This window comes from Felis catus, chromosome D4 (assembly GCF_018350175.1).
Source record: "Felis catus isolate Fca126 chromosome D4, F.catus_Fca126_mat1.0, whole genome shotgun sequence".
NCBI classification, from domain to species: domain Eukaryota; kingdom Metazoa; phylum Chordata; class Mammalia; order Carnivora; family Felidae; genus Felis; species Felis catus.
Window position 1 is genome coordinate 31,915,700 of NC_058380.1, and position 72,089 is coordinate 31,987,788.

A 72,089-nucleotide genomic window follows, 5' to 3' on the forward strand; every position below is an offset into this window, starting at 1 on the left:
GGTGTGCTCATGGGAGAAGAAGGTAAGTTTAGGAACTTCTCATCATCACCTAAAACTTCTTCCAAAAATTTCAGTATGAACAGTGCTGGGGGTGAAGTTCAACTTTGAAGAGAGCCAAGTTGTAATGTGTAGGGGCAGAGGATTGTGAGTTGCAGATGGGAGTGGGGATTGCATGTGAGATAATTCTGATGTGAGTTGGAAATAAAAAACCACAAAACGTAAAATCCATAATTGTTTAATTAAATTTTAAGATGGAAATGAGGAGAAGGCAGAAAGTAGGGAATCTTGAATGTTAACAGGATTGTAATTCTATTGGCTCTTTACATGCAATTAAAACCTGCCAAAATCTCACCCACTCAGATCTCCCTCCTTTGGCGATTTGATTCTCTGCCAAACTTTGAGTAATAAATAGAATCTGCAAGCCCTCTGAACACAGAACTGCTGCTTTTCAGAGGAGAAATCAAAACAAGATTACACGGTAAGAATAAGACTAACATTCTGGTAGATTTTTTTCTCAGGTTTGGCAAAATAAGATCTTGGGAACCATGGAGAACTATTTTTTATTTCTATAAAGTAAAGGATTAGGCTGAATTGTTGCTATTTATTGCCAATACTAGTAAAAGTTGATAATAATGATAGTTGCTACTAACTTATAATTCCACTTTGATTTCCTTTGGGTGATTTGGAAAATCATTAATAAATTGCTAAAATTGATTATTAATAGTCTTTATAGTAAGTTTTTCTCCCCCACCACAAAACTTCATAAAACAAGTTGATAACTGTACTTCCAAGACAAACCTACTCCCAATTGTTTACCAGTGGTTTCAAAAAAGGAGGACAAATAAAAGAACAGAGAGGGGTCATCCCTTCAAAATCATCTACTCAAAAATAAACAATTTTTTGAAAAAATAAGTAATTTACATCCTAAATGACTAAATGGGTAAATTCAAAAGCTTATTAGTTTTGCTACTATTCTTCATTTAGACAATTTCATTTAAAGATTTTTTTTCTCTTTATTTGTTACTGTCTGCCTTGTGGCAATTTTTTTCTCCTTGCACTTTTCTCTGCCTTATCTTTCCACACATGAATACATACCTCCAGACTATTTTAATAAAGAAAATGGCACAAATCCAAAAGTACTGTTGCTTCACAAAGTTGATTCTAGAAGGTATTTGGAAATTTGAGAGTTTAGGACTAAGTGTGGTTGGATCTTCCTGACTCTCACTCCCTCCTCAGCCCTGTGCTTCTTCAGCTTGAATCATCCCTGTATACTGTGGTCCTATGCTGTTCCCAATATCCCTACCTATTGCTTCTCACATTTGTCTTTATTTTTTTTTTAATTAAAAAAATTTTTTTTTTTCAACGTTTACTTATTTTTGGGACAGAGAGAGACAGAGCATGAACGGGGGAGGGGCAGAGAGAGAGGGAGACACAGAATCGGAAACAGGCTCCAGGCTCTGAGCCATCAGCCCAGAGCCTGACGTGGGGCTCAAACTCACGAATTGCGAGATCGTGACCTGGCTGAAGTCGGACGCTTAACCGACTGGGCCACCCAGGCGCCCCTCACATTTGTCTTTAGAATACTTGATGCCCTTCTTTAAATTTTGCCCCAAAAGGGCATGGCTCTGTGTTCAGAAAACTTCAGAGTCCTCTATTTCCCAAAGTTTAGAGTGCTTGAGAAGAATCACATAATTGAGTAATATGCTTAAATAGTTAACTCTCTGAACAAGCATAACTCTGCAGCTCAAATTTCACATTTTCTCCATTCTTCTCTGAAAGGATCCTAGATTTCCCATGAAACCTTGGCTGGTAGCTACATAAAGCATTTTCTCAGCAATGACCTAGATATTTTTCGATTTCCCATCACTGTTTAGCTTACAATATATACAGCCAGAATGTACCTCTTTCTTTTTCCCATTTATAGAGAGGGAAGAATTCTTAGGAGAATTTTTACTTAGGGTTTGAAACAGGGCTAAAAGTAAGGCAAGAGACTGAGAAATGGAAACTGCCACTCCTGGTTAGGGTCTGCAGAGGGTTAAAGAAACAGAACTTACAACTAACTTCTGGGAATGTGTGTGAGATTCAGTTGTAAAAGTTTCACTCATGGGGGAATTAAATCATTACAAGCAAATACTGTTGGGTGTGTGTATGTGAAGCACAGAAGGGAGAAAAAATAAACACGAAGGAATATTTATGTGAGTATTTGACAGAACAAGGCCTTTTTTGGAGATACTCATGCAGAATTAAATCTTTACAGGGAAGGGGCGCCTGGGTGGCTCAGTTGGTTAAGTGTCCGACTTCAGCTCAGGTCACGATCTCGTGGTCAGTGAGTTCGAGCCCCGCGTGGGGCCCTGGGCTGATGGCTCAGAGCCTGGAGCCTGCTTCCAATTCTGTGTCTCCCTCCCTCTCTGCCCCTCCCCCCCTCTCTGCCCCTCCCCCGTTCATGCTCTGTCTCTGTCTCAAAAATAAATAAACGTTAAAAAAAAATTAAAAAAAAATTCTTTACAGGGAAGTACTGCAGAAGGGACAGCATTGGGAGGAAGAAAATTCAGGGAATTTTTATGCCAGTAAATCTGATAGCATGAGGTCATTTTTGGAGATGTGAGTGTGACTGTGCCAAAATCTATGTATCTTTCATTCAACAAGTTGAAATTTTGGCAGACATGGTAAGAATCAAGAGTGTCTGTCAGAATCTTTCTTATTTATATCACAGCTTATAGCAGGGACATTTAGAAACAAGACCAAAAATAATCTCCTTGAAGAGCAGAAAGAAATCTTAATTCCTTCAAAAAAAAAAAAATGATGCTTGGTTCAAGGACTTCAGGAAATCATGGTAAAAACCTCTAATCTTTTTTTCAGTTTCCCTCTGGGTTCTCTGGTGTTGACATCTGCATGCAAAAGAAAGCTTTAAGAGGAAACCAGCCTCACAGGGCAGGCAAAGTTCATTATTGTAGGATAGTTATGGGCAAATAAGGAGTTTGGAGCACTTCCTCCCTGTAACAGACTCCTGGCAGATACTCGCATGCTAGCCTTGTTACTATTGGTAGATCATGCTATATCTGTGAACACTTTTGTTTTTGTTTTTGCTTTAAGAGTGCAATATAGCGTAATAGTAAAAATACACATATTTTTTTTGAGCCAGACAGGCCTTAAATCCATCATCTATCATTGACTACCTGCATGATTTTGGATCTTAACTTTCGTGACCCTGAATTTTTTTCCTCTGGTGCAAGATATAAAAATAAACAAACCAATAACAATAACAACAAAAAATCCTACCTTAGAGAGGTGTTCTGATACCTATAAAGATAAAGCAAGCCAGAAGTAGTCATTAAAGGTAACTTTATTAATCACTGAACATGTACTAAATGAGTTATTTTCCCCCCATTATCCCATTTAATCCTCAGCACTTCTGTAAGATAATAACATTCTCCATTTATAAAGTTAAACAAGTAAGATTTGGAAAGATTGTACTAACCCAAAATAACGCAGTCAGCAAATTTCAAACCAGAGGTTAAAATCCAGAGTTAAGTCCCATGAAGGAAAAGGACCAAGAAGGAAGATGGATTCCAAACAACTTCATTTAGTATGACCTTAATCTTTTTGTAAAGCGATTTTCAATTCAGTTTCCATGATTTCCAAATACAGAAACATTAGTGAGATGACATTAAAACTTTCCACCTATTTTTTTAGGTCTACATTCATTGCCATCTGAAGAAGTTTCCCTGCCAGCCACCATTTTCTAATGTAACTTTCTTTTGCCATTCCCGTTGGTATTGCCAGAACCCACAAACTTGGCTGATTGCTTTCACTTTTAATTAGCACAACAGTCTACATCTAATTCCTCTTCACTCTGAACACCTCAAAAATTAGATGATTGCCACAATTTTCCCTCACAATACTAGTGCATCTGAGACATTTAGCAATCATGTTTTGCTCATTACTTCTCTTGAATTTCCTAGCAAAGATTCAATGCTTTCTTAAAGAGTTTGACAGAGGTTCATTGTTTTGCATCTCTGCTGTGTTCAATATCAACCACTCTAACTTCTTAGCCTGTTGCTCTATCAGTGGCAGTAAGAAATGCTATCAAGCAGTTTATATATATTTTTTTTCTTAAAGAGAGTAAGTGATTTTTAAAAGTCTCAAATGTAATGTAATTTGAAAGAAAGAAAGAAAGAAAGACAGGAAGGCAGGAAGAAAGGAAGAAGGAAGGAAGGAAAGAAGGAAGGAAGGAAAGAAGGAAGGAAGGAAGGAAGGAAGGAAGGAAGGAAGGAAGGGAAAGAAAGGAAAGAAAGCTACCATACTGTTAATTTTTAAATTTCTCTTAATAATCAAATTTAATATCATCTAATATATGATACAGTTTATTACTAGGTGGCTATTTGGTTGTGAAAAATATCTCTTGGTTTATCCACGGGTGATGATGTTCATGTATGTTCTGATGTTCTGGTATGGCATAAGCAGAAATAAATAAAAGAACCAGCCACATGGAGCATATTCAGCATGCCCGCTGAATATCAGCATTAGAAGGAACTCTCATTCTGATTTTGGACTATACCAGCTAATCTGAGATAATGTGTCAGTGAGGGTGGTGTGGAATATCTAAAGTTTTACATAAGTATTAATAATTTGGCCAGTATTTCTGTAACTATTTGATAGACATATCCCAAACATAGGAGAAAATTCCTATAAAAGTTATGCAAGCAGTAATTTCAGTCTTTGTACAAGGAAAAACTTTCACATATTATGAGAAAATATTTACAATTAACTTACAAATGTAGGTATTCTGAAATGATAATTTGAACAGAAAACAGTTTTTAGTGCTTTTTTCTTTTGAGCATCATTATGGACTCATGATTTTTGTCGACATTGTTGTAAATTTTCAAACTTAACTTGTTTTGATTAGCTATAATTTTTTTATTGTTTTGACTCAAATTACCACTATTTGGCACTTAGAAGCCTTTTTATGCTGGTTCATTTGCTCTTTTATTAATCACCTTAGAACTCTACAAAATGCATCACTGCTTTCAGGCAACAATTTATTCAGGCTCATCTTGCATGTCTTCTACCTGTAACAGAAACCAGCTATTCTCCAAAGAACTTTGATTTCTTTAGTGGAGAACATTATTAGATTACAAAATATGGGCCCTGGGATATATAGTAGATTATTTCATTTTACTACTGACATTAAATTAGTTCAGTTACAGAGATAGGGGAGAAAATCTGTATATATAAAATCACGAGTTCATTTTGGCAATTTCAATGGAGTTCCAACATCACTTTATTATATACCTACTTGAGTTTTTACCTATTTTACTATGTGATGAGCATGGGATGTTGAATATAAGGGATAAATCACGAAATTCTACACTTGAAAAAAATAATAAAATTCAAATATTTTAATTAAAAATATGTTTTTTATTTATACTTTGGCCCAATTGTTTCAGTTTTTTTAACTTTGAAAATGTTAATACCTTATTGACAGTTGTTGTTTTTGCCCCTTTGTTAGCTACATTAGTTACTGGAGGATATGAAAACCTGTTTAAAAGTTCACTTTATAAATAGAATGTTAACTTTGTTCAAAGTGTTTACAAGTCATTTCATTTTGTCACTATTTGTCCAAGCACAATGACCAATATGTATATGTATATGTAATTTTCATAATCAATTTTACACACAAATTTAGGCAAATTTATACATGTAAAAGTTTTTGGTAAACAAATCCAATTGATGTTTTGCAAAAATAATAATATAATAGTATATTGGCAATCTATAGAATTAATTGTAAAAATAGTAATAACAGTACTGCTATTGGCCATCTGAATTTATTTTTTAAAAAGCATCTCAGTTACTTATATGTTTTCAAAATCTTGTCCTGATACAAAATATTTTCAGTTTATCTTTTCTATTTCTGACATACCATGCTTTTTCTCTCATATACAATATGTTATTGTTTATAACATATCGATTTATATATCCATATTATTATGCCATAATTTTTAAATATAACATTATTTAAATATTAAACTGTTTAGCTGATATGGAAAACAGTATGAAGGTTCCTCATAAAATTAAAAATAGAACTACTATATTATCCTGCAATTCCACTTTTGCATATATATCCAAAAGAATTGAAAGCAAAATCTTGAAGAGATATTTGTGCACCCATGTTCAATGCCATATTATTCAAAATAGCCAACAGGTAAAATCAACCCAAATGTCCATTCACCAATAAATGGATAAAGAAAATGTGGTATATACATACAATAGAATATTATTCAATGTTAAAAGAAAGAATCTTGTCAGATGCTACAACATGGATGAAACTTAAGGACATCATTCTAAGTGAAATAAGCCAGACACAAATACTGTATACTATACCAGTCCACTTATGTGAGGAATCTACAGTAGCCAAACATACAGAAACAGAGAGTAGGACAGTTTTGACAGGGGCCTGGGGAAGAAGGAAATGGGGAATTGTTGTGCAATGAATATAGTTTCAGTTTTGCAAGATGAAAAACTTCTAGATACCTGCTGCAGAACAGACCTGGTAACACTACTGAAATGCACACTGAAAAATGGTTAGATGATAAGTTTTATGTTATATATATTTTTACTACATTAAAAACTAAAGGAAAAAAAGAACTTTGAGCATGGCAGGGGGAGGGCAGGGGAAATGCTTAAATAATCCAGCTGTATTTAAAGATATGATTAAGACAATGTCCAGAATACATTAGTTGTTTGCCATTTCATTTTAGGATTTAGAAAAAGCCGATGTAGATTACATTTAGGCAAAAACAAAACAAAACAAAACAAAACAAGCCAAAGAGAATTTGTATCACTGATATGCTTTAGCTGCAAAAATATAATAATGAATTAGATATGGCTTAAAATATAAGGACACTTGGTGCTTACTTAACAAGAAGTTCTGAAGTGGGCAATACCAGAGTTGGTGCAAAGAATCAAGGACGTCACCAAGACCCAGGCTCTTCTCATCCTTCTACTCTGCCATCCTCAGACTGTCCATGGTCTCTTCCTTTATGAGATATTGTTGGCCCAGCTCTGAGAATTACATCTTCACAGAGGCAAAGTCAAAAAGTCAAAAAGTTCTTACTCCTAAGCAGAAAAATTGTCCCACAAGTCCCAGATACGCCACCCCTTTGTCTCATTGGCAAGATCTGGGTTACATGCCTAGTCCTAGACACTGTTGGCAGATAGTCAGGATTGCCATGAATGGTTTATGTTTCTGCATATCTAAATTTTGTCTTTGGTGAAAGAAAAGAGATTTGTCAGCTAAGGAACAACATTCATCCTAGGTAACAAATAACTTCCCAGGTTGTTGACATCCTCTGATTTCTGCCGAACTCAAACCATTTTTCGTTTTTAAGAACTCCTACAAAGGGCAGTCAAACTCTTTTCAAAGTTACCCTGAGGATTCTGCCTTACTCCGAAAAACACCTGAAAAATCTCTTTTAATCTGATTAATTTTCAATTTTTTCAGGTCAGAAAACTAAGTCTTTTTTTTTTCAATATATGAAGTTTATTGTCAAATTGGTTTCCATACAACACCCAGTGCTCATCCCAAAAGGTGCCCTCCTCAATACCCATCACCCAGCCTCCCCTCCCTCCCACCCCCCATCAACCCTCAGTTTGTTCTCAGTTTTGAAGAGTCTCTTATGCTTTGGCTCTCTTCCACTCTAACCTCCTTTTTTTTTTTTTCCTTCCCCTCCCCCATGGGTTTCTGTTAAGTTTCTCAGGATCCACCTAAGAGTGAAAACATGTGGTATCTGTCTTTCTCTGTATGAAAACTAAGTCTTTAATCAGGCATATCAGAACCACTTATTTTGTACAAAGGGAAGAAGAGAATGTGTTCATTTCCTGTCTGACCATTTTCCAGTCAGCTCAATGCATTCTTAAACACAGACACTGACACTGCTTTGATTCTTTTTAACCACAATATAGAGGGCTTATTTAATTCTGTCAGTGTGTCTTTGACCACCACATTTAAGAATATGGAATGTGTACATTTTAGAATTCACTGATAGTCTTCTCTTTCCTTTAACTTAAAAAAAATTCATTAACATATACACACACAAACACTGCACAAATCTGACTGTATAGCTTAATGGTTTGTTACAAGGTAAACCAACCTCAGTAATTATTTAAAGAAATAGGAGTATAGAACTCAGAGTCTCCTTATGCCCTCTTCTAGTCACTACTCTCTACCTCAAGAATAGTATTTTACTTTCTAACATCAAACACCACATATTCAATTTGTGGGGTTTTTGAACTATTTACAAATGAATTCATACAGGATATGTTTTGTGTCTAGCTTTTCACTCAACATTATGTTTGTGAGATCCCTCTGTGTAGTTGCACATATGTTTATTCTTATTACTGGTTAGAATTCCTCTAAATAAATGTGTTACAATTTATCTGTTATAATGTAGATGAACATTTTCCATGTTTCCAGTTTGGAGTTATATAACTAAGACTGCTATGAACATTCCCTTACTATGTCTTTTGGCATTTTTATGCCTTTCATATATACCTTCAAGTAGAATTGCTTGGTCAAAAGTATGCACATGCTCAGCTTTAGTGAATGCTACCAAATTATTTCCCAAAGTGGTTGTAGCAATTTATACTCCAATCAGCCATGTATAATTCCATTTGTTCCAAATCCTTGCAAATACTTGATATTTTCTATCTTCTTCATTTTAGCCATTTTGATAGGCGGGCATTATGTCAGTCTGGGGCAGCTAGTAATTTTTCCCCAGACTTGAGTTAGCTAGCAGACACACTTTAGAAAAATATATATCTTCCCTAAGATTGTAATTTTGGGGTTGAGGCATTTGTTTTTTGTGTCCCAGTTGCAAAGCAACATTAATGGGTGGGGGGAGGAAGAACCATTATATTGTATTTGTGATTCAGGGGGGAAAAAAGTCAGGAACCACTTTTTTTAAGTGTCCTACCTTGGTAGGAAAAAAAAAAAAAGGATTATTCTCTTAACCCCATGGTCACAAATTTAGTTTCGATAGACTGTGTGGTTGTTTTGTTTTGTTTTATTTTTAACAAACCTACACTTTTATTTATTTGCTTTTCAGTAAATTTAAATCCTTAAGGAGTACAGCATCACAGGGATTCTGTGACTTTAGCAGGAAGGTGACTTTGGAATTTGGCATGACTGTACCACTGTTTCCATGAGTGTGAGTTATTTTTACCAGATTACTAGGATTTTTTAGATTACTAAATTTGTCACCAGGAGTCACTGGGTTGTTCTTTGATTTGTACACATAGATGCATCTCTTGCTTGGTAGAATTCATTTCCATCTCGAGCATAAACACCTTCAATTTTAAGAAGAGCTGTGTGCTCCCTCTGGTTCCAGAGACCCTGCTGATAGCCAGCAAAAATGGCCTTGGACTACAGCCTTCTGTCGTTTTAGGAGTACTGTTCCCAGCAGGTCTCCTCAGGCTCCAAGATGGCAGAAAGAGGTAGTTTTATAGACTTTGAACACAACATACTTTAAGAAAGTTTAAAGTATTGTTAAATCATTATGAGCTAACAATAATCCACCCTGATTATTTTTCTTGATTTAAACATTGTTCAAATGATGTATAATTTAACAAAGTATCTGCTTTGTGTAATTTATCGGAAGCATTTGATAAACCAGATCATCTTGAGATTCTGCATGTGACATCAAAATAGTAAAGGTTCATTGGCTGACTGGTTTCTTAGCACAAGGACAATTCTTATCTTCTGGCTGGGTGTCAGGAGTCTGAAACTTATCTTTTGCAACTTATCTTTTATATCTATTTTTGAAACTTATCTTTAGTCTTCATAATGTAGCTAGCAAGCACTTGACTAAAAAGTAGTTGATTTCCATTCTTAAAGAGAAAACTTTTTTTTAATGTTTTTCTTATTTTTTTAAAGGAGATCTGCTACATTTATCTTCCACCAATGCAAAGTTTTGTTATCTCAGCTGCTGCTTCAGGCTGCCTTCTCTTGCTTCTAAATTTTAGAGACTTGAGTTCCACTTTCCACATTTCCATAAATATCTGGCTCATCCTTTTAGAAATTCCTCTTGTTATTCCTTAGTTTTCCAAAGCTGCCTTCATATGAAGCCTATTAGTTCCCAGAATCGATTCCAGAAGTATCTAAGTGGCATCCCTGTGCACTGGAAATTGAAGTTAAGTGTACTTTCATTGGCTTTACATATATATATCTGTGGTATCTGGAATAAATGTCTCCTCATCAATGTTTTATGTGTTTTATGTGCCAAGTCGACCTCTTTAGAGCCAAGTTAAAGATACATTACATTTTACTCAGAAGATGTGCTTCAAAATGTAAATCTTTGCCTGTCTAAAACTCATGTATGTTTCTCTTGAACATAAGTCACTTGATAGAATTTAGGATACTTCCCAAAAATTTGAAATATTTGAAAATTTTGAAAATATTAAATTACTTTAGGCTTTGGAATCTGGGGACTATCCCCAGAGTCAAAGCTAATATTAATGGGCAAGTTTTCATCCTTAGTTAAGCAATCTGTTTTGCTTATATTGTTGCCAATTCAGAGATGTTCTTAACACTTGTTGGTACATATTTGCAGAGAATTAGGCAAGACTCAGAAATAAATCTCCCATACATACATACATATACATAGATGCAATTACTATCTTTTCATGAACAGAGATGACATATTTTAAAATATATACAAATGTTATATACATTTGTCTTGGGACACTACCTTTGCAAGTTGTCTTCCTTTGTGGATCTAGGTACAAATAAAAATTTAAAAAGTAAAACAAGCCAGGTCTAAAGCAGTGAACTGAAGCAAGACAGATTGTATTTCATCTCCAGTTTTGAGAACTAATTCACAACTTAGTGACTCAAGTCAATACACATTCTGTGGCTTGGCATCTGCTTTTTCCATGTGCATGACTCTGAAAAGCATTTGTCCAGGCTGAGATTTTAGATCTATCTGCTCCCACCTTGTTTTTCTGCCACCTTATACGGAATGCTCTGCCAGAACTATTTTCTGTGACTCAGCTTTAATTACATCTTCTAAAACCTTCCTCATTATTTAATGGATTTCTTTAATTTTTTAAACTTGCTTGGAATTCTTAGATCTGAGGATTGGAGTCTTTCAATAATTCTGGAAAGTTCTTAATCTTTATTTACCTTCAAATATTTTCCCTTCCCTATTTTATCATCTTCTTCTAAAATTCCAAATAGATACACATTAGACTGTCCAATTCCGTCCTTCAAGTTTCTCACCCTCTTTTTCATATTTTCCATTTCTATGTGTCTTTAAATTGTTTTCCAATGAATATTTTCAGATATATTTTCTAATTCATGATTCTTCATCTAATTCACTATGTGTAATCTGCCATTTAATCTGCTATTTAATGAAGCTTTAATTTCAACATTGTATTTTTTATTTCTAGATATTCTATTTGGATCTTTTTCAACTCTAAATTTTCCTTATTCATTTTTTTCAATATTTTTAAAACTCTACCTAAAGATATTAAAACCAGTTGTTCAATATGTCCTTTCTGATTGTTCTAATACATGAATCAACTTTCAGGTTGGCTTCTGTTGTCTGTTCCTTCTGTGGCTTTCATCATGTTGCCAAGTATTTTTATTTGTTTTATAAATCTTGGATGCAAACTATTCATTTGCCCTGGAAATTTTTCTGTGTGGATGAATACTTTATGGCTTGGGCTGCAGCTGAGTTCATCAAGATAGGATTTGTGTTTGCCTTTCCCATTTGTCTTGGGATACTACCAACCTGAAACCATTTGATATTTAATTCTCTATTTCAGGCTTTGGAAACACACAGGTAGTGTGATTTCAAACTACAAACCCGTGTGGGGGCTGACTTTTCATGAGGAATCATCCTCAGAAGAATGATTTTCCCTCCATCTAGTGCCAGAGCTTCCTAGCAGTCCCCTTCTGCAGGTGAGGTTTATTTATCTCAACCACCCTTACACTTCAAGTGTAGCCGTTTTGGTGTTCAGATTTAGGCCATGCAGTTTCCTATTAGGATCCCCATTTTAGGCATATCCTGGACTTTATCTCCTAGGCCCTGAACTTCATGTAGTTGTCTAACCTGTCTCTAGAATATAGTAGATGACTTTAGGAAAAAGCCAAGGTTTCTTGTCTCCCAGTATTTTGAACACTATACATTCTTTACTTTCATTCCAGTTCAACAAATGAGTTTGAAAGATTTTTTTAATATTTCTTTCAACATTTTAGTAGTTTTAGTAAGGAGGATTGGTCATAATAACTAATCCACCATCATGCTGAAAAGAGAAGTCTCTGGTTAGTTAACATTATAATGAGCAAATATTAAAAATTTAAACATATGAACAACATTTATATCAGTAAGTTACTGATTTGTCCAATCCTTTTGGGGTTTCTAAGCAATATTTCTTTTTCAGACAAGGTTTCTACTCATGAAAAAGTTTTGAAAATTCCCTCTTCCAGCCTTAAAGTATAATGGTTTCTTCTTATGATGTTGCTAAATCTCCTCACCAACAAGACCACCAATGATGGTATACGAATTGGACTTTAGTCTCACTCTTCCTTTACAGGGTTAAATAATCCAGGTGTTATGGATTTAGGCCATATTCTCACCCCCTTAATTTGTTTTCTTGTAGCAAAATATTCTTGACCAAGTATACTTTAAGCAGAAACCAACTATGGGTAAGGAGTTTCTGCTCTGGTGTGAGGGATCGGGGGGAAGATGTGAAATCCAAAAGAAACGCCTTTCTAGAGCCCCTCATGAATTCTGAAAACATTTGCTTCAGGTTTTAGCCAAGGGACCTTGGGCAACTTACTTGACCCTTCTGTGCCCCAGTTTCATCACCTGTAAAATAGGGAAAATAACAGTACACTTTTGACAAGATTGCTATGATAATTGAATTAGTCAACTATATAAAGCATGTAGTACAATACTTAGCACATAGTAAACACTATACAAGGGTAAATTTCTAAAAACACAGAACTTTTAACTCTGCATACTCCTATTGCATTTTTTATGCTCCACTAAATTTTTACAAAATTCATAATTTGTATATTATTTGTCCAGCTTTACTTAAAATTTTTTTAAGTAAACAAAAAAAAAGATCTCAACTTTAAACCTCAGAATTAACTAAAACCAAAGACGTATTTGTTCCATGTTGTTTCTTTCCCGTACATTGCTTTCCTCTACACTTAAAAGCTTCCTGAATCCATAAAAAAGAAAATATATACTACAGACTCTATAGACTTCCTCTTTCCCTATAATTTTGCCCTAAGACACAATGTACCCAAATCAATGGCTTAACTGTATTTCAGATCTGCCTTTGCCAGGACATGACCCCAGGTTAGTTAATTGCCCCCTTGTCTAACTCCATTATGCTATTTGCTGTAAGGTAGTGGAAGGAGAAGAGGAGGGTACAGGGCTGAAGCAGAACTTGTGCAGTTTTCTGAAGCTGACATCTTTTGGGTGGGCAATGGGCTGGTGCAGCTGCTGGTATTGAAGAAGCAGGCCCAGGGAAAGGAGAAGGAAGAGGCTGAAGTGGAATCCTGTATAGGAGCACAGGAAGGAGTCAAAGGGATAGGAAGACACTGGCTTTCATGCACCCTCTTCATTTTTGAGAAGAGGAAACTAAGACCGAGAGAGCTGAAGAGCCCTGCAGAGAGGGAGCAAATCTTGAATGTAAGCTTAGGAATGGAGGTCATTCTTCTTCTGTTTCTTCAAAAATTGTTAAAGATTTGGTTCAACACGTAGCTAGATCTCCAAAGTATGTGAGACATGGGGAAGGTCACTGGAGGGGAATAAAAACAATACATTGAACTGAACAATTCGAAATGTTTGGCCACACTAAAACCACAGGGCCATAGACCAAACAAAAAGTCAGCTTCTTTGAATGCTTTAGAAAGAGCATTGACCCAAGAACAAGAAGACCTGGGTTTCATTAGACTGAGTCATATAAAACTGTCATCTTTGTAGGTCAAAATGTAGTAGTGCCAATTCTATCCTGTTCAACTCACAGTTCCAGCTCTACCACTCAGTAGATGTTTGGGATTTGGACAAGATCTCCACATCTCTTCAGTGGGTAATACCTGCCTTACCTATTTTTTCGGGTTTTTGCAAGGACAGATCCAAAGTACACAACATTTACTGGGTGCCTGCTATCAATAACTGCTTGGGAAACAAAGATGACTAAGGTACAACCCTTATTTCTAAGGAGCTAGCATTCCAGCAGAGGATATAGGAAAACTAATTTAGTTGGATATGATAAGCAAGTAAGAAAAGGAAGCAATAAATTCTGTTGGATTGTGGGTGGTTAGGGAAATGAAGGCATTTGAACTGGGCTCTAAGGGTTAAATAGAAGCTTCCCAGGCAAAGAGGAAGAGGCATCTCTAGCAAGAGGAACAGCTTGTACAAAGGCATGGAAGTATACAAGTGTGTGGTGAATTGAAGAATAGTAAGCAGTCCAATGGGTATAAAATGTACAGTGTGTATGTGTGGGAGTAGGGGGGTTACTGTTGTGTGAGGCTACAAAGGTTGAAGGGTTAGGTAGTGTCAGTGAATAAAAATGACTGGGTAAGAATGCATCCAGGAATACTGTGGGAAAGCATAGAAGTGCTTTACAAATGCTAAGTAAAGAACAAAAGAAAGTTTTCTTAAAATCTCAACATCCTTCCTCTCCTGTCACAAGGAGTTCTACTTGAATCATATACTGATTTGCCAAATTTCTTTGTAGTGTTTCCTCTTATTGGGAGAAATGTTCTCTCCTGGGTCCAGGTAAGAGGCGTGTAGAAACTTTCAGAGTGCCAGGGAGTCAGGGACAGGAAGTGATTCAGTTTGAACAAGGACAATGCTATCTCATTGTTCCCCAAATTTCAACCTCCCCTTCTGCGACATCACTTTTTCTGACCTCCCCCAAGAAAGAAGTGAAACCACTATACTCAAGGGAACAGAGGATAATGTGATCACCCTCCCATCTCACCCTCTCCCTCCTGCTCCCCTGTGAAATCTCCCAGAATGAAATCATATAGCGTTGTCAAACTTAATCATTCTCCCCATTTCCTGTCCCTCCTACCAGCCAAGACAAGTTGTGGGGCACTGTCTTCTTCCAGTAATTTTCTAGTACCCAACAAGAGTTTTGATGACCCCTCTATACCTTCATAGATCTTCTGCTCATGCAAAAGTATGTAAGCTTTACAAGGTGGTGAATGGAATTTAAAACACCAAAATTTAATTTCACCTCATTTTACCAATGGTTCCCATGGAATAAGAGAAAGAACCAGATGGACTTAAGTTCAGATCCTAGCTTTGCTACTTACTAGCTATGTGGTCTTTTGCAACACACTTAATCTCTTTGAGTCTCTATTTCCTAAATTTTAAAATGGCACTCAAATACCAGGGTCATGGTAACAATTAGAGATAACATATGTAAAGCATCTGGCCCACAGAAGATGCCCAAGACACTGTAAGTGCCATCACCATTATCATCACCACCACCATTATTAAGAGCTTGAACTAATGCAGACTCCTTGCTGATTTCATTTCTTTCCTCTTCCTACCCTCCATCTATTCCTTATATGACAGCCAAAGCAGTCTTTAAAAAATGAAAACCAAGTCACATCCCATATTACTTAAAAACCCTTCATTGGCTTCCCACTGAATTTTGAATAAAATCCAAGTTCCTCCTTCTGGTCTCCAGGGCCCAGCCCTACCTGGCTTCTGTCCTCTTCTACTGCCAACACCATTACATTATACTCTCCTCATTGTCCACTGTGCTCCAACCATACTAGCCCTCTCATTTCCAAATACGACAAATTCTGTAAGACCCTTTGACCCTGGGGTTTTCTCTGCCCAGAAAGCACTCTCTGTCTCCTCCCTTCCATATATTCTTCACACCCTTGGAGTGCAACATAAATGCCACTTTCTGTGACCACACTACTTTAATACTACTGTTTATCTTCTTTACCAGCCTAGTTCTTATTTATTTATCACTGTTTATAAATGATTTATTTGTGGGGTCATGATACCACCATTCATGAGTTCGAGCCCCACTGACAGTACAGAGCCTGCTTGGAATTCTATATCTCCTTCTATCTACCCCTCCCCTGCTTGTGCACACACTCTCTTTTTCTCTCTCTTTCTCTCTCTCGGTCTCTCAAAATAAAAATAAACTTTAAAAAATAAAATAAAATAAATGATTTATTTGCATGATTATTTGTTCAACATCTATTTCTCCAAAAGAGAGTAAACTGCAGGAGGCAGGAAAAACTTTGTTTTGTTCACTGCTATACCCCAGCACCTAACGCAGCACTAGACAAGTGTTTGAGTTATTACTGTTGTTATGATTACTCGGCAGCACTCTGTGGTATAGTATAGACATGTACAAATCTAACATCATTTCGGACTTTTCTTGGGATATTAGGAGGGCAGAATTTCTTTACAATGATTACTAGGCATGTTTCTTTTCTTTCTTTCTTTAAAAAAATTTAATATTTATTTTTGAGAGAAAGAGACAGAGTGAGAGCAGGGGAGGGGCAGAGAGAATAGGAGACACAGAATCCAAAGCAGGCTCCAGGCTCTGAACTGTTAGCACAGAGCCTGATGTGGGGCTCAAGCTCAAGAACCAAGAGATCATGACCTGAGCCTAAGTTGGACACTTAACCCACTGAGTCACCCAGATGTCCCAAGACTTTTTTTTTTCCCTCCAAAACATTTAGCTCCTTCTAGGGCATCAAATGTTGAACTTTATATTTTGTATTCCAAAATTTCCATAATTAACATGTATTTTTAATAAAAATTTCTTATAAACTCTACATGTTAATGACAAGTCTCTTCACAAGAAATCAATCTAATCAAATGAATTTATTTTACAAGTAAAATTCACAATCAGGAAAGAAAAGCCAACAGCCAACTTAACATTATAAAGGGTATTGGTATTTTAAAAAAAGGAAATTGTTTATCAAAGGGCATTGCCTGACATATGAGAGGTGGTTGGTAATTCAATAAATGATTTTCCAGTTGATCAGATGTAGATAAGAAGACACAGTGAAATGAAAATTTTCATGCAGTGTCCCATGGGTTAATGGGGTTGGAATACATAGTCCTTGGCAAGTAATGGGCACTTGATATTTGTTGAATGTGTAAGTTTCTGGAAGACTTTGCCAGGCAAAGAGACAAACATAACACTGCAGTTTGGGAAATGACTACACTTCATACATTTTTGTTGTTGTTGCTAAGATGTGAATCACCAACTAATGAATTTCCATGCAAGATATTATTTCTTGATAGATTAAAATATTCTTTCAGGTTGTTTGTTTTTTTTTTTTTCTTTCATAATTTAAATGTGTGTCATTTCCTCTGGAATGTCATCTCCCTCCTTTTTTTCCTTAAAAAGGTCCTTCTATTTTCCTTTATTAACTAAAATGCAGCTTCCCTTGGTGACACCACTATTCTCAAAACCCACACCCTTTCTTTGTGTGCCCATCTCCCAGGGACAATAGAGAAGTGACACATTTCTTATTTTTTACTGCTCTTGCTAACCCTCACCATGGGTCCAACTACCTAACTACTTATGTTAATTCCTTTCCATTCAGGTTGATAGAGACCCTAACATCCTTTTCTGTTTGATGGCGCCTCTATTGAGGTCACCTTTGGTGACTCCAGTGCCTGTTTTGATGAGTCTTTAATATTCTTCTACAGTTCACCTGCAAAAGCTAATCTTGACTACCATTATCATCAGAACTTTGCAATCTCCAAGACAGAGAACATTCCTCGGAATTCCCCCAAATTCCTCAGTTTACAAACAACCTCCAGTCTTTCTACTTCTCCCACTCCAATTTTTAAATTCTTTGTAAAATCACTTTTTAAATTGTGGTAAACTTTACCATTTTAACCATTCTATGTATGCAGTGCAGTAGCATGAAGTACGTTCATACTGCTGAGTAACCATTACCACAATCCATCTCCAAAACATTTTTCATCTTCTAAAACTGAAACTCGATATCCATGAACAGTGGTTCCCCATTTCTTAGTAAATTCTTTTTTACATTCTCTAAGGAACTGTTTCAGACTTTTTCTACTCATCCTCAGAAATTAAAACACATGCTTACTTCTCTTAATTTCTGTAACTCTCCTCACAACTTACTTTCTGAAGATTCAAGCCATTTTTACAAGACTGTCAAGTTCTTGTCCCTTAAAACTTTACATCTCTACCATTCTTTTGCTTTTCCTCCTCTACTACAGAAAGAAGAATGCCTCCTCCTTTTCAAAGCCAACCCCTCCACTACTGCTCTCTCCTTTCACTCTGTTTCTTCTGGGACTTTATTATATCAGTTTTCTCCTTTTCATTTATCTCTTTCATTTTCATTTTCTCTTTGCATTGTAACATGCCCGAGTCCCATATTCCAATAAAAAACATCAATAATAATAATAATAACAAGTATTAAGTTCCCACTATGTGCCAGGTACTGTCCCAATTGCTTAAAATATACCTTCTCATATAATTCTCACAATGACCCACTGAGTTCAAATTATGAAGAAAATTATTATGATGAAGAAATTGAGAGTTTAGAAATATTGAGCAACTTGCCCAAGATTGTCTAACTAGTAAGCAGTATTTTCCCTTCTCCATGCTACTCTGGCAAGATTCCATTGTCTCTTTGTTTCCCTTTCATTACTGTATTTCTTGAAAAAGTCTCAGTTCCTCCTCTACACTATGCAATCCACTGCAGTTTCTTGGAGAGTCCCACGCTTAATGGTCTCTCTAAAAGGTCTCTAATCCCCAGCTGGGTCACTGTAGTGCTCATCACCAAATGTTGCTTTTTGAGATGGTCTTCACTCTTAGTCTTCATAATATATGACCTCTTTTTTTCTGGTTCTCTTCCTAGTCTTTTCTAACTCCTTATCTTCTCTTACTCTTTAAATGTAAGATTTCCTATAGTTCCATCTAGACATAGCCTGCTTCCTGTTCCACATTCAGCTGAGACATTCTCATTTGCTCCTACATCATCAACTCTCATGCTGTAACGAAAAACAAATCCACACAGCTAATTCTGGCCTCCCCTACCCACCCACAACCTAATTCCAGCTCAGTGCTGAAATTTCCATGTAAGTGCTCCTCAAGTATCTCAAACTCCATCTGCCCCACATTATACTCATTACCTGTGCTTGACAATAGACTCCCCACCTGAGCTTCCTACCATGAACCACGGGCACCCCCTTCAATTCCCTTTGCCTCCCCTCTACCCCAGTCCAGAGCTGATACAAACACATCCAAAAAGAGCTATGGAGGCTCTGTAGTGGACACAACCCTGAACTGAGAGTGAAACTTGGGTTTTAATCCTGACTCAGTCACTAAGAAGCTAAGTGACTTAGTGGAGCTAGAACAGGGATCTCTGGTATTTAAGGACTTATGACCTTCATCCCCTCCTTACTGGCCTCTAATATCCCCTCCTTACTGACCACTCTAATATTTAAGGACTTATGACCTTCATCCCCTCCTTACTGGCCTCACTAACATTGCCCTGACCCTGCCCTCACTGCTTTTTGCCTGGGCTATTTTAATTGGCCTCCTGACTGACCTTGTTTCCTGTCTTTTCTTCTTTCATTCCTCCAGACACAACCATAAAATTAGTTTTTATAATATAATCATAAAACACAGTTTTTGTAACACTTCTCACTTATTTAAAAAACTTTTAGAAGATTCTTGTTGGCTATGGGATAAAATTCAAACTCCTTATTTCTGCATTCATAGACTTTTGCATGTTAGTTCCAACATAACACATGAAACATCACTTTGTCTAAATTGGATTACATGTGAGGTTGGAGATAAGCACTGTAGGAAAAAAAAATACCTTATTCTTCATAGTAAAATAGTGTATCAAAGATTTAGGTGTTAAGTAGTAAAAGATATAATTTTAGGAAATGGTATAATAAATTTATTTATAAGTTTAGAAGGGAGGTATTTTGAAGCAGGATGCAAAATCCAGGAATTCTAAAACAGTGATTAAATTTGACCACATAAGATTTGAAAATTTATGTACAGCAAAAAATGGAAAAAATTTCAACTCACACAGAGATAAGGCTTTCATTTCTTAATTTACAAAGGATTCATATAAATCAATAATTGACAGAAATTGAGGACAAATAGATTTTTAAATATTTATTTTTGAGAGAGAGAGAGAGAAAGAGAGAGAGAGTACACATGGGTGTGAGTGGGGGAGGAGCAGAGTGAGAGGCAGACAGAGGATCTAAAGTGGGCTCTGTGCTGACAGCGGACTCAGACTCACAGGGTTCAAATTCACTAACCATGAGATCATGACCTGAGTTAAAGTCTATGCTTAAATGACTGAGACACCCAGGCACCCCAATAACAAATACATTTTGTTAAGTTGCTTAATTTCACTAAATAAAATTCAAAACCATGAAATATTTTCCTTTCTTTAGACAAGCAAATATTTTTTTAAGTTTTTATTTAAAGTCCAGTTAAGTTAACATGCAGTGTAATATTAGTTTCAGGTGTACAATATAGTGATTCAACACTCCCATATAGCACTGGAAATGATCTCAAGTGCACTCCTTAATCCCTATCACATATTTCACACATTCCCTCTCCCACCTCCCCTCTAGTAACCATCGGTTTGTTTTCTATAGTTAAGGGTCTATTTCTTGGTTTGCCTCTCTCTCTTTTTTTCCCCTTTGCTCGTTTGTTTTGTTTCTTAAATTCCACTAGAAAGGCAAATATCTTACAGGTGATGACACCATTGCTGCTAAGACAATGATGAAAAGGCATTTACTTGGATTGTTGAAAAAATTTGGAATTCAATGGGAAAATATCTATCAACATGTAAGATGCAAGAACCCTTTGATTCAGCAATCCCAGTACAAGGAATTTGTGCTACCAATGAACGTACAAAGGTTTACCAAGAATCACAACACACACACACACACACACACACAAACACACACACACAGATGTCAGCTGCAACATTGGTGATATTAGAAAAGAAGAAAAGAAAGGGGAAAAAATAGAAACAACCAAAGTGTTAATAAAAGATTGGTTATGGGATATTTATATAATTGAATGCTAATTATAATGCTTCCTGTAAAAGAATATTTCTGACATGTATTCATGATGTAGTATTATTGAAAAATCAAAAAAGCAGCTTATAAAATAAAATTTGTGGAAGATTCTATTTTTTTGGAAGATTCTATTTTTATGAAAAAATTGATATGCATAGTATTTCTACATTGGAAAAAGAATGTCAAGAAATACAACATATATGCTTTCCTGTCATTTACCTATCTTCTGAGAGCATGTACATCATTTTTATAATCAGAAAAAAAATTACCTAAAGTTTTCAACTTCCCGAAAGAAAAGAGAAAGGCAATGAAACAATCTGTGCCCTTGTATGATCTACATTGAGCAATAAACAGTACCTAGAGTCCATGTCATAGAGGTTTCATAAAAATTAATGATTAACTGAGTATAACTCATTGAAATTGCTGCAGTTAAAATAATCTAAAAGTTCTGTTTAGGATTTGGCTGTGGGAATAAAATATACTCCCACTCATTCTAACCCATTCAACTAGCACTATTTACACTGCCTCATTCATCAAAAGCTGTCACCCAATGTTGCTTAATCCAAGTGTGTATATATAAGTGGAGTTGAAATATAACTGCATCAACTACTATCAAATGTTGATGACAAGAAACTTCATCATTTGAGAGCAGCCCTTCACGTTTATAACTAAGGTGAGTTATCATAACCGGTGTATAAGAATATTTGCCTATGTTTTTGGGAAAAGCAGCATAAAAGAACCAATGATGTTTATATTGCTATATTTTCTGAAATATTTCTGATTTTAAAATAGGAAGATAAAGAGTAAATTTTAAGTCTGAAAAAAAGGTGAAAAGAATGCTTGTATTTTTTAGAGTAAAGATATGTAGGTTGTTTAAAGAAATGCTTTTTTTCTTTTTGAATAGGATTTGAAAATATTTCCTGACTATGCTTTTGACTTACCATTTGATTCTTAAAAAGCAGCTAACTTTGTGTCAATGACTGCGTTGTAAATTTGGTATTTCAGTTGCTTATCTATGTTGCTTAAATCAGAAAGCTAATTTTGGTTTAAAGCTGAATTCCTCCAAGTATGCTATCTCAAATTAGCCCATGCTAATAGATAGTCCATGTTAACAGGGTTGTTAATAGAGGTGGTGGGGGAAGTTACAAGATCAAATAATTACCCAAAATAATTAAACTAAAGTACCTATGAATCTTCAATGAAAGACTGCTTACCTCTTCACTCTGGTAATGTGGTTCTGACTTCACAAGAGGTGGAATATAAATAGGGACATTTCCTACATTTATTTGAAACAGTTTGTTTTGGGTTTTATTTTTTTTATGTCCATCCAGGAGTAGTTTTTTTTCCTGGAATGTAAGGATGCTTGGATAAAAAAGGAAACAAACTTAAAAACGAGTGTTATAATTTTCATTTTATCAGTATTGTCTGCACACCTACTGTGTGCAAGGTATTATTTGAACTATTTTCTATAAATTTAAAATTTAACTACAATAATACCAAACTATTCCACATGTTATGATTACAAATTAACTACAATATTTAGAAATTTATTATTTTCAAAGAAGTTGGACAACTGGCTAAGCATTTGAAACTAAATTCCCAGTTTTGATTATTTTCTTCTTACATTTGGAGGAGGAAGAGAGGAGATAGGGTGGGAAACTCTGGCATAAAGAAGGAAATCAGGAAACTAGATTCTGGTCCCAGTTTTTCTTTTGTGATCCTGGGCAAGCCATTTAATCTTTCAGTCTTAGCCTACTCATCCATTGTTTTAGGGGCTCAGGAAAATGATATCAAAGATTCTCTGCTTCTAAGTGTTCTTACCATTGAAGAATTTTGCTCATGAAACCCAGTGTAAATAAGATGGTTGCATGTAATGTTATCCATCTAAACAATAACAACAACAAAAACAATGGAATTTCAACCTATGTGAAGTCCAGAGACAAAAACAAAGTTGTATGAACTTTATCTTCCAAGGAGTCCTCTAATTCAGAAACCCAATGCTCATTCCTTACCCCGCTAGAAGAACAGATTCATGTAAAATTTCTAAGGGATTTAAATAATAACCACTCCTGGAATAAACTGATTTTTTTTTTGTAATCTAGGAAAAAGAGGGCAATGCTTAATACAAGTAGAAATAACTATTAGCAGAGTTTCAGGCAATATAAGGGAGAATTTAAAGCTGGAGAAATGCTGCTCTCTCCACAAATCACAGCACCACTGCCTTACCTTGATAATGAAGCCAGTCTGTGGTACCTTACTGAAAGAATTTGAGTTTTTCTGCAATTTATAATAGAGAACACAATATTCTTTCAGTAAGATATTGCCACCCAGTTTGATAGTCAAGATGCAGCAACCATTGATGATCCTTGCCTGAATCAAGTATTAAATTGGGGGCTACAAGACTGTTGTTTTTCTAATTCTACCATTCTTTCTATAATGAATAAATCCCTCATTCATTCATTCTTGAGAAATGCAAGACTGGTGGGTTTCTTTTTACATTAAATGCTTTATAGTAAATTACCTTCATTTTTCTTTTTGATGCTCAGATTATGCCAAATTTGGCCAGTGGGAAACCCTTTAAGGGGACTCCTGTGTCCTTTTGACACAGCCTCACAAATTTTTGAATGACACATGGCTTTTTGGCATTACTGAATATTCCATATTCACTTCTATATTCCCAACCCATAATTAGAGTCCTGGTTCCTTTTAGTGTAAAAACTGTTTAGAAACTAAGATGGGCATACTGATACTGCTGATTCAGATTTAACACAACAGAGATTTCCCTTTGGCTTCTTATATTTTATATTTGTATCTCCTTTCCCCTGCGGTAAAAATCCTGTAACATTAACATATCTACTTATTTGTTCTATACTCTAGTATAGAAAAAACTGCTTCAGAATTCCAAAATCAGTAATACCACCAACAAAAAGCTCAGTAAGTAAAGTTTAAGATTTCTTTGCAGTTCTTTTTGACCTCTGACTATATTCCAATATAGATATATTTTCAGAAAACTATGTTCAAATATTATTGAAATAATTACTTTCCTTATGTGGCTGTTATTAATATTGAGTTTGCCACAGTTGTTTCTGTTTATTTTCATTTGAGACAATTGAACTAATATTACATTTTAACCTACAGAAGCCTGAAAAATGAAGACGAAAATGGAGTATTCAACCACCAAAATCTCCCCAGCAAAGATGAACAGCTCAGCAGGCAAGGCTTTGGTAAAATCTCCCAAGTTGGGAAGTAAGAACTTAAGCATTTATGATTGTTTTACACACTATATTCATCTGTTATCAAATCTTTATGATTCTGATGTTCATACATGATATCTTGCCAAAAGCTACTAAGAATACAAGAGCTGAAATTAGGAAGGATGGCTCATAAGTTTGTAATACAGCAGTCTTTGGTTTTAGACAAACTATATATAGCCAACTTTTGCTTATTTGATACATACCAGGACAAGAATGGTTTAGGTAATTGAAACCTGCTAATAGTGATAAACATGAATAACCCTTAATATCAATCCCTTCTTTCTACCCACACCTCTTTCTACCTAACCCAAAATCTTTTTCCCAGATCAATAAAATTTTAAACTGATTTTCTTTCATTCAACAAACATTTATTTATGTATAAAACACCTTTGGTGTACTGTGGTCTTGACTTGCAACTTCTGATAAGGGAGAGAATAATAAGTGAAGATATTTGAATAATACATGCCCCAAATAAAGCGGAGTTGATCAAATGATGCTCAAGTCTATCCAATTGAAAACTCAAAGGAATTGGCATAAATTGAAGGGTAAGTAAAGGCAGGTAGTAGCCATAGTTTTAAGATGAAAGAGCTAATATCTTTGATCCTGAAAATCATCATAGGAAAGCATTATGCAAATTTACACTCATGTTTTTCATACAAAAGAGGTAACACCAAAGAAAGTTAATAGAAGTCTGGCAAGACTGGAGAGAAAATAGAGGATGAGGAATGATAGTGGGGACTAGCATATCTTTGTTCTTTGTTCTCTTCATCTCTTTGAACATCGTTAAGGCTAGAAGAGAGCAGTGGTAAAGAATATCGTTTTCTGTCTTCCCTAAAGCTGTGGCCCACCCATGCTGTTTTTAGTAACCAAGGAAAACATTAATTTAATTGTAGTTTCTGAATGGCCAGAAAATCGCAGTTAAGTTAATCCTTTTATTTGTGTCTGAATCAAAACTCTCTGTGTAGAAACAGTGACTCAGTGGAACTGACTCTATGTCCTCTTAATAAAGAATGTGTTTTCTTTGTACACCAGGAGATGTGGCCACTTTATAGATACTAGAGTGGAGGAGCAGGCTGGAGTTTATGCCAGAGTTGCTGGCATTGATGCAAAAATTAAAATGTAGCCTCTCCTTTAAGGGTGCAGTGGCCCTAACAGCTTACTTATACCATTTAGAGAAACATGATAAAGATAATCCCCAAATCATGTATATGGCTTTGGAATACAGCACATTATTCTTATTGTCCCTTAACAGATCTTCTTTTCCAATAATATTGCTCAGTTTAACACTAAGATTTTCATTATTTAGACACTGTCGGATAAAATTTCAACAGATATCTATAAAGTGTGTGGCAGGTGCACTTCTCAAAACTCAAGGTGCAAGTAATATTGTATCTTATTTTTCTAAATTAACTGCTTTGAGCCTCCAAGCAACAAAGCAAGAAAGCTCATTTTTGTTCCTTCTCCTTTGGACTAGCAGGATCTGATACAATCACAAAGCCAGAAAACTCAATATCTATCGGCTAGAGGTATACATACAATCAGGTTCCATATGAGTTTGGTCACCACTAAAGTATTTCATCCCTAGTACCAATAAGATACAGGACTTAATGAGCTAGAGAAAAGCCCCTCCCCAAACTCATTTCCTTCTTAGTTTCAAGGAAACTACTTGTAGAGTCAGGCCATTTTCCTCTGCTACTTCTTCTCCCCTACATTCATCAACACTTTCTCTGTCCTGACAATCCAGCTTCCTAGTGAATCTAGCCACCAGTCACAGTATGAGAGCCATGGGACAGATCCATCCAGCAGAAGTATTTTATCTGGCCTGAACAGTATATTGTTGTTTTTTAATTGAGGAAACATTTAAAAATTAGAAGATTGTGCATAAAAATCTCCATATCTTGAAAAATCTGAAAATCTAGCAACACTGGGTCCATATCCCTACATGGCAATAATTGGCAATAGAAGCGAGTAGAGGTCACCCCCTTTAATTTGAGTTATGTCCATGGAATATCTTCTGTTACAGTGATGGAGCTCAACTTTATCCTATGGACAGTAAGAAACCATTGAAAACATTTAATTGGGGAATAGCAAGATTTTTTTTTAAGGTAGAGAGAGTGCATGAGCAGAGGAGGGAGGCAGAAGGAGGGTGCATGAGCAGAGGAGGGAGACAGAGAGAGAGAGAGAGAGAGAGAGAGAGAGAGAATCTCAAGCAGGCTCCATGCTCAATGTGGAGCATGATGATCCCACAACCCTGGGATCATAACCTGAGCTGAAATCAAGAGTCAGATGCTCAACCAACTGAGCCACCCAGGCACTGGATATTTTTATTTTAGAGAGATCAATCACATTGATGGTGGCATATAGAGTGAAGGGGCAAGAATAGAAACAAAAATGGGTTAGAAGTCCACTGCATTCATCTAGGGGACTGATGATGAGGGCCTAACCTAAAACAACAGAATAGGAAGGAAGAACTAAATTTCAGATACATTCAGAAAGTGAAATCAATAAGATTTAATGACAGACCACATAAATTGAGGCATGGACAGAGATGGAAAAATAGATGATTCTCAGCTTTCAGGATGATTTAAGAATGAGCAGACAATGGTAGAAAGTGGTACTGTTTTTCAAGATAGGATTTCAGGAGGAATATATTTTGGGTAGAAAAAGATAACGAAGGGTTGATTTTTTTATGAGTATATTTGAATTTGGAGTAGGTATTGGTCATCCAGGTAGAGATGTCTAGAATTCTGGTGGCTCTACATAGATAGACACAGAGATGCTGTAGGATAACTTAAGTCAAAATACCCTGTGAAGAAAGAGCAACAGATAGGAAACTCAGGAGACAGAACTAAGGGACAATTACAGTTTGGGGAGTCATCAGTGTATAAAAAGATGTCATTGGAGTAGGCTTGCCCAGAAAGAAAGTCTAGAGTGAGAGGAAAGGCAAAGGACAAATTTTGAGGAACACCAATATTTTAGAAGCAGTCAAACAAGGAGAAAACCAACAAAGAAGCAGAGATGGATGATCAGAGAGAAAAAAGGAGAACATAAGAAGACTGGTGACATGACAACAAGAAAAGAAAGAGTTTCAGAGAAGGATGTGGTTGCCAAAGTCAAATGCCACAGATAAATCAAGGGTAGTAAGCAGTGAGGAGAGACTTTGGTGAAATAGGTGTTTCGGGAAGAAATGAAAGATGAGTGATTCACTTACGTAGTTCCTGTCAGCCATAGTCTGGCTCTCTTAGTGACAGAAGTACAGAAAGATTTCCAAGCCCCTTCCCATTTACTCACCAGAAATGCGTGAAGGATTTCATCATGTTGCTATGATGAAATTACTTATGAGAATTTCTTTAAAAACCATCTGAGACACTGCCCTCATACATCAGGCAGGATAGAGACATAGGAAGTGGCAACAGCCCTTACATAAGCTTGAGTTGGCCTTTTGACCCCAGCAGAGAACTCTCTCCCACAGAGTCCCCAAGGCCATGCCAGCTTTGTGCTTCCCGTCTGAGAACACAACCCTCACAACCATACTTTCAGCTGCCCTGAACACGAAAGTATACCTTCTTACAAATTCTCCTAATGTAAATTATCTTCAATACTTCAAAGAATTTTTTAAGTTTATTTTGTGAGAGAGAGAGAGAAGGAGAGGGAGAGAGAGAGACAGAGACAGCATGAGCAGGGGAGGGGCAGAGAGAGAAGGAAACAGAATCTGAAGCAGGCTCTGAGCTCTCAGCACAGAGCCGGATGCGGGGCTCAAACCCACGAATGGTGAGATCATGACCTGAGCTGAAGTCAGATGCTTAACAGACTGAGCCACCCAGGTGCTCCATCTTCAATATTTCAAATGTAGTCACCCCTCAATAAATTATATTAGTGTTTGTCCCACTAGATGATAGCCTCTACATCAATATCTTTAGCTCCTCTATTCTACACCCATAATACTTCCTCAATGTCATGACTGTTACTTCTAACTACCCAAGACCCACATCCTGCTCCCTACAGGGTCCACTCTCAATGTTAGACATGCCTGTCAGTTATGTCCAATGGGATTCTGAAGATAACATAAAGATAAGCATGTAAAGAATGAGCATGCCTTCAGTATCATCTTATGCCTTTTAGTTCTGGAGAGACAATGTGAAACATTTAATAAAGTATTTTATTAAATTAGTCGTCAGGAAACTAAGTTCAATGCTGGCATTGGCATAGGTTTATAAATTATCCTTGCAATTGTAAAAGCATTACGTAAATGTGATACTACAGTTGATATTTATAAATTTGATGCAATGTTAGGGAGTTCCAATGTAGATGTTAGTATAATTAAGTGGTCTTGCCCCATTCAGAGTGTGGAAGATACCTAAAGGCAGATGCCCATCTGAATTGGAGGTAAGATATAGATAATTCAAAATAGTAAGTTACAAAAGTTTACTTAACTTTCAAAAGTATATCAGGAAGACAAATCTTCTAGAGAATTAAAAGGAGGAGGGGTGCCTGGGTGGCTCAGTCTGTTAAGTGTCTGACTCTTGATTTTAGCTCAATAATGATCTCATGTTTCATGAGATCAAGCCCCACATTGGGCACCAAGCTGAGTATGGAGACTACTTGGGATTCTCCCTCTCCTTCTCTCTTTCTGCCCCTCTCCCACTCACTCTCTCTCTCTCTCAAAATAAATAAGCAAACATTAAAAAATATATATCATAGAATGGATCCTAAAATCATAATTTTCATTTTCTGAATCACTGAATAATTGAAATTTGGCTGTATTGATACAAATTGCTTGATAATTCATTTACCAAAACACTAAAAGTTGAGATGCCATGACTCAAGTGTTACAACTTTCTTTTCCATTTGACTCTGAAAAACCTTTTATGAATTTGCAAGTAGAAAATTTAATTTTTTATTTGAGACTTTTTCTTTGACTAAATGAAAGAATTACTAAATAGGTGATTAAATTTTTTACTTTGACTTAATTTGGATTTGTATTATGTTAGTTCCTAAAATTGCAGTGTAGCATTTTCTTAGATGGAAGTGGATGGAAAGAGTAGCTTTGATGTTAGACATACTTGAGTTACAACTTCTCACCAGATCTGTAACCTTGGGCAAGTGTGTTTGAAAATCCATGATGGGCCAGGAACTGGGCTTTACTTAGTCATTTCACCTAAACCTCTTAGCAATTTTCTGAGACAGATTTGGCACATGACCCAAGGACCAATGAGGTTAAGATGCTTGGCCAAGATCACACTAATCTAGTGTTGAGATGTGGATATAAATAGCAGCTGAGTTGCTCTTTGGTTTTGTTTTCGTTTGGAATGGGTGAATGAAACCAACAACTGTCTTCTAATCCAAATAGAGTATCTCCTTAGAGAGACCCAGAGTCCACCAGCTTGTCTTTCCCAGACTCCTCATAAAGGTAACTTGATGTCTTCCAAAGGTTCACAGCATGCACTCTTGGAAACACAGTTTGGCCTCTGGGAAAACCAATAGCTATTCTTTCATTGCAACAAATCAGACAAGAATCTGCCCCTAATTCTAAGATAAAATAAAAGAAAGAGAAATATCAGGAAAGTGAAGAGCTGTGCCCTGGAGCTGTGTGTGTGTGTGTGTGTGTGTGTGTGTGTTGTGGGGGGATTCCCTTTACTGCTTAAAAAATAACCAGCAAAAGCCAAATTTGTCATTCATATTTTTTCATGACTCACTAATTCCTCCTGCTGATAAGTATCAGAGTCCTCTTAAGAGTTTTCAGAGCCTCTGATCATCATTTGGAAAATGAAGAGAATAACTTCCTTGTAATATTATTGTAAAGGATTAAATGAAACAGTAAGTAAAATTACTAGCACAGTGCTTGGCCCACTGTAGACATGCTAACATTTGAGAAGGGAGCAAAAAAATACTCAAAGGAGAAAAGATGGTCTCTTCAATAAATGGTGTTGGGAAAACTGGGTATCCGCATGTAAAAGAACTCACAAAAACTGACCTGAAATGGATTAAAGACTTAAATGTTAGACATGAAACTCTTAGAAGAAAATAAAGGAAAAAAGCTTGAAGACATGGGTCACTTATTTTTAATATCAATAACCTCTAGAGACTATAGCCATTCTTCTAAAATTATTAAAAGTGTATTCTAGATAAGTAAAAGAAGATTATAGATTTCATGTGATCACAAAAGTTAGGCAAAGATTGATATATGCTTGATGTAGATCCACACTCCCTTATATGGAATTCTGAAAACCAAATTTTTTTTCTAAGGACCTAAAATTTTTCATAACTCATTTGGTAATAAAATACAATCTGAACTCATGTGACAAATCCTGACCTGAACCAACATGAAGTCTTTATTTATTTCACTTTATATGCATTTTCCTATATTTCACTTTAAATCATGAATTAATATTTGGTTATGAGTGCTGCCCTAGTCCCTGCTGGGAGTACTACATATATACAGCATATACTCTACCTGACAACTCTAAAATCTAAAAAAAAACTCTGAATTTGGGGGCACCTAGGTGGTTCAGTCGGTTAAGCGTCTGACTTCGGCTCAGGTCATAATCTCATGGTTTGTGAGTTTGAGCCCCATGTCAGGTCCTGGGCTGACAGCTCAGAGCCTGGAGACTGCTTCAGAATCTGTGTCTCCTTTTCTCTCTGCTCTTCCCCTGCTCATGCTCTGCCTCTCTATCCTTCAAAAATAAACATTAAAATTTTTTTTAAATAAAAAACTGAATTTTGAAACACAATTGACCCCAAGCTTTCTGATAAGATACTGTGGATCTTTAGTTGCTTTCGTGGACTGCTATGCTCAGGGTTTGTAAAAAGATAAATATGGATGGAATGAAACAGTATCAAAATTTTTCAATTGTTTAGAATCCCAGCAGAAGGCTGAAGAAGTTTGCCAAATGTACTTTATGCAGCTACGTTCTGGCCTTATAAAAAAGACAGCCTGTTATTTTAAGAAAGAAACCACCAAAAGACATTCAACAAGAAGAGGTAAGGGGAAACTACATTTCCTGGTAATTTTTCAATATAGTAATAGGCATCTATTAGCCTTCATTTACCACATCTTAGTTATATAATTTTTTCCCTCGACCAAATTTTCCTTCTGAAAAATAGTAAGGATGCTGAACTATTTTCTAGCCATTTTCAAAAGGACATATAAAGAGTTTTATAGCATGGTAGAAATAGTCATATCATAATAAGTGAAAACAGAGGATATTAAATTATAAATATATTTACAGTATTTTACATTTTTTTTCATTTAAAGGTATTAAACTAAAATGTTAATAGCAGTTGTTTTTTTTTTTTTTGGGTGTTGAGACCATGGGTCACTAGTTTTCTCCCATCTGGACTCCAATGAGTGTACCCTACTGTGGTATAAGTGTGCCAGGAAATATTGATCCCTTCAGACTGTGGGGTGGCTAAAGCCCTGGGGTCAGTCATCACTGTCAGCAAGCAGCTTTGACTCAGAATCCTCAAAGTGGGGGTAAGGGGTTTGGGCAGAGTGGGTACTGACAATCCACTCCTTATCCTACAGCTGGAAAGTATAAAGAACATCTAGTATTCACTGCCCGTCATCAGCAGCTGGAACGGCCTGTGGAGGGCTTAGCCTTTGGTGTGCCTATGGTCCAGAAATGCTTTGGAACAACTGATGTTCCAAGTATCCAAGGTATGCCTGGTGATGGGCATGGTGTGGGTGTGAGGAGGGAGGTAAGACACAGGACCATGGCAAGTGCCACTTCAGGAAACAGCTTCAAGTCCATGCCTACTTGTGTAACAGAAACTTCTGTCCATTTGCTGTCATTGTACCCATTTAGTGGTATCCAAACTAGTCACAGTGTAGCTGCTCTAACAATATATGTGCATTCTATAGTTAGCCCTCCATCATTATTTTGAAATGCTTGTCATGGGTTGGAATCCCATATACATTATTCCTGGGGAAAATACTTAATCCTTCAGGGAAAAAAAAAAAAAAACACATTTCATCCCCAAATGTCAACATTTTGACAATGAAAGAAAATGAAGAACTATTATATTTTTAAGATATAATTTCAGCTCATAAACATTTTAAATAGTTGCTAAATTGGTTTTAGGTTGTATCACCTACTTGTGCAAGTAAACCCCAAGTTGATGGTAACTATCAAGAAATGAGGAGATCATTAAGAAAACTTGACCAGGAATGGCATATTGCCATTTCAAGCATAACTCCTGATATAAATATCTTAAGTTTCCAGAAACATACTGAAGTTTCTCATTAAGAATTTATGCTAAGCAAAATAAGTCAATAAAAGAAAGACAAAAACCATATGACTTTACTCATATGTGGAATTTAAGAAATAAAACAGATGAACATAGGGGGTAAGAGAAGAAAGGGAAACAAACCACAAGAAACTCTTAATAATAGACAACAAACTGTGGGTTGATGGAGAGAGGTGGGTGTGAAATGGTCTAGATGAGTGATGGGTACTAAGGAGGGCACTTGTGAAGAGCATTGGGTATTGTAAGTGATGAATCACTGAATTCTACTCCTGAACCCAATATTGCATTGTATGTTAACTAACTAAAACTTAAATAAAGACTTAAATAATTTTACTTCAGAAATTCATATACACATTCAATATTTAACATTCTTCTATTTTGTATATTATTTCTCTTAGCACAATTCTATAATATAAAGAAAATGTAATGATTTTTTTTCTTCAAGGACCAACATAGGTCCTAATTCTACACCAGTTTACCCCAGCGTGCCATAGAAATACTATCATTTTCTATGTGTGCTGGGACATTGTTTTAAAAGTTGAGAGTGCTGCTGTAAATGTCTCTGTTATTTAGCCAGAAGACAGAATGGGTCTCCACACCTTACAGATGGGTATTCATTTAACCATGTCTCTCAAAATACAGTCCCTTCTTGTCCACAGTCCCCTTGACCATAAGAAACAAGGAAGCCGGCAAAGTCTGTCACTTTTCCAGCTTACTTCTCACCATCAAATCCTCCCATAAGCACACTAACATGACCTCCTATAGTCCTCATGAAGGAGACCAGCATCTTTAATCCCATTCAAGCGACATACCTCCGCCTTTGAGCTATGTTAAGCTTGCACCAAAGGCTTTTATCTATCCAACAATGGTGGACAAAGTACAGCTCAAATTGGGAAAACAAAAACAAAAACCTTAAACAAAGTGGTTTTTTTTTAATTGCTGAGGATTGTTCATGGGAACAAGATATTTTGAATTTTTAATGGCAAGCTTTTCACTTGTTACAGAATATTCTGCTTCCCTGAGCACATACAATGATCAATCTATTACTTTCGTTTTTGAGGATGGAAGTTATGAGATCTATGTAGAAGACTTGGGAAAAGACCAAGAGAAAGGTAGACTATTTCCTTTTGTCTATAACGATATAATGATGACTAGTAAAGTAAAAAAATAAATTTACCAAGCCATAAATAATGTATTACTTCAGACATGACACATAGATTTCATACTGTGTGCTAACTCCAATACATTGGCGGACATGCCTAAATATCACTAAGTTGAAGAGAATTCAGAAGCTTAGTGAGGATTTAATAGGAAAGGATGCTGATATTGAGAAGCGGTATCTGTTGTGAAAGATGGAAGAGGGATTCCTGGGTGGCTCAGTCAGTTAAGCATCCAACTCTTGGTTTCGGCTTAGGTCATGATCTCAGCGCTCATGGGATTGAGCCCCATGTCAGGCTCTACACTGACAGCACAGGTCAGCTTGGGATTCTCTCTCTTTCTCTCTCTCTCTCTTTCTGCCCCTCCCCAACATGTGCTCTCTCTCTCTCAAAATAAACTTTAAAAAAATGGATGAACAGACCACATATATTTGCTACTGCTAATTACCTGCTATATCTTTCCAGTCCTATCAATATCACCAAAGTACAATCTCAAATAAGAGAATATACCAGTGTTATGGACAATTTGTTAAATATTTTAATAATAACTGTGTTAGAGAATTCATCAGAGCATATTCATACATTTTTGAGACCTTCCTTAAAATCACAAACTTTCTTTAATTGATGTATAATAAAAGAGGATATTGTCTGACGTTATGTATTTGTTAAAACTGAAACATTTTGATAAAATTGTATCTCACTGAAGGGATTTTATGCATTCTCTTTCAGATAAGGTGTTATTCCGTTATTATGATTTCCAATCTCCCTCACGTGAAACAGGTAATTTGGAAGACTAGGTAGCTGTAGTACTTGAATTCTTGAATTTGGGGCAAGGACAAATCCAAAAATGCCCCATAAAAAAGGAAGGCAGTCTCAGAAGATTCTCTCCAGCCCACATTCATGGTTATCTCTTAGATTCTTAGAGGATTTATTCCATCCCATCCATTTGCAGTTTAATAACTAGGATGAAGGTTAACATTTAAAAAAGATCCAGAATAATAGTGGTTTAAGCTACACAAAACTTCATTTCTATCTTAGCCAGGACGAGAATGGCAGTGCTGCTTAACAAGTTGTCCGGGGACCAGGATCCTTCTCTCTTTGTCACTCTGCCAACATCTACATGGTTCAAGATTACTTGCTACCTCAGCAATGCCCAATCAGCAGGACAGTGGAAGACAGATGCATGAATTATCTTTCCCTTTAAGGACAAAACCTTGAAGTTGCATGTGACACTTCCATTCACCTCACATTGGTCAAAACTTAGTCACATTGCTACACTTAGTTACAAGAAAACAGACTGGGAAATGTTCTATTACACAAGGAGAGTAGTTGGGATATTGAAGGAAAACTATCAGTGGCTTTACATGGAGACAGGGAAGCTGACACCCAGACAAATAACCAATAGAGTCATAATTCTACAATTAGAAACCAAATAAGAAAACTAAGGAGCTTAAAAATACCCCCAAATTGTCCAATGACTCTTTAGGAGCTTAACATTACCCCCAAATTATCCGGTGACTTTTTAGTTTCATTTGGGTACAAACACTTCTATAAGACATGTTGGTTAATGAAGCATTTATTTTACATCACATCTTGGATTCTTTTCCTAGGTGTTAAATTCATTTCATTAAATTGAACTTACTTGTTCAATTCTTAGCTTTATAATTTAGATTTTTAAATTAATTTATTATTTTTAATTTACATATTTTTTTAATTGCAAGGTGATGCTGATGATGGCCATACGTTATTGGTAAATCTGAGTCCTACAAAAGACAAAGACTTCCTGCTGCATGCCAATAACAAAGAACACTCTGTGGAGGTAATAGAAATATGCACTTATAATTGACTCCACTCTTTTGTGCAGATTTGGGTGTTTGGCACAGTTCAAGGAAAAAGTTTTGTTTCTGCTATTGTACATAAAACACAGTTACTACTAATAACTTGCTTCTGGAATAGGGAAGGGAGGGAAATGGCATGTATAGCCTTGCTACTGAAAGTCTGGGCTCTGCCAGTAGTGCAGAATCAGCTGCGAATTTGTTAGAAATGCAGAATTTCAGGCTTCCTCAGAACTGAATGTGAATCAGTGTTTTAACAAATCTCCAGGAGACTCATATGTGCATTAAAGTTTGAAAAGTGCTACTATGTAGAATGATCTGAAATTCTATCTACTCAGCTTTAGGAACTACTTTGTTTTTCCAGGAAGCATTTCTTAATAAAATAGTTTTCTTAGGCAAATGCAAAAGTAATTTTACACTCCAAGCCTGCTAAAGGGAAAGTCATAAATATTTCCATCTGCCAAGATTTACAATTATCATTATAAATAATAATCTACATTCTAATCATAGGATTCACTACTCAGTCTTTTTCAGTTAGTAAATGTTAGTATAATATTGGTCATGATGAAGAGTTATAAACATTTTGAGGAACAAACAAGCCAAAGATGGAGACCAGGAAGAAAACATAAGAGTATAATATAGATGACAAATTACATAAATACAAAATTATAAATCTAAGTAATACAGCCATGTAAGGTATTAACATAAACACTGGATGGTACCCCACATCTTCCTTAACAAATGCTCCTCAATGTATATAACAGTGTTTGGCATATATAATTACTCAGTAGTAAGAGCTAACCCATACAGAACTCTATTATATGCCAAATACCATGCTAAATGTTTTACAAGCAGTCTCCTTTAATTCTTGTAGTAATTCTATGATGGAATTATTGTTTTTGTCAGATATTACTGTATAACAAACCATTCCCAACACTTACTGGCCTGAAATAATAATCATTTATATCACTCACATGTAGAAAACAGATTAGGCTAAAAAATTGAGGCTTGAGAGGTAAAGCAATGTGCACAGGACTCAGAGATAGTACATGGCAAAAGTGGGGCACAAATCCTGAGCTGCTGTATCCAAATCCAGTCATTCTAAGCTACAAAGTATCTCAAAGTATGTAGACCATCAGTAAATTAAATTAAATCCGCCCCACTTCAGCCCTCTACTAGCTTCTTCCTACCCCATTCCCATCCCCTACTTAGTAAGTAGCCTTGCTAGAAATACCAAGTTATAATTATTTCTCTTTAGTTTCTAACACAGGAAGGTGAGGTTGACTATGGATTTCCCACTCACATACTGATTGCTTTCTTTCTTGTTTCCTCAGCTACAAAAATGTAAAAAACCATTGCCAGACCAGGCCTTCTTCCGCCTTCATAGGAAGTCTTCCAAATGTGTTTCATTTGAATGTAAGAATGACCCTGGAGTGTTTATAGGAGTAAAGGATAACCACCTTGCTCTAATTAAAGTAGAGGATCAAACTGAGTATTTTAGTACAGAGAATATCATATTTAAACTCTCTTAAACTTAATGTTATGGAAAGCTGTGGATCTTGTGTTGGATAACTCAAATAGCTACCACTGGAGAAATGATCAAGAAATAAAGAAAGAGGTAACATTCAAGGGAAATGGAGGGTACTTAGTATGCTATGGAATGTTTTTCTCATTATGTGTAAATACTTTTTTATGGTCTTTCATTTCTGCATTTTATTTCCTTCTGTATCATTACATATTCAATAGGGTATTGCTAAAGAGACCTCAGAAGAGGTACAACCTGAACTTTAATTTTTTTCTACTTTCAGTACAGAAAGAACTTCATATTTAGAGCTGAGACCTCTGGGGAGAAGCAAGGGCCTTAATCCAAGTCTCATTTTAGACAGGGATCCATTTTAAAGAGCTACATAAAGACATAATTTTCCCTGGTTCCAAACAATGAGTTCAAACACTAAAGCTATTGGTGAAAAGACAACCAAATCTATTTGGACTGACCATTTCACAACTGGAATAAAACACCAAATTTGTTTGAAGATGTCCAAAACTTCAGATACCTACCTACATAGGTAGGCAGATAATATAAATATATGAAATGACAAAGACAGTCAAAACATTAAGAAAAATAAATCCAGTATTTAGAAAGTAAATAATTTTACCTCTAATTGTTTGTAAACTGCTGATTTTTTATAGACTTAGTTAAGTTTAAGCAAAACATTCTTATATTAGGAAATGAAATAAATTTTAGTTCAGACATATAATTGAAATCATTAGGAATATCCAACAAATTAAAACGTTTTTTTAAAAGCACTGAGACACAACTTATTTTAGGACATCCAAGTACCATGGGATCCAAGTACCACAGTGAATTCAGAAATCCTCTAATCTACTAAAGCCTAGATAGGACACAGGATTAACATCACAATTTCAATAACTGACTCTTCCTGATGTTTGTAGTATACAATGTCCTTCTGACCCTATTCTCCAGGGATCTATGACTTTTGATATACATATCACCCTGGACAAAATTTCTTCTAATACTTTCTTCCCATGTATACAAATGTTTTTCTTGTCCAGCTTTCCGATTACCCTACTTATTATGGCATATTTGTTTGACTTTTATTACTTCTTTATTCTTTTGACCAAATGTGTTCTTGATATACCTTTTGTGACTCCTGAGCTTCATTACAAATCACCTGCTATCTGGATGCCATCTTTATTTTACTTCATCTATCTGATGTTGTAGAATTTCATATAAGCCTATTAAAGAGCAATATTTTTTTATTAAATATCTTTGCATTTTACATTACTAAGGTAATAAAATTCATACTCAACCATATAATAAGATTTTTCAACTACTAAAGGAATGGTTTTGCTGATTTTAAGGCCTTAATTCTACTATAATTTTTCCTAGGCTTAACACTGACAGTAAATGATAAAACTAATGACAATACTTATAAAATGCAACTTTTTCTGAAAGTGTAGGCTTTTTAATTTTTAATTGTTGAGATCTATTAGATTATAATGCTGGTGGAACATAAGATTAAAAAGGCTGAGAATTACTGTGTGAGGGTAAGCAATTATAAACAATAATAAATCTTTCATTACATTGCCAATTTTATTATTTTTTTGTATATTGTTTCAAGTTTCTTTTTTTTTCAATGTATGAAGTTTATTGTCAAATTGGTTTCCATACAACACCCAGTGCTCATCCCAAAAGGTGCCCTCCTCAATACCCATCACCCACCCTCCCTCCCTCCCACCCCCCATCAACCCTCAGTTTGTTCTCAGTTTTTAAGAGTCTCTTATGCTTTCATTGCCAATTTTATTATGGAGACAAAAATAAACGCAGAATCTATATCATCCGCTCTGAAAAACACTAAATGTTAATCATATGCATCTCTATGATATACTTAAAATTATTGTTTTTAAGTAACCAGATATATCTATTAAATTGTTTAAGTTCTTGAATAAATTGCATTTTTCAAAAGTCTGTGAGGCCACGTTTTTATCATAAAATGACTCAATATTCTGAAGTTTTTAAGTGAAAGTAAGTACACTTTACTCCACCAATGTTGGTATATGAAGTAGGTCATTTGTCTGATGTTCTTGGTCATTCAAAATTAAGATATTCCAGAAAAGGGATTGTGTCTTTTACACCTTTATATTCCCAGTGCCCATCATACTGGCCAGCACAGATGAGCTATTTGGTGACTTTTACCCCAAATCAAACAGCCAACATACACCTGCCAAAGGAGATTTAACCTGACCTCTGATCATTTAGGTATCTTTCAACCTGGTTATCTTACTTTTCATGTTCAATTCTCCTTTTCTAAAAAATACTTTGTACCATTACTATACTGAGTATTATTTAAAATATTTAAATGTGTGATGGTCTTTTGTCACTTACTTTCATGTGTTTTGATGGTCGATAACACAGACATAACTGGAAGGAATTTTTCCATTTCATTGTATCAGAATAACAATTATGCCAAAACTTACTTTTCCCTCATTTTATTTATATTCATTAGATTTTTATGTATTTATTGGATACCTTGAAATACTGTCAAGAAAACTTTATTTGAATAAGTAATATGACTTAGAATTGGAAAAAAAATGAAGAGTTAAGATTCAGGGAATTTGAAAAAATAATTGCTAATTTAATTAGAATGCAACAGCTTGACGGGGTGCCTGGGTGGCTCAGTCAGTTAAGCATCCAGCTTCAGTTCAGGTCATGATCTCGCTGTCATGGGTTCAAGTCCTATATTGGACTATGTGCTGACAGCTCAGAGCCTGGAGCCTACTTCAGATTCTGTGTCTCCCTCTCTGCCCCTTAACCACTTGTGGCATCTCTCTCTCTCTCTCTCTCTCTCTCTTTCTTTCAAAAATGAATAAACATTTTTTTAAAAAAGAATGCAACAGCTTGATTAAAATCTTAAAAAACTGAATTATAACCACCACATCTGCAAAAAAAAAAAAAGCCAAAAAATAAAAACAATTTCAACCTTTATGCCTCATGCTGAGAAATTGCATGATGGATGGAAAAATCTTAAACAAGGGTACTCAAAATTCCTCCCCCATCCCCATCATACAATGACCTATACAGCCCAGAAGTCTTGTCCTCTAGCAGTTGCTCCCTTAATACATGTCATGCCTATTGGACTTTGCTAGGTAGTGTGAAAGCACCTCCCCCCCCCAAAAAAAAACTAAACTATGCTCCTTGTCCACATGGAACTTAAAACATGTACAATTTATGTATTAACCTCCAACTCTGCAGTACACATTTGCACAAAGGTAAGATAGATCAGTGTGAGTTTCACATTAGAGAAAGAAATAAGAGTGAATTCTCTACCCTACTACCCACCCTGATCTATTCATGTATCCATCCTCAAGGTTATGTTATATAGGTTCCTTCTACAGGTCCCAGTCAGGGTTGGGATTAGGGGGCTTAGGACTCTGAGAAATGGATGCAAGAGATAAAAGTTAAAGCCAAATTGGTAGAGATAGAATCAATGAGGTACTTCCTGTTGAGGTGCCAAGATTATGAAACACTTGTCCAAGTCCAATTATAGTCCCTAGCCCATATGGTATTCCCATAAGAAGAATGCATGAATCACTACCCAGCATAGTAAGAACATAGATTTGGGAGCACTTGGTTGGCTCAGTTGGAGGAGTCTGCAACTCTTGATCTCAGCGTCATGAGTTCAATCCTCGCATTGGGTGTAGATGTTGCATACATACATACATACATACAGAAACAAGGAAACAAAACAATTTTTTTTTTAAAAAAGACCATAGGTTTGGTTTACTGCTTACAGGCTGTGCAACTTCAGCAAATTATGTGAACTCTCTCAATCTCTGTTTATTCTCTATAAGGTAAGAAGGTACCAAATACTGTAGTTGTTTACCTAATATCCAACACCACTATCCCCACTTTCTTAACAGGATTACGCCTTCCCAGACTCCCATGTAGTAGATATGGTAACCACTTGACACTGTTCTGAACAATAAAATATAGGCAGGATAAAGGTTTGAGAAAAACTTTTATTTATTTATTTATTTATTTATTTATTTATTCTAGAGAGAGAGAGAGCCAGCTCGAGTGTGGGAGAGTGACAGAGGGAGAGAGAGAATCTTAAGCAGATTCCATGCTTAGCACAGAACTTGACATGGGGCTCGATCTCACAACCTTGGGATCATGACCTGAGCCAGAAATAAAGTCAGACACTTAACCGACTGAGCCACCTGGAGCCCCAAGAAAAACTTTTTTAAAGGGACATACTCAACTAAAATGCACTTTTTGTCTTTCACCCTCTCTGCCTTCCTCTTACCTAGACCTAGACTTAAACCTCTTACCTATATGAGGCTGAATGTAGAACAGCCAACTTCTGACCATGGGGCAATGAACATGGGGATAAAGGTCAATACATTAAAAATGGTAGGAAGGAAATATGGAAGAACTCTGGTGTTGTGAACAATAATGGTGTTCTACCCAAATCCCCTTGGATCCCTTTATATTGAATTATTTTATTACATTTCTGTGTGTACCATACACCCATATAAACACCACCACCACCACCACCACCATCTTCTGTGCACTTTCAATATCCATCACTTACAGTTTTTCTTACAAGAATTGTTTTTATGGTACTGATGTTGCTTTGCCCTCTTGCACAGAGAGTTGAAAATTTCTGCTAGTTTGCATTCCTCCCATCAGCCTCACGAGACTTTTGGAAGTTTTTGCTTGGGTCAAAGAACTCTATCTTAAATTTCACTCAAAAATTCTCTTAGAGGCTTCATGCTGAAGCTACCCTCTGCTGGACTTAAGCATGAGATCACATTCTTACTTAGATTCCTGCCCATCCCTGTTCTGCCCAACTCCCTTAGCAATCTTTCTTGGGAATATTTCCTTAGTAAATTGCATACTCATGAATCCCTAACTCAGATCCACATCGAGGGAGCCTAATGTAAGACAGCGGGACATGTGTGCCATTGTTTTCTGCTGTGCCAGTCTTGTAGTATTAACTGCAAACTTTCTTTTTTTTCTGTATATATATATATATATATATATATTTTTAATATGAAATTTATTGTCAAATTGGTTTCCATACAACACCCAGTGCTCATCCCAACAGGTGCCCTCCTCAATAGTCATCACTCACCCTTATCCTCCCTCCCACCCCCCATCAACCCTCAGTTCGCAGTTTTTAAGAGTTTCTTATGTTTTGGCTCCCTCCCTCTCAAACGTTATTATTGAGAGAGAAAAATAAATCCATGTGTGCTTAAGCTAGAGTTCGGTTTTCTTTTTAATGTGGCTTCAAGCAAACTTCAACCACTAGGAGATGATGGGAACACCTGCTTCTTAGGACACTGATAAGAATTGCCTTGCACATTGCAAGCTCTCAGTGAATGTTAGCTTTAAAAGGCAGGAAAACCTGACTGATATTAACTGAGAACAATGTTTCTTAGGTACAATTAGCACATAGAGAAACATGCTCAAATTTCTCTACAACTTTAATAGAAGTTACCCTGTAAGAGATAAAGTGTGTGTGTTGGGGGAGGATAGGAATCAGAATTAAAGAGATCTGACAGGTATAGAAGTAATCTACCAACTTCATAGGTGTTTATTTTATTATACTTCTTTACCTACAAGTTACATATAGTATTTTATAAGTATAAAATATTACATTATAAGTAAAAAAGTTTAATAGTAAAAATGAAAAGACCCATATTTCTTCAAAAGATAATTTGATAGGGGCACCTGGGTGGTTCAGTCGGTTAAGTGTCCAACTTCAGCTCAGGTCATGATCTCACAGCTTGTGAGTTCAAGCCCCGCATCAGGCTCTGTGCTGACAGCTCAGAGCCTGGAGCCTGCTTTGAATTCTGTGTCTCCCTGTCTCTCTCTGCTCCTCCCCCCTTGTGCTCTCTCTCTCTCTCTCTCAAAAATAAACATTAAAAAGTATTTTAAGATAATTTGATAAAAGTACAGATGTTTCAAGATATAGGAAAGAGATAACTATAAAATTATGTAGTAATCTATTAAGTAGATTGGAAAAATGATAGAGGAATCAATGAAACCAAACGCTAGATATTAGAGAAAAATTAATAAAATTGATAAGCCTCTAGCCAGACTGATCAGAAAAACAAAAAGAAATAATACAAATTACCAATATTAATAATAAGAGAATTGGCATTACTATAGACTCTAAAGATATTAAAAGGATGAAAAGGAGAATACTATGGACAACATTTTGGTAATTTCAGTGAAAATAGACAAAATCCTTGAAAGGCACAAAATATTAAGACTTGCTCAAGAAGAAACAGACAATATGAATAGCCCTATATTCATTTTTTAAAGTGAATTTATAGTTTAAAATGTTTTAACAAAAAACTTCAGTTCAGTGGTAAATTCTTTCAAACATTTAATGAAGAAATAATATCAATTCTAAGCAAACTCTGCCAAAAAATTAAAAAGGAGAGAATTCTATTGAAATTATTTTATGAGGCAACCATTACACTGATATCAAAACCAAAGATATTACAAGAAAAGAAAAATACAGATCAATATTTTCATGAACATAGATACAAAAATTCAAAAATTTACATGCTAAAATTTTAGTTAATCAACCCACAAATATAAAAAGTAGATATATAATGTATATAAGGATATGTATTATATGTATTAAAGGGATATAAGGGTATATAATGATCAAGTAGTGTTCATCCCAGGAATACAATGTTAGTTTAATATTCAAAAATTAATGTAATTTACTATTTTAATAAGCTATAAGAGAAAAACCATATAATCATCTCACTAGATGCAGAAAAAGCAGCTGACAAAATCTAACATCCATTCCTGATAAAAACAGTCTATAAGGGAACTTTCTTAGCCTGATAAAGGGCAGACACCAAAGCAAACTTACAGCTAGCATCATAATAGTCTAAGACTGAATAGAAGACTGGTTAAGATCAAAAACAATAAAAGGAAGTCAGTCTCACTACTTCTGTCCAGAATTTTTCTGGAGGTTCTAGTAATTGCAATAAGGCAAGACAAAGAAATAAATAATCCAAATTGGAAAAGAAAAAGTAAAACTGCCTTTATTTAAAAATAAGATGATTATCCATGCAAAAAATCCAATGGAATCTACCAAGAAGCTAATAGAACTAATGAATTTAGCAAGGATGCAGAATGATACAATATCCATACACAGAAATCAACTGTATTTCTGTATAATAAAAGAAAACTGGAAATTGAAATTTTTAAAATACTATTTATAATACAATTAAAAAATTTTAAATACTTAGGGAGAAATATGAGATGTGCAAGATCTATAAACTGAAAACAACCAAACACAACTGAAAGAAATTAAGGAAGACCTAAATAAGTGGAGGGATATACTTCGTTTATGGGTCAGAAGATCTAATATGGTTGGGGTGCCTGGGTGGCTCAGTCTTTTGAGCATTGACTTTTGATTTTGACTAGGGTCATGATCTCACAGTTTGTGGGATTGAGCCCCACATCGGGCTCTGTGCTGTCAGCAGAGCCTGCTTGGGATTCTCTCTCTCCCTCCTTCTTCCACTCCCCAACTCATGTGCTCACTCTTTCTCTCTCTCTGTCAAAACAAATAGTAAACTTAAAAAAAAGAAGACATAATATGGTTAAGATGTCCATTTTTCCCAAGTTGGTATATAGGTTTAGTGCAATCCCAATCAAAACCCCAAGCTGATTTTTAAATTTATATGGAAATTCAGAGGGCCTAGAATTGCCAAAACAATTTTGAAAAAAAAAAAAATTTTGTCTACTACTTACTTGCAAGGCTTGCTATAAAGCTACATTTATGTGGACAATGTGGTATGTCCATAAAGATAGAGCATAGACAGTTCAGAAATAGACTTAATCATATATTCACAACTGATTATTTACAAAACTGCAAAGACAATTCAATGGAAAAAGGAAGTCTTATCAACAAATAGTGTTCATACAATTGGATATCCATATGCCAAAAAAAAAAAAAAAAATGAAGTGGTCCAAGATGGTGGCATAGGAAGACCCTGAACTCCTCTCCACCCACAGAAACACAAAATCTAAATGCCTACATATACAGCAATCCCTCCTTAAGAGAGCTGAGGGCTGATTGAACAGTTTCTGTATAACAAATGATAGAGGGACCACAGAGAGAAGGGTAAGACAGATGGTGACACAATAATTATGGGAACACCACCCCCCAGGCAGAATCTGAAGTAGGTAGGGACATCAAGTCAATAAGCCTTCCCCATCTTGGCACAGCAAAACTTTCAAGGAGCACCTAGTTTAAAGGGACAACGAGACTATAAGTTAAAGAAACCTATTTGCTAACTCTAGAGCATCTGCAAAACAAGGAACTGCTGGAAAGCTCTCTCTCCTGGGTTGGAGGTGCTGGCAATTGCCATTTTTTACATTCCCTTTCCACCTTGATAGCATGGAGTAAGCATGATCTAGGAGCTCTAGAGGGACTAGTAGGGCCACCCCAGCTTGCCCTGGGCCCTGGCCCATACCAAATCCAGCTGTCCCCCCCAAGGTACCTCTGTTGCAGCATGCCCTAGTCCTTCCACACACACACACCTTTGCCAGCCCACTCCATCTCCAGCCCTCAAGCTTAAAACAGAAAATCTATAGAAATGAAAAGTAGATTAGTGTTTGCCTGGAGCTTAGGGTAGAAGCAGAGAGTGACTGCTAATGGACCAACGGTCTTTTTAAGGTGATGGAAATTGCCAAAAGTTGGATTGTGATTATACAACTCTGTAATATTAAAATTCATTGAACTGTACACTTATAATAAATGAATGTTAAAGTACATAATTTATACCTCAATAAATCAATTTTAAAAAAGATGTTTAAAGTAAGTAAACATACATCTATCATATGATCTAGCCATTCCACTCTTAGGTATTTACCCAAAAGCAATAAAAGCATATTTCTATACAAAACATGAATGCTATTGTTTGCAATAGTAAAAAACTGGAACCCAAATATCCATTCACTGGTGAATGGATAAACAAACTATAGTGTATCTATACAATAAAATTACTCCTCACCACCAACAAGGAATAAACTATTGAGATTCACTACAACATGGATGATTCTCAAAATAACTAAGCTGAGTGAAAAAGCTGGATTAAAAAGAAAGAGTACATACAAAATGATTCTATTTATAAAAACTTTAGAACACGCAAACTATAGTAACAGAAAGCACATTAGTGGTTGGTTGAGGATGGAAGTGCACAGGAGTGGGGAAGAAAGGAGCAATTACCGTAGATCAAGAGGAAACTCTGGGCATGATTGATATGCTCACTAACTTGACTGTGCTGTGAAGGTGTCTCAGGAGCATTCGTATATCAAAACTTACCAAATTGTCCATCTTAAATTATGTTTATTGGTTACCTATTAAGCTTCAATGAAACTATCAGAATGCTTAAAGATATTTAATAGGCTACACTATCAATAATTAATAACTGTATTTTTGACATATTTTCTCTTATTCAGTTTCTTATTGCATTGTCCTTAAAGTTATTCACCACTAACTGCTTAAAATACGTGATTAACTGAATTAATAAAAACTGCAATAGAATAAAGAAGTAACCCACCAAATGATGTTGCATTGTTGAATTGAACAACAACACAACAACACGAAAAATAGTTTTTTGGTTCTCAGATCCAGGTTGGAAAATCATGGCCTTAGATTTATCAGTAAGTTACTTTTAACATCATTCAGCATCTGTTTCAGTTTGTGAAGGGGAATGACAATAAGATCTGTCGCACAAAGCTGTTCTGAATATTAAATAAGGTAATACAAGGAAGGTGCCTTAATGCCATGCCTGTTGTCTCACAAAAGTTCAATACATGGTTATTCTTCTTCTCACTTTTCAGACATAATCTGGATGGGAGAAGCATTTGACTAAATAAAACTGTTTCTAAGCAATTATCTCAAGATTGTGTAAACAGGAGGTAGGGGTGGAAATGGATAATTTCCAAAAATTGGGTAGTATTTATTTAGAACTCTGGCAAACAAGAACTTCAGTTCATACAAAGATATATTCCACAGTGTAGGTATTTCCAAGACCTAGATGAGATAGCACTTCAAACTATTGCCCTCCTCCAAAAGCTAACAGTTGCTATCATTGGATTGATGGAGTTGTGGACAATTTTTATTTTTATCTTGATATTAGCTTATCTTGATAGCTAACTGCATTACCTGAATGCATTACAATGAGCAAAGATAGTGAGAAAAATAGTTTTTTCCATTTTGAATGAAATTGATTGAAAAAATTAATAAAAAAACACTTTATACCTATCAAGGCGGGGGGGGGGTTAAAAAAGGAAAATAACAAGTGTTGGCAAGAATATGGAAAAATTGAGACCTTTATACAATGTTTGTGAAGAAGTAAAATGGTACAACCAGTATAGAAAAGTTTGTTGATTCCTCAAAAAGTTAAACATAGTTACTATTTGACCCAAATTCTACTCTTAGGTGTATATCATAGAGAAATGGAAACATATTCACACAAAAAACTTGAACACAAATGCTCATAACAGCACTGTTTATAGTAGCCCAAAAATAGAAATGTCCATCAACAGATAATAACCATACAATGGAATATTATTCAGCCTCAAAAAGGAATAAAGTACCAATAGATGCTACAACATAGATAAACTTTGAAAGCATTACGCTAAGGGAAAGAAGCCAGACACAAAAGGCCACATAGTATGTGGTTTCATTTATATGAAATACCCAGAATAGTCAAATCCACAGAGACAGAAAATTAGTGGTTTGCAGTGAAAAGGGGGTGTGGGCCAAGGCCAGTGGAGAAGAGAATGAGAAGTGATTGCTAACAGGTATGAAATTTCTTTCTGGAATGATAAAAATGTTCTGGAGTGAGACAGGGATGGCTCCACAATATTGTGAATACAATAAAAACATCTGATGGGGCGCCTGGGTGGCGCAGTCGGTTAAGCGTCCGACTTCAGCCAGGTCACGATCTCGCGGTCCGTGAGTTCGAGCCCCGCGTCAGGCTCTGGGCTGATGGCTCAGAGCCTGGAGCCTGTTTCCGATTCTGTGTCTCCCTCTCTCTCTGCCCCTCCCCTGTTCATGCTCTGTCTCTCTCTGTCCCAAAAATAAATAAAAACGTTGAAAAAAAAAATTAAAAAAAAAAAAAACATCTGAAATGTACAGCTTAAAATTGTGAATTTTATAGTGTGAATTACACATAGTTTTTAAAAATGACCCTATTTAGTATTTGTCTTTCTCTGCTTGACTTATTTCACTTAGCTTAATACTCTCTGGCTCCATCCGTGTCATTGCAAATGGCAAGATTTCATTCTTTTTTATAGCTAAGTAATATTCCAGTTTGTGTGCTTGTGTGTGTGTGTGTGTGTGTGTGTGTGTGTGTGTGTGACATCTTCTTTATCCAGTCATCCGTCAATGGACACACTTGGCTGTTTCCATAATTTGGCTATTGTAGATAACACTGCTATAAACATCAGGGTGCACGTATCTCTTTGAATTAGTTATTTTTGTATTCTTTGGGTAAATATCTAGTAGTGCAATTGCTGGATTGTAACAATTTTTTAAACTTTTTTGAGGAACCTCTATACTGTTTTCCAGGCTACCTGCACCAATTTGCATTCCCACCAACAATACAAGAGGGTTCCCTATTCCCACATCCTCACTAACACCTGTTCTTTCTGGTGTTGTTGAGTTTAGCCATTCTAACAGGTGTGAGATGGTATCTCATTATACTTTTGATTTGCATTTCCCTGATGATAAGTGATGTTGAGCATCTTTTCATGTGTGTGTTGGACATCTGGATGTCTTCTTTGGAAAAATGTCTTCTGCTCATTTTTTAATTGGATTATTCAATTTCAAGGTGTTGAGTTTGCTAAGTTCTTTATAGATTTTGATTACTAACCCTTTATCAGATATGTCATTTGCATATATCTTCTCCCATTCTATAGGTTGCTTTTTAGTTTTGCTGATTGTTTCCTTTGCTGAACTTGTGATGCACACTGGGTGTTGTATGGAAGTGTTGAATCACTATATTGTACACCTGAAACTAGTATTACTGTATGTTAACTAACTGGAATTTAAATTAAAACATTAAAATTTTTTTAAATTAAAATGACCTTGTTTAGAAGTAGTAAGCTACTTAGTTTGCCACCACTAGTATAAATAATAGAGCAGGGATTAAATGTTATAAATATGAAGATTAAGGCTCAGAGGGATTAAATGTTGACTCTCTTCCTTTCAGACCTAGTTTGGCCATTAGGAATAAAAAATTTCTCAAAGTTGTTCAACAACAACAACAACAACAACAAAAACTGGTATTGGTTCACATTCTTGAAAGAGAATCATATTGCCCTAGTATATCTACCTATCAAGCTGTACTTGATTGCTGGTCCATCCAGTCACTATGGCCATGGGGTCGCATTCTCATAATATAGATATGAACACCTTCATCAGGGACTACCAATTGAAATGGCTGAGTTGTAGGCATCCTAGAACACATCTCCTAGTTTATGCCAGGCCCACAGTCAGTGAGTGGTGGAGTCAGAGAACCTAATGAGAAAGAAAAATCAATACACCTGATGGCTGAAGAATCAAGATTAATTCCTAGATATTGAGCCTGAGAGACTGGGAAAAATGAAGTCGCCAGAAACAGAAATGAGGAGGTGGGAAACAGGAGTTAGTGGTAAGGAAGAGAATGGGTTTGTTGGAATAGTTTGAGTGTGAGCTGAAATGATCACGATAAGGAAATAAAACCAGAAATAAAAATGGTGTAGTCCACAACCTTAAGTATAATTGGTGATCAAAACATTAGTTGTCTTCCACCATCCCTTAATTCAATCCTGCCTCTTATACTTTTCCACTTATTCTTGATAGACAGTCCTATTGTCATATTACATTGCAAACAGTCTCAATACAATAATTAGAATGTCCAGTTCAGTGCAATACTCAAATCTCTGAACTTAATTTAGCATCACATCTTTTCCCCACCCCTACCCTTCCTACCCACCACCCCAAAATCCTGCTTCAAGTTGGGGTGAGGAAAGGGACTTGGCCTTCTGGTCACATTCTCCTTCACTTGCTACCTGAAGACTTGCTCTCTCTAGGGATTAAAGTTGTGTGGGGAGTGGGGAACAGACAGAATGAAGAAGAGAGGAGAGGTGAAGAGATAAAACAGTTCTTTATTACTTGTATGGCTTCAAGTTTGCCAGTCTTAGTAGACAATTAAAGTTGATATATCCCTGAACCAGACTGGCAGATGATTAAAGTTGATACTTTCTTTCAAAGTGCCCTTTAAAGATCTCCTGCTGGGCTCCTCTCTACTGCTGCTCTCCTAAAAAGGCTGTAGGGTTAGAAGTGTTGGAATATATTACAGTTTCTTCCTCAGCCCCTTGTCATTAGCTGATACACCTTTATCTTTTTTCCACTGGGGTCTCCTTGCCCTCTCACAAATGTCCCCTTGATGGCTTTCTCTCCTGCATGGCCCCTTCTGGTCCTCAAGAAACACTCAGACATTTATTATTGACCATTTCAAACACATCATAAGCTTAAAAAGTAGTCTCATAATAGAATAATGAGGACCCATCAGATAGCTCTAATGGAGAATAATCAATAATTGTCCATTCTTATTTAGTTAATTCCCCATTTCAATCCCACTAAATTTTTGATGTTGTTGCTGGAGTATTTGAAGGATGTAATTTCTCCCATAAATACCTTAGTATCCATTCTCTCTGAATTCACTGTTCTATGGTTTTATCTTTCTTTCTCCTACCCCTCCCCTTACTCTTCCCCACACATATCTTTACACACATATTCTATCAAAACTGTTTTAACAAGGTAGCATGAATACATCTGAAATGAAAAATCCAATATTCACTTTTCAGTCCATTTCTTCCACTGCTCCCAGCAGCATGTGTTCTTCTCAACCACCCCATTCTTATTGGGTAGTCTCTTTTAGTTTGATTTCTCTGATATACCTCCCCAGCTTCTCTTCCAACTTCTCTTACCACTCTTCTTAGCTTCCTAAACATGCTCTTTTTCTCTCTGCCATCTTGAGTATTTGTGTTTCTATATAAGAATATGAGACCCACTTTCTCAGATAAGCAAGAGCTTACTTAGATCCTAGACCCAGGCTGGGAATACCACGTCTGAGTATATGGATCATTTAAGAAACACAAGGCACTTTCTTCTACAGTCTGGGGTGGTAACCTGCCAGCTGAATTTACAGCCAGGAGTGATGTGGTTTGAAGTGTTGGGGTTCAGACCCAGTGACCAAGAAAGAATTCTTGAGATGTCTTTGCTGCAAAAAGGTGATTTTATTAAAGCACAGGGACAGGACCTGTGGACAGAAAGAGCTGCATGAGGTTGTGAGGAGTAACTGATTATACATTTGGGAGTTGGAGGAGGTAAAGGCAAAAGGAAGTTTCAAAAGGGGCTTTCATATGTTAAATAAGACTCACAGGATCCTGAAGGCCTAGATATTGTCAAGCTATGGTTGTTTTTCCCTCTAGCAAAGCATTAACATTAAGACAGCTGGAGTTCCTGGAAGAATGTCATACTCTGCCTGTCTCAAGTTATATGCCAATGGGCTGTGGGTTAAATGGAAATTTAATTTTATCTACAGTTCCTTTTGCCTTTGTTTCCCACATCAAGGAGGACTATCCAAACCTATTGTCAATATAAAAGTGTGTGTGTGTGTGAGAGAGAGAGAGAGAGAGAAAGAGAGAGAGAGAGAGAAGGCGGGTGGTGTTGGAGAAGTGGATAAAGTACACTAAAGATGGCTGATTGGACTAAAACAAACTCTGGTCTCTAGCTTAGAGACCCCTCCTCTGGGCTCTTCTTCCTTTGCTGCTTGCGCGGGAAAACCATCCCCCCCCCCCCACACACACACAAATATGGAGGCTGATAACTATAAATTACCCTTCCCGCTCGCATTCGGAGCTCAGATCTTTGGAGAAAAGGTCTCCTCTGAGCCCGCTGGTGTTAAATCTCCAATCCACCAAGGTCTCTGAGGGCCACTTGGTTTTTCTGCCAGCGTTTCAGCCTGATTCCATAACAAATTTGGTTCCCTGACTAGGAAACCCAACCGCGCTGGCCCATTGTTGCCACCAGTTTGGGAGAAGAGCGAGGCAGTTACAGAATAAGGGATCACAAGGGAGAGTGTGCACCCTGCCTAAATTTCAGCAGTCTCCTTCTCTGTCCCCTTTAGGCCGGCCCGCTCCACCGTTCCCACCAGACTTGAGGATACTTGGCAGGTGAGGACCTGGACCCGACATCGAACCGTAAGGCTGGGGCCCAATCTAGTCAGGCCCACTTGCAAGAGTGGAAGGGGGACCTGATCACTCCCTGAGACGTCAGAAGTCTCACAGGTAGGGATTTTATGGTAGGGAATATAATAACCTCTGGTGTTTATGTGAATGTGAATGTGTGACTCAGTCTAGCTTGCCTGCTGAGTTAGATTCTGTGGCTCCACAGGCAGGTGCCCTTGGGGTCCCCAGGGGGCCACGGAGTCTGAGTGGGCCCATCTGTGATTCCATGATGGATGGCACTCGGTGTGGCGATATCAGAATGGTTTCTGATCGTGGGTGGCAGGGCTAGGACCTGTGGGCTGAGCGTCACCTGGGTTCCTTCAAGACACAGCCAGGCGGGCATCTGGCTGGTCTCCTCATTGGAGGGGATGCCCTGTCCCTCTGTCTTTGTGACTCTGCCTCACAGGAGCATTGTGGGGTTGGGACAGAACAAGGAGAGCCAGATAAAGGTTTTAGCTGCTTTATCCGGAGACTCACCCAGGGAGCCAAAGGAGCGACCCACCGCTCCCCTAATGTTACCCTCTTCATGACTCTTTAGGCTCCCTCCCCCCTCCCCTGAGCTTGAAACTCCTCCCCTGGTGGACTGCTGCCACTGCTGCCCCAGCCAGAGTGCTGCTGCTGCTGCAGCAGCCGCCCATTTCTCCTCCCCTTCCAGGCCAGAGAACCCTCCCCCACAAAGCTCATGGCCAGATTGCATCCTAGGCCAGGCACAGGCACTCAGGGGCAGGCGCTCTCCAGATGCCAGTCCACATCCACTGATATCAAGAGGCTCTCAGGAAGATCAGAGCAGGGGTCTGACAAAGCCATAAATATGCCCAGTAGCAAGGGGGGATGCCCAGAACATCCTTAGCAAGGGGTCAATGAACCTACTGCAAGGGGAAAGGACATTAAAAAGAATAATAAGTGTCCCAACAAGGGAAAGTCCCAAAAACCCAGCGGAAATCAGGAGGAACCTCCAGAAGGGGACCTTGTTGGTCTAGCTGAGACAGAACCAGACTAAAAGGGGAAACTGACTCTCTCTCTCCCTGTTCCTCTGCTTAATAGATGTGAGGGATTCTCCCTCATTTCCCAGGTTAAAAGTTATAGTTGGAGCCAACTGTGGTTAGTCTACCTGAAGACGGGGACTTTAAGGAATATTCCCAAGCAGCTGCTGCTTCTGCCTTCCCCTTCCCCTCATGTTTCTGCACCAGCTTAGGTGTGGTCCTATACCATCCTCAGTGTCTTAGGCACCACTGGTTCCTCCTCCCACCCTCCAAGTCAAGGAGCAAAGTGCACCCTATTTGGACCACCCATTTCAGATATCTCCACTGGTGCCCCAAATGAAAATTGACAATGGAGAAAAGTTGATTGACTTTTAGGTGGATGCAGGTTAAACATATTCGATGTTTAAACTAATTTAAGTTTATTGGACCTGTCTTTAAAGTTATCAGCAAAGGTCAAATAAGCTCCTATTATTTCTGTTGCAGTTTGTTAATGATAGTTAATTTTGTTTGTCTCAAAGTTTTCATGGGTAATTGTTAAGATAACTTTCAAGGTCCTTGGCAACCTGAAACTTTCCAAATAGTATGGAATGCTAAAGCTTTGATTATTGAACATAGGTTTGTGTTTTTAACTTCTTATTGCTGAGAAATTAAGGCTATTCAGACCTATTGGAATGCATGCTTTGTACTTAATTGATTCATGAATTTACCATCTAAAAAAATTCTGATTAAACACCTCTTAATTGGTTACCAAGTCCTCATTTGGAGACTAAAGTTTCCTAAGAGTTTAAATTTTGCTAAATATACTTAAGACTGATGAAAATAAAGAAAGCAACTCTGTATGTAGGAAAATAGGAGGTATATAAGAAAGATATAAGGAATGGAAATACAGTTTCGTTGAGGGTAGAAGAAAATAATTTTGTCCTGAATGAAACTTGGTTATTTGGAAAGAAATGGCTTTGGGACAAAATTTAGAAGCAAAAGAAAGTTATAGAAGGTTGAGATAAATGGAACTTTAAAAGTACACTAGTATAAGGTTGAAATCCTGCTTTTCTCTCTGCTCAAATGACAAAGTTTTCTTAAACTGTTGATCTGCTTTTGATAAGACAATGCAAACAAAGGTTTATCCTCCAGGAAAATCAAAGTTTTAGGTCTCATCTCTATCAGGTCTTTGATTACTTAGTTAAAACTTCTGAATGTTAAAGGAGCTAGGTTTTGATAACAACTATATAATGCTATATATTCACCTTTGGGATCTTTTATTGCCACTTTGGTTGAATATATAAAATTGTAAGATTTGTAATGATCTGTAATCCTATTTAGGATGCACTTATGACTTTTGGGGTTTTAACAAACTTCTCAAGATTTAAATGGTAAATGAAGTCTTCTTGACCAATTAGGCTCTTTTATTTGGGATGTTAAGTTACTTGGAAAAGCTCTGTCATACAATAATAAACCTTAGATTGTATTGCACAGGTAAATGCTGTAACTTCCTGAATATATGCAATTCCTAAAATTTTAATGTTTTGATATAAGGTTATCACTTAATTTTCTGATTACTTGAGGTGTTAGGTGTCACAGAAATAACCGAATTTCTTTGTCAATTACATCATAATGAACTCTCATCAGATCTTTAATGATGTCTATTTCTGAGATTTTGCCATTTATAATTGTTCTTATTCTCTCACAAAACATGTCTCTTCTTCAAGGAGATTTATAAAAGGGAATTTGGGGACAAATACAGGTATTCAACATCCTTAAGATTAATACTAAAATGGGTAAAAATTTCCAGAACTAAAAAGCTGCATTCAAATTGAATAAGAATTAGGAACATGAGATTAAATGAACTGAGGAAGATTATAGTTTTGTGATTCTTGTTAAAAATATTGCTGGTTCCCTAATGTTTCCTCTTCCAGATTAAGGAAACTTTCTCTTAAGATAACTATGATATATAAAAATGTCATAAAGTATGCATTTGTAAACTGAAGCATTTATCTTTTCTCTCTACATAATTCCCCTGAAATTCAAAACTCTCAATGAGTATTCTTTCTTTCATGGCAATTACAATTGTTTGCAAAAGTTCAATAAGAATCTGTTCATCTTATAACAGGTCACCATTTGGAAATACTGGTTATTTTACCAAGGCTTTGACTGGAATGTCATATTTGAGGATGACATTCATAGACTCAAATATGACCAGACAGCTTTAAGGAATTAGGGTTGGCTTTATAAAACATGGAGCCATAAAGCCCCTTGGAAGTGTTGGCCTGGTCCCTGCTTACAGAGTTCCCAGCAGTCTCACCAGGTAAGTAAAGAAGGTTGCTTCCTGGCATGTGCAGGAACCTCAGGATATCTTGGGGACCTCATGAAGAGGAATTCGCCCAATTCTACATGTATTGCAGGCCTGTCTGATGGCATGTATTTGGCTTGACTTCTGGCCTGGAGAGGCTACTAAAAGTTCAACCTGAGGATTCCTTATAAAAGGTTCCAACAAAGCAAACTTTAAAAGATACTCATGATCAATCGCTATTCTTGCTGAGCTTATGTAAATAATTAGGCCAAATTTGTTAAGACTGGATTTGTTCTACAAATGCATTGGTCTCAATTTGGCTATCTCTGGAAAGGGGGGGGGGTGTTTAGAGAGAACAACTATGTTTCAACAATGCACCGTTATTGATGTTAAATTCTAGTTATGATTGCCTTTAAATGTTTGTTGTTTGCCTAAACTAGACAACTTGAGATAAACTTCAGAAAATTGTCACAGTATTTCATATATAGGCAATCTTCTGTGCTTGTTATACTATAGGGATAATAATAAGACCCCATGGGCATATGATTATTTAAACAACTGAAAAACACTATGGATCTCTAAATATGCAAACCATATCTTCCCTAAACCTGATCTGACAGTTACCAGAAACCTATCCCTTTGGAAGACTTGGAGGTGGACTTTACAGACATACAACCAAATAGAGGATTCAGTTTCAGGTATCACCCCATGGATCCATCACTCCAGAGCTAAGAAGGCCAAGTCAGAGGAACATTCAACCTGGCGAAGTGATCCAGATCCAGGCAACCCGCTTAAACTGACCCTCAAAAAGACACTGGCCCCTGAGATCTCCAGCCCTGCTCCAACCACACCCCGGAAGTTGGCTGGCCTGTGCATGGCAGAAGCTTGAGGAATCAATATATGCACCGAACCCAGGGGTTTGGATACAACTCTGCCAGCCCTTACCTCTCACTGGTGTCATAGCCCTGATCTTACTTCTTACTGTTGGGCTGATAGAGACTGCACCAACAAGCTGGACATGGGGCAAAAGATGTATGCTGGATCTCACATACCTCCTCTAGATGGGAGGATTATTAAGTATTGTCTGTATATTATGATAACCTCTCTCACTTTCACAACTGCCACTTACCCACTTTGCCCCCAGGATTGTTATATGACAATAAGGGGGTCAAGGTCGTTCAGCACTTTCACCTCCCTCCACAAAGATTGCTACAAGGGAAAAACACCCACTCTCTGTCAGGCCCCCTGGGGCCCCAAGGACTAAGGTTTGGACCATGGGGATAACCCAAAATGTCAGAAACCCATGTCACAAAAAGGGCCTCCAGAGAGGGAAGCTTGCTACACTTAGCTTCCTCAATGGGGGATCTCAGAGGGGAGGAATGCAAGACAGGGCCCTTCAAAAGTTTATAAAAGATACCCAGGATAGGGTAATATAAGCCATAAAGGCGACCACTCCCCCAGCAGCCTACCAGGGTTTGAGGCTTTCAGCCCTCAGTCAGATGCTTACCAATTCCCCACTCCAGCGTTGGACTAACACTACTCTAAAGTCCTCCATCAAATAGATGATCACACCCATACCTGCTGGATGTGTTTGCCCCTCAGCTGGAGGGCTTACTTAGCCACTCCTATCCCTTTGACCTGGGAAGCTCCTGAAAATCTCAAATCCAACACTTCTGTCTTAATTGGACCCTGACCACTGGGCTCCGTTTCACAAATACCAACAATCTAATCTGTACAGTCCCTGAGGGTATGAATAGTACCTCTCTATAATGAAGAAATATAACCTTAAAGAGGAATACAACCCTATGTTCACCCCCTAGGGTGTTCTATCTATGTTCTACTTCAGCTACCGATGCTTAGAAGCCAACTGGACTCAGATATGTTATTCCATCTTCCTAACCCCAGAGATATCCGTATATACTGAAGATAAGCTCCTAACAGCCTTTAGCCCCAAGCCCCAGACTAAACAGGCAGTCCTGCTACCTGTTCTGATACCAGCAGAAATTGAGACAGGAATAGGAACTGGAATAGGGGGCATAAGTTCATCCGTGGGACTATACCATAGACTATCTCAAGAGCTAAATGAAGACATGGAACAGGTGGCAGATTCTCTGATAACCTTACAAAGCCAAATAAACTCTCTGGCGGCAGTGACCCTCCAAAATAGGTGAGCCCTCAACCTCCTCACTTCAGAAAAAGGAGGGACTTGCATCTTTCTGGGGGAGGAATGTTGCTATCTCCTAAACCAGTCAAGAATAGTTACAACTAAGGTTAAGAAATTCAAGGAAAGAATGCAACATAAACAATAGGAAAATATCAATCAATGGAAAGGATGGGATCTCACAGATTGGGCATCCTGCTTCCTGCCCTGGCGGGGCCCCTCCTCTCCATAATTTTACTTGTATCCATCGGCCCCTGTATACTGAATGCCATGGTATGTTTTACTGAAAACACTGTTGCTTGCCAAACTACTGCACATATCTTAGCCTTCTGAGAGTACCAACCTGTAAAACTGAAAGGTGATGCCTATCAAAGGTTTTTTTTTTTAAGGCATCAAAGGGGGGAATTTTGGAGAAGTGGATAATGTACACCAAAGATGGCTGATTGGACTAAAACAAACTCTGGTCTCTAGCTTAGAGACCCCCTCCTCCGGGCTCTTCTTCCTTTGCTGCCCGCGCGAAACCCCCCCCACACACACACAAATATGAAGGCTGATAATTATAAATTACCCTTCCCGTTCGCATTCAGGGCTCAGATCTTTGGAGAAACGATCTCCTCTGAGCCCGCTGGTGTTAAGTAAATCTCCAATCCACCAGGGTCTCCAAGTGCTGCTTGGTTTTTCTGCCAGCATTCCAGCCTGATTCCATAACAGTGTGAGAAAGGAGATGATTCATTTTCAGAAATACCAAATAAAAGCTGTGCTGTCTAGTTAACAGTAGGTTTACAACCTATTGGAAATATGTACAACTTCTCCCCACCACAGTGGAGTCCCAAACCCTTAGACTCTTCACTTCCTGGTTCTTCTTCCCTTCTCTGTTTCGTGGACTTATTTTCCCGGATTTATTTTCATGGGCTTTGCAATGAGCATGCACCAAAGAACAAAGGGAGGAAGGACTGAAAATCTCTGTGTCACCTTAGTGAATGTACATTTGTTCCAATCAGACAACTTTTTGTCTTACATGGGCATGGGTGACATCCAGGTGATAAGGGAGCATGGGTCGGGCTGACAAAGTGCAAGCTAGCACCTCCCCCCCCAGGTGGGATGTGTGATATTTTTCAGGCACTCCTGTCTGCCCCAGGACAAAGGAAAGGAAAGAAAACAAATGGCCAACTGATAGAGATCACAGTCATACAGGACATTGGTGTCCATGATTTTATCTTAATAAATTACAAGAAAAAGGCAATCTTATTAGGCAAGAAAAAGCCTAATCTCCAGAAACCTATGGACTCAGTTTCCTGGAGCCCCAACATCACCCCTCCATAGTGATATGGAGAACAAAGGCAAGAAGGAAATGGCAGGTAAAATTAAATTTTCTGGTGACCTGCAGCCCATTGACAAATACTTGAGGCAAATAGAGTATAAAATTTCTCCAGGAACTCCCTACCGTCCTAATGTTAATGCCTTACCAGAAGGAAAACAACCTTAGCTTAACAATAGCAAGGCCTCAGGTACCTTAAGAGTCCTCTTTAGCATATCAAAGTCCCTCTGGAAGCCTCCTTTTTGACTTTACCTCCCCAACTCCATAGTATAAAAACAGCCATTCTTCACAACACCAGAGCAACTCTTTCTGCCCATGGGTCCTGTCCCTGCGCTTTAATAAAATCACCTTTTTGCACCAAAGACGTCTTCAAGAATTATTTCTTGGTCATTGGCTCTGGACCCCCCACCATCACCCCAAAACCTCATCATGGGTAAGGCTGTAACCTCTGTAGTACTCAGCCAAAGAGGAACCAGGGGAGGGACTTGTATGCTAGGAGATAAATTGTCTGCTGTAACTGCCCTAAGTGTGCCTGTTCATCAGACACCTGCTCTTGCAAGAACGTTGATTAAAGCCTCCCTTCACTGTGCTCCCTCTGTGTCCCTTGTTTGGTTGTGTCGATGGGCTTATTTCTAACAGGTGTCAGAGAGATATCAGGCTGTGGAATGAAAACCAAAAGAGAACAAGATGGCTTTAGCCCAGATAAACTCCCTTAAAAGAAGACGGTTGTTGAAGTGCACTTCCCATGTATGCTGGTGAATTGTAAAATCTGAAATTCCATGTGCTGCCTTGACAGCTTTAAGCCTCACAGAATCCCAAAGGCCTACCATGAGTTCCCTTGCTCCCCACCCAGCTAGCTCACCTGTCAGCCCAGCTAGCTACACACTACCTGGCTCTCCAAACTAACAGGTTTCATCTCTTTGACAGCCCAAGTTACTATTCAAATAAACCACACCCTCCAACAGGGATCAAGGGTCACCTCACTCTCTTGTCATTATAAATCTTGCCTCCCATAGCCCCTGCTTGTTCACTCTGCTCCCAAGAGAAACCCCTGTGGGCCCTGGCATATGGTGTCCTCCTCTCCCCAGGCTGTGAGTATATGTGACTAATAAACTATTGCTGATCTCATCTGATCATGTCAGGCATTGCGTGTTTGGGCATCTCATACTACTTAGGGCAAGGAATAATCTCCCCCTTTCACTAATAGAGTAAATAGAAGGTAGAACATCTGGCAGGGAATCTGGTTGGGAATGGAGCGGTTAACAAGGTCTCAAGGAATCTCAGACATTTGACCCTCTCATTTCTCACTCCACATTGCCAGCCCCCAACTAGACCCCACCCCACACAAGGCCATTAGCTCCCAGAAGTTTAGCTCTTCTTTTAAGGACTGGTAACTTTTTAGACAAGATATCTTTTCTGATTAAAGGCCAACTGTGCTTCCTATTGCCTATGGGACACTACCATTTAGATGTACTTTAGATTGTTCAAACTTAACACAACTCTGACTAAATGCATTCTTTTCCTCTATCTCATCAACAAAGTCATTCTTATGCCTTCATCTCTGTATAACCAGTACCTAACACAGTGCCTGGCACTTCTAATAATTTTTTTATTAAGTATATGAAGGAGTGAGTCAAGGCTCCATGACTAGTTTATTCCTTCCTGCTACTTGATGCTCTGCACCTCTAGTTCAGAGGTTCCTAAATATTAACATGAATAAGGATAATCTGAAAAGTTTGTTAAAGCACAGTTTCCTGAGTCCCAGTCATGGAAATCCTGATCCAGTAGATCAGAGTGGAACTCATGAATTTGTATTTATGAGAATTTAATATGTGATGGCAATACTGCTGGTCAGAGGATCATATCTGAAAATCAATGTTCCAGTTCATACAAGTGCATGGCCACTGGTTAACGGGGGAAACAAAGGCAGAAGAACTGTAGATAAAATTAAATTTCCATATAACCCACAGCCCATTGGCGTATAACTTGAGATAGGCAGAGAATGACATTCTTCCAGGAATTCCCAACTGTCTTAATGTTAATGCTTTGCTAGAGGGAAAAATAACTTTAGCTTGACAATATCTAGGCCTCCAGGATCCTGTGAGTCTTATTTAACATAGGAAAGTCCTTTTGGAAACTTCCCCTTGCCTTTATCTTCCCCCACTCCCAAGTGTATAATCAGTTACCTCTCACAACCCCAGTGCAGCTCTTTCTGTCCACAGGTCCTGTCCCTGTGCTTTAATAAAGCCACCTTTCTGCACCAAAAACATCTCAAGAATTCTTTCTTAGCCATCGGCTCCAAACTTCAACACTTCAAACCACATCACTGATGACCTATGCTTGGAATCATTTCTCTGCATGATTATTCTTTCTTGTAACAAGTTCTTTTGGGTCTCTGATATCTGTTTTGCCTTGAATTCTGATACCTGTACTTGCCTCCATGCCAGTTTTCTCATTTCTACTGACCAATCTTGCTACACTCTTTGAATTTTCCTAGTTGTCCCTCCTTGCCTAGACCAAAGGCCCTAAACTGCCCTCTGCTCAGTCCTCACATTAAGCCTAACATTTGCAAAGACTGAAGTCTAAAGAGATGTCTATATTGTATAATGTCAAATTTATCAAAGACCAAAATATCAAGTTCTGTTTAAAGTACATGGTATGATCAAAGCTTTCCTAATACAATGAATATAAAGAGAAAGATCTCATTCTATGCCAACTACCATTAGATAAAACCATTTCAGAAACCACAGAACTAATCAGTAAAAACAGCAATGGGTTACTTTTGTGTCAGGCCTCCATATTAATGAAAGCATGATGGACAGCAAAGAGTATGAATTTTGGTACTAGAGAGATCTTGGTTCTAATTTTAATTTCTGCCATCTATGTGACCTCACACTGCTCTGTATCTCAGTGTCATTGCCTGTTAAATAGAGCTAATATATCTCCCAGATAGGGATCTTGAGAAGATGGAATAAGGAAATGGTTGTAAGCACCTAGCACAGTGTCTGGACTATATTGGGATCAACAAAAGTTAATCCTATTTCCTCCTTTCGACATACATTTGCAATTTAATATCCAATAGAACTTTTTTTTTTCCTCAAGGGAGGCATACTTTTCAAAGAACCACACTCAAAGAAAACAAACAAAACTTAAATCAGGTCAGAATTTTGCAGTTGAATGGGATCCTCATTATTAGTTTGCCTCATTATTAGAGGCATTTTGTAAAATTAAACAAAGACAAGAAGAAAAATATATTTCTGCTTTTTGCTGCTGATAACATACTACCATTGCACCATACTGGCTTTTTCTTCTATTAAAAGAATGATTACTCCACATTCTCTAAGGAAACAGTTGGGAATTTTGGAATGAGTTTCAGCTTACACACCACCTCTTTGACATAAACAGTCCTTCCTCAGTGAGAAGTCTTTTTTTTAAATGTTTATTTTTGAGAGAGAGAGAGAGACAGAGCATGAGCAGGGGAGGGCATAGAGAGAGGAAGACACAGAATCCTATGTAGGCACCAGGCTCTGAGCTGTCTGTATAGAGCCTGACGTGGGGCTCGAACTCACGAACCATGAGATCATGACCTGAGCCAAAGTTGGATGCTCAACCGAGCCACCCAGGTGCCCTGAGAAGTCTTATTAATTGCAATATAGGATTTTAAGCAAATCAGTATGAACTGATTTGGTATTCAGTTCCATGCAAGTGTAACTTATTTAACAGAACTTTTCCTATTTTTCCTTGAATTGTCATTAAGACCCCATGGATGGAAAGAAAACCAGTAATTACTCAATATTTGAAATTCAGTTATTTGAACAAATCATTTCATCCATTTCAATGCAAAAGAGGACTGATAAGGGATGGAAAAGTCAAGTGTTCTAGGAATGCTAAACTCGTGAAGAAAAACAATCCCCTCCCTTCATCTCTTAGAAACCAAAAGTAAACATTTCCCATAAAATCGCTGATAAATTTTGGGACCCTGCCAGAGGAGACTGACATTTAATTGCCTGGCTGATGCCTGCTCTACTACAGGCCCTGCCTTTGTACTGCTGAGCCAAAAAAGGCACCCTTGGGAAAGAATGTAGGATGATCACAGAGTTGAAAACATAAGACTTCTCTCTCAGTATACGACAGAGCAAGCAGACCAAAAGAAAAAAAATAAAACAGTAAGGAAATAGAAAATATGCAACACTTTCAACTAAATTGGCCTAATTTATTTGGATGTTTTGTTTTGTTTTGTTTTGTTATAGAGAGAGAGCAAATGCGAGCAGGGAAGAGGGGCAGAGAAAGAGAGAGAATCCTAAATAGGCTTCTTGCCGAGTGGAGCCTGATGTGGGGTTTGATCCCATGACCCTGGGATCATGACCCAAACCCAAATCAAAAGTCAGACACTCAACTGATTGAGCCACACAGGCACCCCTCTGTTTTCTGTTTAATAAGTCTAGTTAGGGGGTTATCAATTTTATTAATTCTTTCAAAGAACCAGCTCTTAATTTTGTTGATCTATACTACTGGGTTTTTTTTGTTTGTTTGTTTCTATATTATTTATTTTTGCTCTAATCTTTGCTATTTCCCATCACCTGCTGGCTTTAAGCTTTATTTGCTGTTCCTTTTCTAGCTCCTTTAGGTGCAAAGTTAGGTTGTGAATTTGAGACTTTTCTTGCTTCTTGATTAAGACCTGTATTGTAATATACCTCCCTCTTAACTGCCTTTGTTATATCCCAAAGTGTTTGGACTGTTCTTTTCATTTGCATTTGCATCCATGTACTTTTTAAAAATGTCTTCTTTAATGTCTTGGCTGACCCATTCATTCTTTAGTAGGATGTTCTTTAACCTCCATGTATTTGTGGTCTTTCCAAATTTTTTTCTTGTGGTTGACTTCAAGTTTTATAGTGTTGTGGTCTGAAAATATGCATTAAACCTTTCAGGATTAAAAATAAAGTTAAATCTGTTTTGTGTAGATATTTTTTTATCAGGTTGAGGAAGTTTCCTTCTATTTCTAGTTTGCTGCGAGTTTTAAAATCTTGAATAAATATTGAATTTTGCTAATGCTTTTCTGTACATATTGAGATTATGATATAATTTTCTTTTTTATTCTGTTCATATAGTAACTTACAATAATTGATTTTAAAATGTGGAACCAACATTGTATAACTGAGATAAGTCCCACTTTATGATGTATGATCTTTTTGTATATTACTGGTTTTTTTTAATCTGGGTTTTTTCCTTTTGCTGAAGTATTTTTTTTATATGAAATTTATTGTCAAATTGGTTTCCATGCAACACCCAGTGCTCATCCCAACAGGTGCCCTCCTCAATGCCCATCACTCACTTTCCCCTTCCCCCCACCGCCATCAACCCTCAGTTTGTTCTCAATATTTAAGAATCTCTTATGGTTTGCCTCCTTCCCTCTCTGTAACTTTCTTTTCCCCCCTTTCCCTCCCCCCTGGTCTTCTGTTGAGTTTCTCAGGTTTTTATTACTCATTTTAATTTACCAATACTTTATTCAGATTTTTGGAAAAAAACCTTTTTTTTAAAAAGGGGGGGCCTGGGTGGCTCAGTTGGTTAAGTGTCCAACTTTGGCTCAGGTCATGATCTCACGGTTCACGGGTTCAAGCCCCATGTTGGGCTATGTACCAACAGCTCAGAACCTGGCCTGCTTCAGATTGTGTCTCCCTCTCTCTCTGCCCCTCCCCTACTCAGGCTCTGTCTCTCTGTGTCTCTCAAAAATAAATAAAACGTTAAAAAAATTTTTTTTAAGTTTTTTGAGTTAGGTTTGGGAGGGATATTGGTTAGTATATTTTCTTTATACCTTTATTTGACTTTGCTACTGGGAATAGTGCTGTCATCATTAAATGAGTAGCTGTTACCTCCTCTTTTATTTCCTGGAAGATTTTGTATAAATTATTATTTTTTTCCTTAATTCCATGGTAGAATTCACTAGTGATGCAATCTGGGCCTGGAGATGTTTTGTGGCAGCATTTTGGACTATGAATTCAATTCTTTAATAGATATGCTGTTATTCATGTTATCTTTAGTAATTAACTTATTTCAAGAAATGTGTTCCTTTTATCTAAGCTATCAAATGTATCAGCAATAAGATGTTCAAAATATTCTCTTATCTTTTAAGATCTATAATGATGTTCCTTCTTTCATTTCCAATATTGATAATGTGGGTTTTCTTTTTGTTGTTTGATTAGTTTCATGACATGTTTATCATTTTTACTGAGCTATTCAAAAAACCAGTTTTTAGCATCTTTGATTTTTCCTTTTTTTTTTGTTTTCTCTTTCACCGATTTCTCCCTTTTATCTTTTTTAATGTTTATTTATTTTGAGAGAGAGAGAGAGAGAGCATCCATGCAAGTGAGACAGGGATATAGAGAGAGAATCCCAAGCAACCCATGCTCTGTCAATGCAGAGCCCAACTCGGGGCTTGATCTTACAAACATGAGATCATAAACTGTGCCAAAATCAATCAGATGCTTAATTGGCTGAGCCACCCAGGCACCCAGGCATGTTGTCAATTTTCGAACCAGCTTCTCAAAACTCTGCCATGATTGTGGTAGAGATTTTAATCAACATACATGTAACCTATATATAATAACCGAGATCAGGTGCCTTCAACAAAGATTTAAATCAGCAGAAAAAGGATGGTTTTTTTCCATAAATAGTGCTTGAACAATTGAATGTCCATATGTAGAAGGAAGGAAGGAAGAGGGGATAAAATTGATTCTATTTCACACCAGACACAAAAATTAATTTGCAAAGATCATAGACCTAAATATAAGAGCTAAAAATACAAAACTCTAAGAAATCACACACACACACACACACACACACACACACACAATATGTGACAATAAGTCAATCAAAGATTGGTTAGATAAAACCCACAAAAAACACAAACCATAAAGAAAAAATGTTACTGTAGGTAACAAATATTAAGAACCTCTGTTCCTCAAAAGACATTAAGAAAATAAAAAGATAAGCTTCAGACTGTTACAAATGAATGAATGAATGAATGTTACAAAACATTCATCTGATAAAAGACTCATATTCAGAATTAAATATAAAGAATTCTTGCAACACAGCAACAGTACAAATAACCCATTGAAAATGGACAAAAGATGGGAATGCAAGCTGGTGCCGCCACTCTGGAAAACAGTATGCAGGTTCCTCAAAAAACTAAAAATAGAACTACCCTATAACCCAGCAATTGCACTACTAGGCATTTATCCAAGGGATACAGGTATGCTGTTTCAAAGGGACACATGCATCCTCATGTTTATAGGAACACTATCAACAATAACCAAAGCAAGGAAAGAGCCCAAATGTCCATCGATGGATGAATGGATAAAGAAGATGTGGTATATCTATACAATGGAGCATTACTCGGCAATCAAAAAGAATGAAATCTTGCCATTTGCAACTACGTGGATGGAACTGGAGGGTATTATGCTGAGCGATATTAGTCAGAGAAAGACAAATATCATGACTACACTCATATAAGGACTTTAAGAGACAAAACAGATGAACGTAAGGAAAGGGAAACAGATAATATAAAAACAGGGAGGGGGACAAAACAAGAGATTCATAAATATGGAGAAAAAACTGAGGGTTACTAGAGAGGTTGTGGGAGGGGGATGGGCTAAATGGTGAAGGGACACTAAGGAATCTACTCCTGAAATCATTGTTGCACTATATGTTAACTAATTTGGATGTAAATTTAAAAAAATAAAAAATTAAAATTAAAAACAAATAAATAAATAAAAATGGACACAAGATTTGAACAGACACTGAAGAAGATATACGGATGACAAATAAGCACATGAAAAAAATGCCCAATATCATTAGTCATCAGGGAAATGCAAATTAAAACCACACTGACATACCAACTACTACTATATAACACTATGCAACTATTAAAATAGATAAAATCTAAAAGACTAAGAATATCAAGTGCTGTCAAGGATGAAGAATAACTAGAACTCTATCACATGGCTAGAAGAAATGCAAAATTGTTCAGCCATTTTGGAAAATAATTTGTCAGTTTCTTACAAAATACTCCACTCCTGAGTACCGAAGAGAAATGAAAACATATTTCCACATAAAGAGCAGTTTGTAAATGCTTATAGCAACTTTATTCATAATAGCCAAAAACTGGAAATAACCAAAAAGTCTACCAATTGGTGAATGGATAAACAAAATGTAATATATCCATTCAGTAGAATACATACTACTAACACATGCAACAACATGGGTGAATCTCGATAGCATTTGTTAGGTGAAAAAAACCATCAATAAAAGGGCATATAGTGTATGATATTTGTTATATGACATTCTGTAAAGTCAAATACTATATAGACAGAAATTAGATTTGTGGTTGCCTAAGATGAGGATAGATTACAAAAGGCAATAAGGGAACTTCTTTCAGTGATGAAAATGTTCATATCTTGACTGAGGTGGTGATTATACATCTATATGCTTTATCAAAACTCATCAAACTGTACAATTAATAAGTGAATTTTGCTGTATGAAAATTATCCCTCGATGAATGTGACTAAAATAATAAAGTCAAACAGCAATTGGCCTGATACCATGCAGTGTAAACTCAGTCTGCCAGCCTATAAGTGAAACCATTTAGCATTTTTTAGAGATGAAAATACAATGGTGTTTTGGTTGTTTTATTTTGTTGTTTTCATTAAAAGCTGATTTAAACTTGTCAGAATGCTAAATTCCTCAGTCAAATTGGAATTTGTTCTTGCCTAGAATAACAGGATAAACTGTTTCCAGTGAGAGGTGGTAGAAGAGAGTGGCTAAAGGAAAGACATGATTACAATGAGATATCACTATATACTTACTAGAATGGCTAAAATCCAAAATACTGACAATACCAAATGCTAATGAGAATGTGAGGCAGCAGGAACTCTCATTCATTGCTAGTAGAAATACAAAATGGTATAGCAGATTTGGAAGACAGTTTGGCCACTTTTTAAGAAGCTAAATGTAGTCTTGCCATATGATCCAGCAATCTTGGTCCTTGGTATTTACTCAAATGAGTTGGAAAACTTAAGTCTACACAAAAACTGGCATATGAATGGGTATAGCAGTTTCACTCATAATTGCTCCAAAGTAGGAAGCAACAAATATGTCCTTCAACTGGTGAAAGGATAAAAAAAGGCATAGTATATCCATAAAATGAAATATTATTCAGCAGTTTAAAAAACAAGCTATCAAGCCACAATGGGGCATGTAGAAACTCTAAATACATATTGTTAAGTGAAAAAAGGCAGTCTAAAATGCTACATATTGTAAAATTCCAATTATATGACATTCTGGAAAAGACAAAACTATGGAGACAGTGAAAAGATCAATGATAGCAGAGGCTCAGGAAGGAAATGGAACAGTAAGGGATATGAGATGGTACACAGGGGACTTTTAGAGCAATGAATCTATTCTGTAGGATACTATAATTGTTGATACATGACATTATGCAGTTGTAAAACCCCATAGTACTGTGCAACAGAGTAAACTCTAATGTCAACTATGGATTTTAATTAATAATAATTTTCAATACAGGCATATCTTGTTTTATTGTGCTTACCAGATATTTTATTTTTCACAAATTGAAATGTAGCAACCCTGCATCAAACAGGCCCATCAACAACATTTTTCTAAAGGTATGTCATCATTTTTTGTCTGTGTCACATTTTGGAAATTCTCACAATATCTCAAACTTTTCCTTATTATTATATTTTTATAGTGATCAGTGATCTTTGATGTTATTGTAATTATTTTGGGGCATCACAAACCACACTTATATAAGATAATGAACTTAATAGATAAATGTGTGTGCTCTGACCTCTCTACCAACTGGCCATTTCCTCATCTCTCTCCCTCTTTTCAGGTTTCTCTATTCCCTAAGGCACAATATTCAAATTAGACCAGTTAATAACCCTACAAAAGCCTCTAAATGTTCACATGAAAGTAAGAGTCACACATCTCACTTTAAATCAAAAGCTAGAAATGATTAAGCTTAGTGAGCAAGATATGTCAAAAACTGAGAAAGACTGAAAGCTAGGCCTCTGTAATAGTTAACCAAGTAATGAACGCAAAGGACTACTTCATGAAGGAAATTAAAAGTGCTACACCACTGAACACATGAATGATTTTTTAAAAATTAAAAAAAAAAAACAAAACAGAACAGCCTTACTGTTGAGATGGAGAAAGTTTTAGTGGTCTTGATAGATAAAACCAGCCACGATATTACCTTAAACTAAAGCCAGAGCAAGGCCCTAACTTTCTTTAATTTTATTAAGGCTGAGAGAAGTGAGGAAGCTACAGAAGTTAAGTTTGAAGCTAACAGAGGTTAATGCATAGGTATAAGGAAAGAAGTTATTTCTAAAACAACAGATTTTCCTATATAGATGAGACACTCTGATGTTGGAAATAGATGTCACCTAAGACTTTCATAGCTACAGAAGTCAGTGTCAAGCTTCAAAGGACAGTTTGATTATCTTATTAGGAGCTAATGCTGCTAGTGACTTTAAGTTGAAGCCAATGCTCATTTACCATTCTAAAATTCTTACAGAGTAGGTTATGCTAAATCTACTCTGCCTGTGTTCAATAAATGGAAGAACAAAACCTGGATGACAGCATATCTGCTTATGATATAATTTACTGAATATTTAGTCCCACTTCTCAGAGAAAAAAAATCATTCAAAATACCTCTGTTCATTGAAAGTGCACATGGCTACCCAAGAGCTCTGATGGAAATGGGCAAAAAGAGTAATGTTGTTTTCATGCCTGCTGACACAAAACCCATTCTGCAGTCTATGGATTAAGGAGTAATTTCGACTTTCGAATCTTATTATGTAATAAATAAATTTCATGAAGCTAGTGCTGCCATAGACAGGTGATTCCTCTGATGCATCTGGCAGTCAATTGAAAACCTCCTGGAAAAGATTCACCATCCTAGGTGTCATGAAGAACATTTGTAATTTATGGGAAGAGGTCAAAATATCAACAGGAGGAGGAGTTTGGAATAAGTTGATTCCAACCCTCAAGACTTAAGGAGAGAAGATATCTTCAGATGTAGTGGAAATAGGAAGAAAACTAGAATTAAAAGTGGAACATTAAAAGGGCATCTGGGTGGCTCAGTTGGTTAAGAGTCCAACTTAGGTTCAGGCCATGATCTCACAGTTCGTGGGTTCGAGCCCTTTGTCAGGCTCTGTGCTGACATCGCAGAGCCTGGAGCTTGCTTGCTTCAGATTCTATGTTTCCTTCTCTCTCAGCCCCTCCTCCACTCGTGCTTGCTCTCTCTGTCTCTCTCAAAAACAAATAATCATAAAAAAATATTTTTTTTAAAAAAAGTGGAGGAAGATGGTGGCGTAGGAGGATGCTGGGCTCACCGTGTCCGGCTGATCACTTAGATTCCACCTACCCCTGCCTAAATAACCCAGAAAAATGCCAGAAGACTAGCAGAATGGATTCTCTGGAGCCAAGCACAGATGAGAGACCCATGGAAGAGGGTAGAAAGGGCAGAGAGGCGGTGCGTGCTACGCGGACTGGTGGGAGGGAGCCAGGGCAGAGGGGCATCCCGCCAGCCAAGCAGAGACCCCCCAGTCTGGCTTGCAAAAGCTGAGGGGCATACGGAGTGAGTTTGGACAGCAAGCGGGCCTTAACATCTGGAAGGTTATAAGTTAACAACTCTGCTCAGAGAGCAGGAAGGCTGGAGGACAATGAGAGGGAGAGTTGCTGAGCCCTGGACGACAGAGCTCAGTTTGGCAGAGAACAAAGGCGCTTGCCAGCGCCATCTCCCTCGCCCATCCCCCAGCCAAAATCCCAAAAGGAACCAGTCCCTGCCAGGGAACTTGCTTGCACTGTGCAAACACCCAAAACACCCAACACTGTGCCTCTGCGGATCCATCCCTCTGGTGGTGGGTGTGACTTCCTCCTGCTGCCACAGGGCCCCTCCCAAAGTGGATCATCAAAGGAGAAGCGAGCTGAGCCTGCACCTCCCGCCCCTGTGCACCTTGCCTATCCACCCCAGCTAATACGCCAGAGCCCCAGCACCACAGCCTGGCAGTGTGCAAGTAGCCCAGATGGGCCACGCCAACCCACAGTGAACCCCGCCCCTAGGAGAGGGGAAGAGAAGGCACACACCAGTCTGACTGTGGCCCCAGCGGTGGGCTGGGGGCAGACATCAGGTCTGACTGCGGCCCCGCCCACCAACTCCAGTTATACACCACAACACAAGGGAAGTGCCCTGCAGGTCCTCACCACGCCAGGGACTATCCAAAATGACGAAGCGGAAGAATTCCCCTCAGAAGAATCTCCAGGAAATAACAACAGCTAGTGAGCTGATCAAAAAGGATTTAAATAATATAACAGAAAGTGAATTTAGAATAATAGTCATAAAATTAATCGCTGGGCTTGAAAACAGTATACAGGACAGCAGAGAATCTCTTGCTACAGAGATCAAGGGACTAAGGAACAGTCACGAGGAACTGAAAAACGCTTTAAACGAAATGCATAACAAAATGGAAACCACCACAGTTCGGCTTGAAGAGGCAGAGGAGAGAATAGGTGAACTAGAAGATAAAGTTATGGAAAAAGAGGAAGCTGAGAAAAAGAGAGATAAAAAAATCCAGGAGTATGAGGGGAAAATTAGAGAACTAAGTGATACACTAAAAAGAAATAATATATGCATAATTGGTATCCCAGAGGAGGAGGAGAGAGGGAAAGGTGCTGAAGGGGTACTTGAAGAAATCATAGCTGAGAACTTCCCTCAACTGGGGAAGGAAAAAGGCATGGAAATCCAAGAGGCACAGAGAACTCCCTTCAGACGTAACTTGAATCGATCTTCTGCACGGCATATCATAGTGAAACTGGCAAAATACA

The 72,089-nt window shown here is 37.2% G+C and overlaps 1 protein-coding gene across 11 annotated transcripts; it reads left to right on the forward strand.

Annotated features, from left to right (window-relative positions):
- Positions 1–393: 393 nt before the first annotated feature.
- Positions 394–39,081, forward strand: IL33 (interleukin 33). Of its 11 annotated transcripts, XM_045043044.1 has the most exons (11): positions 418–478; positions 11,824–11,959; positions 23,976–24,032; positions 24,237–24,344; positions 31,211–31,333; positions 31,878–32,009; positions 33,604–33,711; positions 34,014–34,073; positions 34,486–34,536; positions 35,478–35,575; positions 36,926–39,081. In XM_045043044.1, the coding sequence occupies exons 4-11, from the start codon at positions 24,248–24,250 to the stop codon at positions 37,121–37,123; spliced, it is 867 nt and encodes a 288-aa protein (XP_044898979.1). In that variant the 5' UTR covers positions 418–478; positions 11,824–11,959; positions 23,976–24,032; positions 24,237–24,247; the 3' UTR covers positions 37,124–39,081. The 11 variants fall into 11 exon arrangements, with proteins under 11 accessions (XP_044898980.1, XP_044898978.1, XP_044898979.1 ...); XM_045043043.1 differs by lacking the exon at positions 11,824–11,959 and having other exon boundaries at positions 411–478; XM_045043042.1 differs by lacking the exon at positions 418–478 and having other exon boundaries at positions 11,523–11,959.
- Positions 39,082–72,089: the final 33,008 nt, after the last annotated feature.

Bases quoted from the DNA above. Each gene is read 5' to 3' on its own strand.
- IL33 (XM_045043045.1), top strand. From the start codon at position 24,248: ATGAAGACGAAAATGGAGTATTCAACCACCAAAATCTCCCCAGCAAAG. The intron at 34,074-34,485 runs GTCAGCTTGGGA...ATTCTCTTTCAG, and splicing joins GCTCTACACTGACAGCACAG to ATAAGGTGTTATTCCGTTAT. The intron at 35,576-36,925 runs GTAATAGAAATA...TTGTTTCCTCAG, and splicing joins ACAAAGAACACTCTGTGGAG to CTACAAAAATGTAAAAAACC.